Raw genomic sequence first — 70,628 nt, forward strand, 5'->3', positions numbered from 1 at the left:
TTCAACCTTTTCAGGGTTTTCTTCCTTCTCATGCTTTTGCATACCTCATCATAATCCAGAGTTTTGAAATATTAAAGTGCGGAATAAAGACAGGTGCGTATTAATCAGTTAGCGAAATTCTTTTCTAAAAACCACCAAGGTGATAAGTACTTCTTCTTTTGTCTCAATTTGTTTGTCCACTTTCAATATTTAGGACATCTCAAGAGACAGTCTATATTGTTTAATTTACAATGCTTTTTATATGCAATATAAATTGTTTGATGGATCTCAATTAGTTTAAATTGTTTGATGGATTTCAATTAGTTTTATCAGACAAATTTTTTTAAATTATATAAAATATTATAAAGTGTAAAATATAGACAATTTTCTTAGTAAAACGTAAGTTGGAATTTGAACAAACAAATTGAGATAGAGAGAGTAGTTACCTAGAAGACTTATCATTAGCGGGGCAGTTCCGGAGACACCTATAAAAACATCTAAAAAAATGTCTCAAAGTTTTCGATCAAATTTTGATGATTCGAGCCGCTCAATATGATCAGAACGTGACTTTAAGGATACGCGCTAGAAATCAGCAAAAAAAAAGACCAGAAATGGCTTGATCTGAGTAGTATCTGAGCAGTTTTCATTTAACGGTTCAATTAAAAATTGCTCAAAACAAGCACTTCTCAGTCATATTTTTTGCTAATTTCTCGCGGGCACCCTTAAAATCACATTCTGCACACATTGAACAGTTCCGATCATAAAAATTTGATCGGAAACTATGAGATTGAGATTTGGGGTGTTTTTTTAGATATTTTTATAGATGTCCCTAGAACTGTTCTGTATTACTAGATAATCATATACAACACGATATATGGAAACAAACACAGAGAGCAGAAGATCGAGATACCTGTTCTTTGTTGCTGGGATGCCAAACACTCGACGTTGGCACAGTTGCTGAAAGGAAGAAAAATAGGGATGGCATAATAATAGAGAAATGATTATGTCACTCTCCTTTTTTTGTTAACGTCACTACTCTGCAAGTGTAAAAAATACACTTACAGATAGATGAGTGATGTTAACAAAAAAGGAAGTGACAAAATCAGCAGTCTAGCTAATAATAAGCCTATAATTACAAATATTTGCATACACAAACAAACAAATTCTCCATTAAGCATAAGGCCCATACACATTACACACCGTCGAATGTTCACTTTTTACGTATCTAAAAGTGAATCAATGGAAATTGTTGTGGTCCATCAATGAAATTCAACCTAATGAAACTTCAAACTCACAGTATATATAGCTTGTGCATGGGTGATTTGCCAGTAAATTTTTATTTTTTCTGCTACAATATCTATGCTACCTTCTTCTTTTTTTCCTGGAACACACCAATTATTTCATCTGGAACTCTGGAAGTAACAATATGTGCAAATTCTTTTTAGAAAAGGTAAATACTGCTATATGAGTAGTAATATCCCTCATAATAAGTTAATAACTAATGCATCCAAGTTAAATGGACTCTTTGGTGCTATATCATTCATGTTTATAACCTAAGCACTACTTTATAGGTATCTTTGGCCGATCATGCACAAATAATCGTTAGAAAAATAAAATATCAATGTAAAGTCTTGAGAGCTATCAGTGTTGGTCCCGACGTTTAGGTTGCTCAAGCCGTACCTCAAGTTTGGTTGCCTACTTGTTAATTAAGTCATAAAAAAAATGCAAAGCAAAAAAAAAATTCAAGATTACATTGTACGTGCTTTTAGTTTGAATTCTATCAAAAATTTAAAATTAAAATTTTATTTTTCTATGGTACACTAAAGCGTTTTGGTGTATGGTATCCCAAAAATGAGTTGTGCTAAGCATTTTATATGGAGTGATAAATATTTTAGTGTAGTGGTAAGTATTCCAGATGTAATATACTTACCACTATATCACTTTTAAGATATACATCAACAAATTTTGGTGTATTCCAACAACAAATACCTTTTCACTTCATGGACAAATGAGAGAGAGAGAGAGAGAGAGAGAGAGAGAGAGATATTTAAAATGAACACAATCCTAGCCAGAGATGGAAAGAGTTAACAAAAGAGAATAAATTTTTTACACCGCCGGTGTAAACATTTGTTTCTTCCAAATCAATTACATTACGCCACGTTGCAAAACAGTGGTCCCTATCAATAAAACATGACGACGTGACGCAATATAATTAATTTGAAGAAAACAAATGTTTACACCGACGATGTAAAGAATTTAATCTCTTAACAAAATTAATTGCAAGTTATTTTCTAATTGTTTCAAGTCATCAACAACACCAATCGGCCTGAGCAAAGAAATTAATTCTCGATGCCAGGCATGAGAATTGAACACTGGGTGCGTCATCCGTGCATGAACTTAAGCGCACCTTGCTAACCAACAAACCAGTACCATTGTGTATGCTCTATTGGAGTCGAAGTATTAAGTCCAAGGGCTTGTTGGGCTCACCCCTGAGCCGACCCTGAGAGCTATACTAACAAAACTTATTTCCCACAAAATGCACTACGAATATCATAGGACTTGTAATTTCTAGCTTGCTTCTTCCACTGGCAAATTACTTCAATAATCTTATTTATGAGGCTAAGGTAAGTGGAAAAAGGAGAATTTTCATCAGACTTAAGTCCCATTCTGATTTCTTAACATGTACTATTCCGTAATTTGCTTCTTTTGCACAATGCTGAGTTATATAATGGGATCTTAATATCTGCTATCATCTTTATACTATTAATAATTTAGGCTACATGTTTTACAATAAAAAAAAAATCAATAGAAGTATTGTATTCCATAACAGAAAAATCATAAAAATTGTCTTATAAAGAGAAAAACTTATTTACGGAGTTTTCCGTAAAAAAAAATTTACGGAGCTCAATCGCGGTTGTCCATAAGTTAATTGGATGGTCTGGATTGAAAATAATTTATTACCGTTAATAGATTATCTATTAGCGGTAATAGATTATTTTTAATCCGGACCGTCCAAAACACTTTTGGACAGTTGAGATTGAGCACCTCCGTAAAGAGCCGCTTTACAACAATTCCGTGAATAAGTATCTCCAATCTTATAAATCATAGAGTATATATGTTCCCTCCATCCCTCTTTAGGTACGCATTTTTATTATTCACATATATATAGTAGAGTATTATTTTTTGTTCCAAATAGAGTACATTGCACAAATACCCATTGAGAAACAATAAAAATTTCAAAATTAGGACCTGTTTCTAAATAGGAAAATTCTAAAATCAGCCCAATGGGTTGACAATAATAGATGTGTAAATGTATATTATAGGGTTTAAAAAGTACACAAAATACGTATTTTCTTTATCTTCTAGTATGTTTATCGTAAGCCTAGTGGGCTGATAATAGCAAGACCGTTCTAAATAAAAGCGTACTAATAAAACTAGAGTACGAAAGTAAATTTGAAAAACATGAGAATTGTTGCTTTGTCTCTGCTCTCAACCGCTTGACACCCTCTGCACCAGCATCGTTACATCAATTTATCATTTTGTGACTTGTCTTTGCTTGCATTATAGTATAACATGACATTAGTAGGAGAGACTTGGAGTGAGAGAGAAATTACTTAAATATCTTAGATTTATCAAAGAAAAATTTATAATGCATATTTAATTGTTAGGAAGAAAAAGGTGACCATTGAAGGGATTCGACTATATAATTATCCTACTCGTGGAATCCCCCAGCTGCCTTGCTCGTATGCGAATTTCGAAAACAGATTTTGTTGAACTTAAAAAGAACTGGTGTGATCGGATGCTGTGTTCAGATCCAGAAGATGGGCCACCCTTTTGTTTTTTTACATAGTAATTTCAACGTTCACCTACTTTTGTCTTTACTCTTTTCCAGCTAACCCTGTCTATCATTGTCTTCATTTCGAATTCGACGTACAGGAAACATAGTTCACCTCTCTCTCTCTCTCTCTCTCTCTCTCCGAATCTGTCAGCCCTGACCTCAATCTCTCCGCGAATTTCACCTACAAATCTCTCTGTCAGCCCTATTTCCTTCCCATCTCAGCCTACGTTGAAGAATTGAAATGGTATTGACGAAGGAAACCTAACCTCAAGCCAATATATATTGCCTTTTTTCTTCTACAATATGCCCCGGTGGATGAGGCAAAGAAAACCATGACCACAAGTCAAGGCACCCACAACGGAAAGAGCCCCTAATTCCCTCTCCTAATTCAGTAAGGTGTGGAAAAGTGGGATCTAAGACCAACCAAAATTCGAAAAAAATGTAAGTATTACTCTGTAACTTACTCCAATAGTATATGATTTTGTGTGGAACAATCATTCTACAATCACAAACACTTATACAAATATTTACACAAACTCACTACTAGAAAAATTACCTTCCCAGCAAGTTAAAAGGGGTACATCTATTTTGTTTAGATTCATCAAAGACTTTTGAACTTTTTTGTCAACGAACAAACAGTAAATATATTTAGCAGACCAGGACAAACAGGTTTTTTTTTTTTGGTACCCAACAAGTTAAAAGGGGTACAAGAGTGATAAGTCTTAACAGAACGAGGAACCATTGTTCCTCTCCGATCTTTACACAAAGCTGATAACAAAAAGTCGAACAACAAATTGAACCACAGGATAATTAACAAATCAACTACCCCGTCAGCTTTCCGAGAGCAAAAAGTGACCTAGCATGTTGCCAAACAAGTTGAACCACGGGAACGTTAGAGAGATAGCAAGTCCAGAGATGCTCTGTCTAGCACGATTTCAAGGTTTGTCTATGATAAAGTTAAGCGTCTACTTTCTCATTGTAAGTTTGAGTGGTTTATATAGACCTCATGCAAAATGGGCGCTTTTGAGATCACGGGATAATGAAGTAGCACAAGTTAGGGATGGCAATAGTATCCGCCCCGTTCCGATCGGAGCGGGTTTTCCATCCCATTTTCGGGTATCGGGTCGGGGTAAAAATTTTAGATAATTAGAGACCGGTTTCTCTTTTTAGGTTCGGTTTGAACCCAACCTTGAGTATTATTTCCGAACCTACGTAGGCTCGGATATGTTTTGCATTACTTTTTTGCCCTTTTTGTTCGGCTTTGTTGACTCCAACTTGTCATTATCCACAAATCATCTCTCTCTCCGATCTCACTGGGAGACTAGCTCTGTACTGCCTCAGATCAGCAATCGTACATTCTTCTCCGGCTGGATCACCACCTCTGTCATCACTCCGGCCAGCCTTGGACGACGACGAGCTCCACCTAAAAAAATAGAGTTAAAGACTTTCAACCTTCTCGCCGACGTAGACACAGACATCTGAGCCACCGACCCGTTACTCGACGACGTCGTCCACGTCATCAACATCGTTGTAGATGGAAGAGAGCACTGGCCGTTGCTGTTTCTCTCTCCATATCACGCAAATGGCGATAAACCAAACACGAAACGAAGAAATGAACGACGTAGACCTAGTCAGCGAAGTAGAAGAAGACAAAGAGCAAGAGTACGGGAGATTGGAACACAGACGACGACACGTATGTACAACCCTCACCACTGCTTACTACTGCCTTCGATTCTAAAATCACTAAGCTGCTTATTAGATTCGATTTTTAAAGTCACTTGCTTTCAATGGTGTGCAAAATTAGGACAAATGTACATATTTGGATATACTTTGGGTTTTTTGGGGAGTGGTTTGCGGTGGTGGTGGGAATAATAGCTATACAAATGATGTATGTGAACTGTGAATGAGTTGTGTGTTCTGTAGAGGTTATGTTCCAATGTGTATTTTCAAAAAAATCGTAATTCGTAACACTACGTACCACCAATGGTGGTAGCCAAGTGACTTATGGCATTCAATTTTTATTTGTGTGTGTATTTTCTATAAGAACTGTGCCTTTTTCTATGAGAATTGTGTGTAGTTCATGAAAACTATCTATGAAAATTGTGTATTTTTCTATGAGAACTGCATATTTTTCTATAAGAACTGTATATTGTCCATGAGAACTGTCTATTAGAACCGTGTATTTTCTATGAGAACTATATATTTTTTATGAGAACTGTGTATTTTAGTGTATGGTAAGACTATATGAACTGTGTATTTTTCAGTTCACATAGTTCAGTTCTCATAACCAGTTTACAAAGTTAGTTCTCTATGAGAATAGTCACTTTTCATAGTCAATTCTATGAGAATTGACTATGAAAATTGTCAGTTCTCATAAAAATGATTATGAGAATTGACAGTTCACATAGCCAGTTCTCATAGAATTACTTTGATTACTTTTTTAAGACATGGCGGTAAGAAGATTTATAACTATATTTGATTTTGATTATCTTTTTTTATTTTTGTTCAATTTTTGTTCTTGTGTATATTTTTTATGAGAACCATGTATTTTTCTATGAGAACTGTGTGTTGTTTATGAGAACTGTGTATTTTCTATGAGAACTGCGTCTTTTTCTATGAGAACTGTGTATTGTCCATGAGAGTTGTCTATTAGAGCTGTATATTTTATATGAGAACTATATATTTTTTATGAGAACTGTGTATTTTAGTGTGTGGTAAAATTATGTGAACTGTGTATTTTTCAGTTCACATAGTCCAGTTCTCATAACCAGGTTACAAAGTTAGTTCTCTATGAGAACAATCACTTCTCATAGCCAATTCTCATAGAACTGACTATGAAAACTGTCAATTTTCATATAAATAACTATGAGAATTGGCAGTTCACGTAGCCAGTTCTCATAGAACTGACTATGAGACTTGACAGTTCTCATAGCCAGGTCACATAGTCAACGGTATTTTTGTTCAAAATAATATGATTCAGGAATTGATTCTAAAAATATAGCTCTCATAGCCCCAATTCTCATAGTCATAGTTCAGGGGTATTTTTGTCCAAAATAATATGTTAACTTGGGCTATGTAAACTGGCAGGAATATTTTTGTCCAAAATATTATGTTAACTGGTTATGAGAATTGCCAATTCTCATAGCCCGTTCACATAGCCAAGGGTATTTTTGTCAAAAATAATATGGATCAAGAGTTGATTATAAAAATATAAATTTTACAAAAAATGAACTTGTACACAAAAAGTTAAGAAAAATGGGTAAAATAGTAAAATTGCATGAGAAGTCAAGAAAAATGACTGAAATAAAGAGGAAATATTTTTGTCAGGACTAAATCAAGTCCAATCCTAGAAAACGGGGCCGGCCTAAAAATTCCCCTAAAAATTTCCAAATCCGCCCGGGTTTGGGGCGAAAGTGTCCCGACCCGACCCCGACCCGGCGTATTTATATATGTATATATACTTATATACATGTTTTTTCATTTTTTTTAGCATTAATTCAAAAAACAATGTCTCTTTACAGTCAAGTAGTCTAATTAAATTTTTTTTAAAAATAAAATGTGATATTTATTGGTGTTTAGTGAATTTTTTAAAAAGTTTTCTTCAAATATTTATAATAAATTCTACACATAAAAAAATGGAATGAAATATCTAAAATATTGATTGTAATTAAAAGTTTAGATAAAACCGTGATACCAAAAGACACAAAAAATAATTTATTTATTTTTATTTTCTAGATAATTTTTATTCTCATTCAGCATTTTTTTTTTACTTTTCACTTATACTTTAATTTTTATTTTATGGGGCGGCGCGGATAAACCCGTTCCCCAATCAGGACAAGAACGGAGGTACCCAAAAAACCCGATCAGGGCGGGGTCAGGGTCGGGTGATGATTTTCGGGTTAGGGTCAGGATATGCAAAAACCTACCCCGCCCCGTTACCATTCATAGTGCAAGTTAAAGAATGATTTATGAAATTACCCAACCGTTTCATGGTTTCCTTGCTGCACAAGCCTGCCAATTGACATAAGCCTTGGCAACCCACATAGGCCCTGCAAAGCACCCGGCCAAGTGCCATATCCATAGTGCTTGGCATTAGTGATAGAAATTCATACTCATTAGATAATTATCAATTTCAGAATATATTTAACACTCCAATCTATCGAATCAGATGATCTTACATACTAGACTAGTGAAACACAAATTGCTGATTTGCTCTGTCTGACTTCATCTCAATTGATGACAAATTGATTAACCGACCAAACCATATTCAAGGGTTGCAAATTAAGGGGGAACAAAAACTTTTTAAAATACTACTTCCTCCATCTTAAATTATTTGTCCGATTCGCAAAACGAAAACTCAAAAATAATACATTTATTTCAAAAAAAAATTCAAACTTTTTTTATAAATTAAAAAAACTCATCGATATCTAGTGAATTATTGAAAAAATTTTAATTTTTTCTTACAAAAATTGTATGATTGTGTTTAGTTGAAAATTTAATTTAGTTTTGATAGTAGATAAAAAGAAAAATAAAGTAATAATTAAAGATAGAGATAATAATTGAAGAAAAATAAAAAGAGATGTAAAAATAATAATTGAAAAAATAAAGTAATAATTAGAGAAAGAAGTAGAGTAATAATTAAAAAACAAAACTAAAACTAAACTAAAATGACAAACAAACAAAACCATTATTTTTACATTCTCATTTTGCAGACCAAACAAACATTATAAAACGGAAGGAATAATATTCAAAAAACAGAGCAGGCAACTAGCTTTTGGAAACATCAAATTCCTCTCCAATGGAGTACAAACATTGTTAATCCACTTTCCGCTCCACCAAATCGTTACCAATATGGCCCATCAAACCGCCATAGCTTTACATTACTACTGCTAAACCCTAACAAACGTAATTACCAATCAACCCCTAAACCGACAATTAACCAAACAAACACAAACTACGAACCCCCTCCGTTTTAATCAAGCCCTCTCACCACGGATCCTCCTCGCAAGCTGGATATCCTTAGGCATAATAGTAACCCTCTTAGCGTGGATCGCACACAGGTTCGTATCCTCAAACAACCCGACCAGATACGCCTCGGCCGCCTCCTGAAGCGCGGCAACGGCGGAGCTCTGGAACCTGAGGTCCGTCTTGAAGTCCTGCGCGATCTCGCGCACCAGCCGCTGGAAGGGGAGCTTCCGGATGAGGAGTTCGGTGCTCTTCTGGTACTTGCGGATCTCTCGGAGGGCCACCGTCCCGGGGCGGAAACGGTGGGGCTTCTTCACTCCGCCGGTGGCCGGGGCTGATTTCCTGGCCGCCTTTGTCGCCAGCTGCTTCCTCGGCGCCTTGCCTCCGGTCGACTTGCGGGCCGTCTGCTTGGTACGAGCCATCTAGACAGAGAGAGAATGTGCAAATGTAGGAGTATATACTGTATCTTTGAGAAAGAGAGGATTGCTGTGATGATTTGTGAGGAAACGATGGGGCTTGGAGGAATTTATACAGGTAGTGGTTTGGGGGGTTACATTGGAGGCCGTTGATGTTTGGGGGATGTGAACGGCTCCGATTCGCTGAAGATGTGAAGCTTGGGATCGCGATCCTTGTCAAGTTAAATTCCTCCAGTAGTGCGTTGCCACGTCATCTTACCTTGGCTTGTTTAAGCGTTTTGGTTTTATTTTCCCGCTTTCAGGGCGCTTAAAAAATTGAAATTGTAATTCGCTCAGAAGCCCTGGGAATGATTCAAAACTACTTCAACACCGTTCAAAAACAGAAACGAATAAAGCATAATAAGCCCTTGTTCAGTTAGGTGGATACAATCCCGGATTAGGAATCAAATCCAAAACTCGTGTTCGGTTTTATCCCGGGAATAAAAACATATCCAGTCTTGCAGCAGAGACCTTTACAATTGGGTACCTGTGTAAAGCTGCTCCCTCTCTCTCTCTCAACAGAAGAAGTAACGTGCTCAGACAGACTCTCTCTCTCTCTCACCAAACAGTCTCTCTGTCTCTCTTTTGCATCTTTCCATCTTTGTCTCTCGCCGAACTCAACTCTCTCTCTCTCCCTCTCCCTCTCCCTCCCTCTCTCTCACACAAACACCGAATCTTACAGCGCCTAGGTCCTCTCTCTCTCTCTATCCAGTTTTATCATACTGTAGTGTATTCAATTTAGAACCACAGAGATTTGAAACCCTAGGCCTGTGATCTTGACCTATTTGAACAGTTACTGTTGAAGGAAAGACCCTAGTCTGGGCTTTATAATCACAGATTGCCCAAAGGGAAGATCCACCCAAATCAACTCTCACAGTCTATCGACACAACCACAACGGAGGACCCCTGTAAAAACGGTGTGAGGTGCGATAAATGGATCCTTCGTTCTACCAAGGTTCGAAGAGGTAGAGATAATTCGGCCCATACCCTTCTTAATTAGCTCCATCTTAGCTTTAGATATCGGCTAAACAAAGAATACTTTTTTCCGAAGATGATTCTGGTCCACTTTCATGCCCAATCCAAGGCCAAAGGCAACCTTTATAATGCCCAAAGGCAACCTTGGGTGAACTCAACCCGTGCTTTTGATCAACCAACTAATGAGCCCATGGGGCCAGACTGGCCAGTTATTTAAAACGTTTTCGGGTTGCATTTTCTGTTTCGCTCGCCGATTTAAACATGCGTACCAACTATTTGAGAAATGTTTGTGACAAACGTACTTGTTTATGAGAAACCTACTGATGAATACACTGAGTTCCTTATATGTGCCTTTGTAAGTGTATCGAGTTGTAATACTTTCCCCATACGATGCTCAACATTAGCGGCTAGTACATTACTCATTAACGTGAGAGGATTTCCTCAACTGGCATCCATTTGTCTCAACAAGATTGATATATATTTTAGTCATTACTCCCTCTCTCTCTCTCTCTCTCTCTCTCTGATTGCTTGTAATTTTTTTACGGAGTGGAGTGCAGTTTTTTTTGAATTGAATATCTGATCATTTGGCTACATCATTATGCCATGTTCTCTTGGGAACTATATTTGATTAGGCAAGTCTTTAGAAGACAACAATCTTGCTATTGCTGCTACCTCTAGAATTGCCGATGGTTAGTATTGAGGTAGAAACTCTGTTCAACTGGCTGACCACATCTACATTGATAATACCATTGCCCAAAGGTGCATTGGTTGGCCTTTGTGCAACCTTTTATGGTTAGCAAATAAATATATAAAGGATCATTAAAAGCACTTTCAATTTTTGTCCTAGTCTTTTTCCAAGTTAGGGTCCTTTTCCCACTCAGATCAATGCTGCATTCACGTAGTACTAACTAGTCAATTTCTCGAGACCCAATTTTTTTCTTTGTACTAACTGGCAGCTTTTTCCTCCTTTCTCGTTGGTGCGTAACAAAAATATGGTAGTGATCTTTTAGGGCACTTCACTACTTCCCGAAGTTTGAGTCGGTTCTCCTAGAATTGCTTTTCTGTTTTTTTTTTGTTTGTATGTTCTGGAAGTGGCCTTTCAGAAGATATATTAATTCTACCAAAGAAGCATCCTCTCTGCTCTTGGATTCATCTGTGCCAGTGATACAGTGAGGGGATAAATTGCACATGCTTTACTAGAAAATTGCACCTCCTTTTTCTTTTTTTTTTAATCCATGGTACCTTGCATATTTGTTGTCCTGCAGCATGCATTTTCATACTGTTGTGTTTGAAGTTATTTTTGGGTGTCATCTTTTCTGGTAATGGACTTCTGTATGGTGTCATTTTCTGCTGCTATGGGGTTGTTCCGTGGTGGATTATACTCCTCCTATTGCCTTTTTTTGGTGGCAAGTTCTGATGGTATTTGATAATTGGGAATCTTTCTCATTTGAAGGTCAACACCCATCACTAAAGTTTGAGCCTACTACTCCACTTTCACAAAACAGGACGCGTTCGGCTCCATCTCCTGCATCCTCGGCAAACTCTATCATCGGCGAGAACAGCATCCCACTGGTACATGCACTATTACTTGTTAGCATCCCCTTCGTACATGCACTTGTTACCGTCATACACTTCTCTATTTCATCAACCACTTAAATCTATTATAACTTTTGGTCAGTAATTTCATATATCCTAATAACTTTTCTCCCACATGTAAGTCTACAATGGACCGCACACAAAACGACCTTAACATGTGGAGTTATGTGAACACGAAAAAATTCATTCACATAATGGTTGAGGTGGCTAGGAGGGAGGAAGTGACCAACTCAAAAAAGTCACGACAATTTAATGACTTACAATGGCATGAGATATTGAGGGAGCTAGGAGTGAGAACAGGGAGAATAGGGTACACTATTCCTAAGAACCGAGAAAAGTTTACTCGCATTAAGAAAGAGTATAATGCCTTTAAGCATATGAAAGATCAGACTGGGTTCGGTTGGGATGAGGCATCACAAACCGTTGTGGGCACGCGCCCCCAAAAATTCTCGTTATGAAAAATTTGGGTGCGGCCCTCTTTGAAAAGCGCGGCGAAACGCTTCGATTCAGAGTCGCCACTCGGATTTTAGCGGTTATGCACCCAAGGAACCAAACTCGAAAACGTTTGCCACGTTTGTTTGATTTTTGAAAAAGGGCGTAGACCGGTCCGTCGTCACCTTCGATATCTGAGGTTCGGGAGCCATGTTACGAGAGGGGAAAGATTTTATGGCACCTCTCGCGCCCAATTCGGAGATCGGTCTCTACTCGGGCATTTTTGTCAAATGTTTGCATTTTTCTCTCATTAATCATTTTTAGCCAGTTAGGGAGGGGGAGCAGTAATGGGGATTAAAAACTGTAACAAGTTGCAGTTTATGAGATAAATGTTTATGGATGATGATTTGCTTTTCAATGATGAACATAGATTGAGAACAAGCACTGAGCGCAGCCTGAACAAGTTGGAGTACGCTGCACTGAAGGGATGTGAGCAGGTATCGCACTAGTATGCACCGGTCAGGCCATTGCATACCAACGCAACCTGCGCACGCCACCACGGAACTGGCGTACTCCACTTATTTGGTCTCACAGTCTTTGTTTGCAACCCTCTGAGCTCTGGAAAGGGACCAGCGCACACCCATGACAAACCACGCAGTTTATAGAGTAAAATATATACAGTTACAGACTGAAAGAATGGCTTCAAGCCACGAAGGACAACAGAATACCCCAAAAATAGTATGGGGACATAAAAGAGGCCAAGACTAAGCTGAGATGCAAGGGCCAGCTACTGGATCTTGCCATGACTGCCGTACGTCAATCAAATATAACCGTACGCCTTATTTTTCTTACCCAGTGCTTGGCTTTGCATCATCTGAGCTCTGGAACATGACCAGAGAGATCCCAGGAGCCTCCCAAAGCAGATAAAAGCAAATATTGAACACTACATCTAAACAGTTCTAGGATACAGAAAGCTATATGACTGGTTATTAGCATGCTAAGGTGATTGACAGAAATGTAAGTAAGTAAAAGCGATGATCAATGATCCCCACGCCAGTAGTGCACATACAACCGTGACCGGCGTACGGCATGATAGTACTGGCGTGCGCCATTTCTCATCTCACACGATATTTACATTTTACCAGTTTAAGGCCATGACTAGTATTGACTACTGGCCTGGACCTTACTGGTTCCCCTCAGGGGTCGAAAACAGAAAGGTCCACAAAGGTGGTATACCTTTGGTTGGGATGAATGGATGACTTGAACTTTGGTTTTGGGAGGTAGAGATTGGATGATGACAATGTGGGGTGTATATCAGTGGAGTGTATGACTGAAAAGCTCCTTTCTTTCCTCTTTCAATGGAGGAGAAGAGAGAGAAAGGGAAGAAAGAAAAGGCATTTTCTCTTTAATGTGGTTAACCCCTTGCAAATGAATGCAAGGGGGGTATCTTTATAGAGGAGAGAGAGACTGAGGAAGGGGTTTAACCAGTTGGGTTAGGGCTGGTTTGGTTAAGGGGAGAGCCTCCCATGCATTAAATGCATAGGACTTGGCTTGATGGAGGGTGTAGGAGAGAGAGGGGAACGTCCCTGCCGAGTGTAATCATCAGGGGGACTGTAGCCCATGTCAGAGTGGCACAAAAGTCTCATCCATACGGCTGAATAAAGTTGATTTGACTGGGCTTAACTGGCGAACACCATGGTTGGACCCGCGTGCGCCAGTGATAACCAGGCCAACGATCGATGACCGACACGTGGAAGTTTACCAGCGCATGCCAAGACAACACTCGCGTAAGCAAGTAGGTTTTGGGGCCATCTGGCTCGAAGGGTTTAAAATGGAATTTGAAAGGGTTTGAATGAGGAATGTCCAAAGCTCAAAGCTCAGGACCTGCCATCGACCTTGGAATGTTCTCGATCTTTAATCATCATTGGGGCAACAAAAGACCGTAAATAGGTTTATCCGGATAGTCCAAAATAGGGTGTCTACAACCGTCACAGCAACGGATGACGTGTGGCAAACATACCTCCAGGTATGTGAACTTTAGGAGCTCACTGTTTTAAACTTCATCCCCTAACATTAGAAAGAATACAATAACAATAATGCCCCGCCGCCCCCCCCCCCCAACAATAACTTCCTTATAGGCATATCCAAAGGCTGCTAAATTCCGTAACCAAGGCCTTGACCACTTCGAGGAATTGGACAAGCTCGTTTCTAGCTCATTGGCAAATGGAGCATTTGCACGTCCTAATACACAACCGCCCCCCACACGTGATGAGGAAGCTGTCATGTATGGAAAAGGAAAGCCCATAAAAAGGGAGGACAGCGTGTCCATGGGTAAAAGAAAATCAGATGGTAGTGGCGGAAGCACCGTGAAGGCAACAAAGTTTGAAAGGCGAGATGAAGCATACGAAAAATTTGTGTTCTCTCAACAAATGAAGGGAGAATACTATCAATTGAAGGCCCAAAACCAAAGTGCCCAAAATAATCTAGAAATGAAGGAATGCCATGCCTTCTTGAAAAGTATAAAGCACATTGTCAGGGAAGATAAATATCTTGACTCTTACAGTCATCTTGTTGACCAGCCACGGTGGCAAACATCTTTTCTCGCCCTAGATGCGGATGAGAGGATGGAGTGGGTCCATCATAAACACTAGAAATTGGAGTTTGAAGTGCATGTTTCTGTAGTATGATGAACTATGTCTATTGCTATTTCTCTTTTTCTTAGACAATCGTATTTAATTTCTGTTGTTGTTAGGGAACAATCGTATGTTATTTATGCTATTATGGAACTATTTCGCTCGTTATGAAATTAACCTTCTCGTATGATTGTAATTATGCTCTTACTATTGGATTTTTGCTTGAATGGTGATTGCATGTATAAGTTTGATTTGAGCTTCTTCATACAAGTAGTACAGACATAGGTTCTCCAATATATTCACTGGATTCACTCTTCGAGAATCCACCCGATGAATAATAAGTTGTACGTGTAAGAGAAGGTTATGATCCTAGCATTCATTTTCTATTTGGTGTTGTATATTCCGAAATAGAGTCTAATCTGTGATCAATACTGTAGTCAAAACATACACTTTTAAATTACCCAGAAGGTACTACTGAGAGCATACAGCTATTTCAGTGAAACTATGTGAAATATTTTTACGTGAGAAATTGGCTTTCCTATATTACCCTTCTCTTTTTTTTTATGACTTCATTTTCTTAGATATCATTCTGTTGATGATAGAGAATCATTTATGTGTACTACTTCATAAGAAAGCCAACTTGGAGAGGAAGAACACCTTTTGTTTGAGTGCTCTTGGGCGAGGGCAGTCGGGTGTGACTTCCTGCCACTGTTGTTGCTGTTTCCAAGTTGTACATTTATCCCCTTCCATAATGCTTTTAAGTTCAGTAGATTGGTTTAGAACGCAATGTTGCATATCTAGTTGCTGTAGTTGGGCTGATGGTTATTTTTTACCTTTGTTGTAATGCTATAATTACTGAATTTAAGAGTTTTTTGCAGTAGTATTTAAAAAGTTCTCCATTTTGGTCAAAGCAATTCATGTTTTCTAAACCTAGGGCTGCATTAAATACCACTGATAGAAAAGAAGTTGTTTACACTTATCATCCGACTTGTAACAGTTAGGTACCCCAATTATCATGTCAACAAGTGGACATCAGGAGCACGAAGATTCTAGCAGTGACGATGATGAGTTAATGGACCTAGAATTTTTGGAAAATATGGAGGAATCTGATGAGGAGGATGAGCGAATTCTTCAATGAGTAGCCCCTTTTACTGGTCAATCATACACTCAGTTTTTGATGACAAAACACCCCACAACCATTAAAGATGTTTTACGTGTTGACAAACAGACTTTTAAATCATTGGTTGCATTGTTGGTGGATAAAGGTCAATTAAAATGGGATCATATGAGACTATCCGTAGAGGAATCATTGGTAATATTCTTGTTCATATGTGGACAAAGCGGACGGATACGACTTGCTGCTGACCGATTCCAACATTCCCTTGATACCATAAGCAGACACTTAAACCTTATGCGTCATGCTCTTTGTTATGTTGGTATGTCCATAATCCGACCACCTAATCTTAACGACACGACTCCTCAAATTCTCAATGACGAAAGATATTACCCGTGGTTTAAGGTAAATTTTACAATTACTTTTTAAAAAATATGAGGTATTGTTTGGAGATATGTAACACAGCCCGATACTAATGTAAGTTAATATAGGACTGCATTGGCGCAATAGATGAAACCCACATTGAGGCTTGAGTACCGGCGTCCAAGCAAATCGCATTTCGTGGCAGGAAGTTCATTAAAACTCAAAATGTGATGGTAGTATGCTCATTTGATATGAAGTTCACTTTCGTTTACCCCGGTTGGGAAGGGAGTGCCCATGATGGACGTGTTTTCTTGGCTGCAGTGTCGAACCCAGCCTACAACTTCCCACACCCGCCACTGATTGAGTAAACATAACAATTAATTAATGACTTTAAGTTATACATTGTCTCGAAAAGGAAAAACTAAACTAATGAAATTGATTTATCGTGTAGATAAATATTATGTGGTGGATTTTGGATACACAAACATACCCAGGTATCTAACTCCTTATCGAGGACGCAGATACCATAGGGACCAGTGGAATGAAGTTGATACAGTGTTTTGATCGCCCCAAGAGCTGTTTAACTACAAGCATTCTTCGTTGAGGAATGTTATAGAACGTTGTTTCGGTGTTTTGAAAGCAAGGTTCCCAATACTAAAAACTATGCCTAGGTACTCATGTGCTCGTCAACCTACAATCGTTACTGCATGTTGTGTGGTGCACAATTGGATCATAGAGCGGCGTGGAAGAGATGAATTTTTTGATGGATATAACGAATATGATTGGGAGGGAAATGAGGAGGACAACGAGAATGGCGCTGGGGAACATGTCGGTAATGTAGGCGAGGTTGAGTCTATCAACATGTCACGTCAAAATCTTCAATTGATGTCTATTAGGTGGGATGAAATTGCGCAACAAATTTGGGCGGACTATTGATGTGTTTTTCTTTTCATGCACTAGTATGTTATCTTCAAATTCTACCGTATTTGTCAACTATCATATATGTTTATGTATTATTATTTGAACCGTGACTTTCATGTATGTAGTGGATTATGTATTGAATTTTATTAATTCCTTGTGTTTCTTATTTTTCCTAAACTCAATTACAATGTCTATGACATATACGAATGGCTGGACACAAGAATTACTACGTTGTCTTTGTGGGGATGAACCCAGGCATATATGATAGTTGGGCTTCATGTAGCAAACAAGTCATCAAGTTTAAAGGTGTTGTGCATAAAAAATACTCATCATGGGATGAGGCCTACACCGCTTGGGTGACTCATACCAGGCAAGTTGACCAACTGGTGCCACCTTCCCTTATCCATTTGTTGGATGTTGCGGCTGGATCATCGACAGAGTTCACTCCAAAAGACAGAGATGGGTTTCCATTCACTTTCATCATCGCTCTAAGTTTATGCTTCTATGTGATTGTTGTTGCTGTTATATTTTATCTACTTTGATATTCGACCGGAAACTCGATGCGGTAATTTGTTGCTGCTGTCCATGATGGACGCCCATGGGTTTTTGTTTTCAGCTCTTGTTTGGAACTAAAGTTATGTGTGTGATTGTATGTTTGTCCATGATGTTTGTCCATGATGTTTTATCTAGTTCTATATTCGGCCGGAAACTCGATGCCGTAAACTTTGGAAAATCTGGCCATGATGGTTTGTATCTTGTTTGGAACTTTTGTTCCGTAATTTGTTGCTGCTGTTGGATTGGCTTTTTTTTTTTTTGTAGTTTTATGGGGAATTTTGACATAAAGAAAAGTAGAGGTTATTTTGGTTGCTGCTTCCGGAATTTTTTGGGTTTGTTGAACCTAGTTCCCTACTGTATATCAACGTCACAAAAATCCATTCCCTATTACAAGGGAATGACTGACTTCTCATTATGTAACTAAGATTGTTATAATAATTATGTACATCATACAGATACATAATATGCAAATCTTATTTCAATAGAAATAAATAACTGCTCCACAAAGTTCATGAGCTAATTTGTAATACAAAGACACTACATTTGAAAACACACATATAACGAAAATAAACAACATAAGTCCCAGGAAATAGCTTTCAAAACAGACATCTACGGGTTGGGATGAACGAAGCAAATGCACCAATCATTGAACTGTGGAAATTGCACGCCCCTTGCCATCCGAGCTTGTGGATGATCCTAATAAGTACATACACACGCAAATATAAATTTCCTTCTGACAGTTTTATATTGTAAGTAGATTTGAAAAAAAAAAAACGAAATTATGGCTTGCTTGGATATATGCACTCTACACATCGTCTTCGACCACCACCTCGTGTCGGGTTGGATCCCCATCAAATCCGGGAGCATGAATCAGGTTCATAATTATCTTACAAGTCCGCTTCCACCTCATAATCTTGGTTTTAATATGGACTTCCTATATAGCAGCGTCGGGAAATTCAACGGCCATGACATCTTGGATATAATTCACGTAAGTGGGATTAAAGATTCCCTGCGCAGCATTCCACTTCGGCGCTTGTATCATGCTCGTTAGGGCCGAAAGCAATCGACTCTCCTGCGCCTCGCTCCAAATTCTTCGAGCCATAGAACAAAATTGTTGTTATATTTGTTGTAAGGAATAATTTGTTGAATTTGGAATGAATGAATAATGGAGCTACACCTCCACCTCCTATTTATAAGACAATTGAAAAAAATAAAACATGCTTACTAACTATTCATAGCAAGAAATTTGGTTACACCAACAATTCAACAACCAAAAAAAGATGCTTATTAATCATTCATAACAACAAAATTGGATACTCACAAGTCAAGAAAAAAATAAGCTATAAAAAAAAGATAAACTAAACATTTATTACATTTCAAAATAAAAAAACCCATAAAAATAACACATATAGAAAAAATGAATTTTAAATAATTTATTAATTTTTAATTAATGAGGGAAAGTAGTGGTGGAGAGAGAGAGATCTGATGCTGTGTAAAGACCCGGAATTTTTTTAAATAAATAATAATTATTATCAAAAAAAAATATTATTTTTGCTCGATAGTTTATTTATGTCATCACACAAAATTTTATTCCGTAATCAATTGAGTGCGCGCTCGTATCCGGTGAGTAATTTTTCTAGTGTGTGCATGCGTTGCACCGGAGCATTTTCTTACAATCCAACCTCTTCCCAATTGTTCCAGATTCGGCTGAGAATCCGAGGAAACCAAATCCCTTAATTCCCTCCCTAATTTGCTCCCATTTAGACAACACATAATTAGCCATAGGATAATACCCCTTAAGCAAAAATCCAAAACCCATTTAATATCCCCCCTTCTCCCATTTTCTTTTCTTGTTTCCCAGCCACACCTTTTCAGCAGAGAGAGAGAGGGGCCGTAGCAACCATTGCCGCTACCTATCACCACCAGCCGGTTTCCATCACCACCTCATCCATCCCACCCGAACACCACCATCATCACGTCCTTCTTCTCTCCATAACCACCGAGCTCATACCACCAACTCCCACCACAACCGGACAACCTTCAGCCGCCGCTCATCCTCTCACCAGCCGGAGCACCTCTCACAACCGGACGCCATCACCTCCTGCCGCCATCACCACCACCGGAGCCCACACTGCCGTGCTCACCATCACCACCGCCCGAGCTCCGACCCGCTGCCGAATCACTCCGAAATTCATTTCGCCGGATGAGAGGTAGTTGAAACTTACCTCCCTAAGTATATAATGTTATTAATGTGTTCATATTGTTATAGATTAGGAAAGTGAATAAGTGATATTTGATTAAGCTACTCAAACTTGAAAAAGAAGTTGACTGTGCTAAACATGATAAGGGAAATATTAATAGCTTAAGTTTGACTAGCATTATGATTGAATATGGTGATTATGTTGTAGCTCCTGGGTAAAACGTGAACTTGGATATTGATCTACGGGTGGTAAAATTTATTTGGAAAGTTCATAATGGGTTAATCGGAAAACTTGAAGTTGGATAAACTTGGTAAATCCATGTTTGTTGCATGTTAACGAACCAAATGAATTTGATGAGTAATCTGTATAGAGTACTAAAAATGCTTGTAACTAGATATATTTTTTTTGTGCCATTCTATGTGGTATGTAGGTTCCTAACTTGATCCTTTTAACATGATTAACAAATTTCTTAGAATTCAGTAACCATTGCTATTACAGTTTCCTAATAAAATGTTTGCCTAGTTAAGATATTTAAGAGTTGTGCCATGATTATTATGCTCTTATTGTTACATGCTTCATGTGTTAAATAAACTTTATTTGGTAACGACATGATTTCCATTTCGTGATTTATCATGATTGATTGTCATCCACCTTGTTGCACGAGAACTTAGAACGGACATTAGGTTCACTGGGGATTGGTGTACGTAGATAGAAGATCACATAGACGACTTCTTTTAAGTTAAAGGAAATCGGAAGATAGGAGATGATGTGATTGGCGGTTAGCCAGAGGAATGATGTTTAAATGAGATTCTTGGAGGTTATCCAATGAATCCAGATCTGTTGAAGGTTATCCATAGAGTCCAGTTTGGGAGAAGAGAAATGAAGCCAGGGTATGGCAGTAGTTTGTCGATTTGAAACCTTAGGATATGGCATTGCGTGATTGCTCTTTTTGAATAGGAGATAAAAGGGTGATATGTATTATAGTACCAGGTTATGGTCTATATACTCCCAAGGTTACGGTTAGTTCCTTGTGGGCCCAGTGGTTACGGTGAGTTCCCCGGGGAATTCATCCTTGCGAGGCGGCCGATGACTCCAACTAAGTAAATAACTTAGATCGTTTCATCGGGGCTCCCGGTTAGGGCAAGCAAGGGGGAGCGGTATCACAAGTGGCCATAGTCCTAGCGGTTCACATGGGAGGATGTTTCTCAAGGGTTGAGATTCTAGATTTCGCTAAGTTAAAGGCTAGTAATGAAAATTGATCGCTTGCTACTTTAATTGTTCTTACTTTAACAGTATTGTACATGCATTTGTTTGTAAGTTATGGGTTTCGGGTGGGTTTTAGCTACTGAGCGTCATCGCTTACGGTACTATGTTGCCCTGGTAACTTGAACGCCAGGTACCGAAGACAGAACAAAAGTGTCGTACAGTCCGACTGGAGTCAATGCTACTGAGGAGGGAGTCGAAGAACCATGGTTTCCGTATGCATAGTCGCTCTGATTTAATTTAAGTCAACTTTATTTTGGAAGCTTCAAAGTTTATTTGGGGAAATGTAATATTTGGTCAAATTCTGCTACTTAAACTTAATTTGATATGGTTGTAATATGATGACATCTACTTTTGAAACAGTGATGTATTAAATTTATGAATTTTAAATTGGAAAAATTGTCTTTTAAATGTTTTTATTAATGTTCCGAAATTCGAGACCTTACATGCTGGGTGGGAATTTTTTAGGAAGAGAGAGACAGTATGATGGCATAATAATTGTGAAGAGAGAGAGAGAGAGAGAGAGAGAGAGAGTTATGACGACACCACAATTGTTAGGATGAAAAATTCAAATTTCATATGGGAGAAATTGTCAATTTTGGAGGGAGATTCAGGACCAGATTCTTACTTTTTCTCTAAAAAGCAAAACGAACAAGGGAAAGAGAAAAAAAGAAGATGGTGTATACCCACACGCATATCGGTGTTTATATACGATCTTGATCGAACACAGGTGTGAACACATTTATATAGTTTACGTTTTAATTGGAGACATTTGTGCTTCACTTGAACTCTTTAGCCCTTGTTCGTTTTGCTTGTGAGAGAAAAAGCAAAAATTAGATTCTAAATCTCCCTCCAAAAATTGACATTTCCCCTTATGAATTTTGAATATTTGGTCCTAAACAAGTACAATTGTACGTCAGTAGTCTCTCTCTCTCCCCAATTATTCTGTCATCATTACTCTCTCTCTCTATCTTCCGAAAAAATTTGCACCCAGCACACTCGCTCTCTCTCTCTCTCTCTCTCTCTCTCCCCCTCTCTCTCTCCACCACTCCTTTCCCTCATTAATTAATAAATTAATTAAAATTCAATTTTTATATATGTATTTTTTTAGGTGTTTTTTTATTATGAAATGTAATAAATGTTTAGTTTAGTTTTTTTTTATAGCTTTTTTTCCTAGAATGGTGACTACCCAATTTTGTTGTTATGAATGGTTAGTAGCATATATATATATTTTTTTTGTTGAATTGTTGGTGTAACCAACTTTTGTTATGAATGGTAAGCTTCCGCAATTTTTTTTTTTGTTTTCAATGGTCTTATAAATAGGAGGTATAGCTCCATTCATCATTCATTCCAAGTCCAAAAAATTGCTCTTTACAAAAAATATAACAACAATTTTGTTCCATGGCTCGGAGAATTTGGAGTGAGGCGGAGGAGAGTCGATTGCTTTCGGCCCTTATGAGCATGATACAATCGCCGATGTGGAATGCTGCGCAGGGAACCTTTAATCCCGGTTACTTGAATTATCTACAAGGTGTCATGGCCGTTGAATTTCCCGACGCTCCTATAGAGGAATTCCATATTCAAACCAAGATTATGAGGTGGAAGCGGACTTGTAAGGTAATTATGAACCTAATTCATACTCCCGGATTTGATTGGGATCCGACCCGACATGAGGTGGTGGCCGAAGATGATGTGTGGACTGCATATTTACAAGTAAGCCAAAATTTTCATATTTTTTTTCAAATCAACTTACAATATGAAATTGTCACAAGGAAATTTATTTTTGCGTGTATATGTACTTATTAGGATCATCCACAAGCTCGGTTGGCAAGGGGCGTGCAATTTCCACAGTTCAATGGTTGGTGCCTTTGCTTCGTTCACCACCGCAACCCGTAGATGTTTGTTTTGAAAGCTATTTCTTGTGATTTATGTTGTTCATTTTCGTATGTGTGTTTTGAAAAATGTAGTGCCTTTGTACTACAATCTTGGAAGCAGCAAAATAAAAAAAAGCCTCTACTTCGGACTGAGTAAGAAAGGTCTTCCTTCTTTTCAAAAACGTTGAGGAGTGTAACTAGGAGTAAAGAAGAAGGGAAGCACCAACCAACAGCAGCAAATTACCAGTGGGATGCTCCAAACAAAAAAACCAGGCTCCTAGTCCAATTTTCGTGAATTAACCCAGGCTCGAATTCTGTCATCATGTCAAATTAAAAATTTCAACACAAACCAAAAAAACCTCTTACTTCCTTGTCAAAGTTCCCCATAAAACTACCAATAAAAAGACAATCCAACAACAGCAACAAATTACGGAACTAAAGTTCGAAACAAGATACAAAGCATTATGGCCAGATTTAGAACTAGAAAATACATCATGGATGAGCATACAATCACACACATAACTTTAGTTCCAAACAAGTGCTGAAAACGGAGACCCATGTGCATTCATCATGGACAGCACGAACAAATTACCGCGTCGAGTTTTCGGTCAAATATCAAAGTAGGAAAAACATAACAGCAACAACAAGCACACAGAAGCATAAACTTAGAGCGATGATAACAGTGAATGTAAACCCATCTCGGTCTTTTGGAGTGAACTCTGTTGACGATCCAACCGCATCATCCAACAAAGGGATAAGGGAAGGTGGCACCAGCTGGTCAACTTGCCTGGTATGAGTCACCCAAGCGGTATAGGCCTCATCCCATGATGAGTATTTTTTATGCACAGCACCTTTAAACTTGATGACTTGTTTGCTACATGAAGCCCAACTTTCATATATGCCTGGGTTCTTCCCCACAAAGACAACATAGTAATTCTTGTGTCCTGTCATTCCTATATGTCATAAACATTGTAATTGAGTACAAGAAAAATAACGAGCATAAGGTACTAATAAAAATCAATACATAATCCACCAAATACATGAAAGTCACAGTTCAAATAATAAAACATAAAAAAACAAACATGGATTTATCACAAATACGGTACAATTTGAAGAAAAAAACATAGTGCATGAAAAAAAAAACACATCAATAGTCCGCCCAAATTTGTTGCGCAATTTCATCCCGCCTAATAGACATCAATTGAATATTTTGACGTGACATGTTGATAGGCTCAACCTCGCCGACATGTTCCCCGGCGCCATTCCCGTTGTTGTCCTCCTCATTTCCCTCCCAATCATGTTCGTTATATCCATCAAAAAATTCATCTCTTCCACGCCGCTCTATGATCCAATTGTGCACCACATAACATGCAGTAACGATTGTAGGTTGACGAGCACATGAGTACCTAGGCATAGTTTTCAGTATTGGAAACCTTGCTTTTAAAACATCGAAACAACGTTCTATAACATTCCTCAATGATGAATGCTTGTAGTTGAAAAGCTCTTGGGGCGACCGAAACATTGTATCAATTCCATTCCACTGGTCTCTATGATACCTACGTCCTCGATAAAGAGCTAGATACCCGGGCATGTTTGTGTATCCGGAATCCACCACATAATATTTATCTACACGATATGTCAATTTCATTAGTTTAGTTTTTACTTTTCGGGACAATGTACAAGTTTAAGGCAGTAATTAATTGTTATGTTTACTCACTCAGTGGCGGATGTGGGAAGTTGTAGGCTGGGTTCGACACTGCAGCTAAAAAAACACGTCCATCGTGGGCACTCCCTTCCCAACCGGGGTAAACAAAAGTGAACTTCATGTCAAATGAGCATACTGCCATCACATTTTGAGTTTTGATGGACTTCCTGCCACGAAATGCGATTTGCTTGGATGCCGGTACCCAAGCCTCAATGTGGGTTCCATCTATTGCGCCAATGCAGTCCTATATTAATTTACATTAGTATCGGGCTGTGTTACATATCTCCAAACAATAGCTAAATGTAATTGACAAATTTACCTTAAACCACAGGTAATATCTTCCGTCATTGAGAATTTGAGGAGGCGTATCGTTAAGATTAGGTGGTCGGATTATGAACATACCAACATAACAAAGAGCATGACGCATAAGGTTGAAGTGTCTGCTTATGGTATCAAGGGAATGTTGAAATCGGTCAGCCGCAAGTCGCATCCGTCCACTTTGTCCACATATGAATAAGAATATTGCCAATGATTCCTCTACAGACAATCTCATATGATCCCAATTTAACTGACCCTTATCCACCAACAATGCAACCAATGATTTAAAAGTCTGTTTGTCAACACGTAAAACGTCTTTAATGGTTTTGGGGTGTTTTGTCATCAAAAACTGAGTGTATGATTGACCAGTAAAAGGGGCTACTCGTTGAGGAATTCGTTCATCCTCCTCATCACTTTCCGACATATTTTCCAAAAAATCTAGGTCCATTAACTCGTCGTCGTCACTGCTAGAATCTTCGTGCTCCTGATTTCCACTTGTCGACATGATAATTGTGGTACCTAACTGTTACAAGTCGGATGGTAAGTGTAAACAACTTCTTTTCTATCAGTGGTGTTTAAGGCAGCCCTAGGTTTAGAAAATATGAATTGCTTTGACCAAAATGGAGAACTTTTTAAATACTGCTGGAAAACACTCTTAAATTCAGAAAATATAGCATTTCAAACCAGGTACAAAATAACCATCAACTCCACTACAGCAACTAGATATGCAACATTGCGATGTAAACTAATCTACTGAACTTAAAAGTGCCACGGTGCAATTACAGAAAAAAAAAAAACAAAAGTAGAAACGAATAGAAGAAAGGGAAGCACCAAACACAAGAAGAAAAAGAAGACATATGAGCGTATCCATAGTTCAGCCGCCTACTGGAAAATATTGGTCAACTTATATGGAAGAGATGAGTTTTTCTTTTTACTACACCCCTTGAAGCTCAAAGGAAAGACTTGCCTTTCAAACACAATAGTCTCAAAACTACATTTGTTAATCATCCAGATCTTAAATTTAGAAAATTCTCTGTAACACAGCTCTATGAGATCTGTCCAAATCTACCTAAATTGGATATGTTTTTGGATTAACATTGGGGAAGTTTTGGAGTCTAATACGTACAAAACTATCTACTAAGGTTTCAAGATGAAAATGTTCATCTCTGATATACCAACAAAAGTAATATATATTGCTTGATTTTGAGATATATTAGTGTGATCCATATGTAAGTGATATTGTATCATGGCCTACAGCTATTTGCATGCAACATAGAAGTCATCTGATTTGACTGCAATAGGGCTAACAACTCCTACGCTCCTTTACTTGTAGATTATAAATCACATCTCAGCAATAGAATCAACACAAAATTTAGCTCACAACTCAGCCCAATTGAAAATAAAGTTGCAGCTATCACCTACCACAAGGCCTGTAATAGGCTCCAAAAACAAGATAAATGAATTTAAGAGCATTTGAAACAGATTGGAGAGCATAATCAACTCCACTACCAGGTGGTTAATTTCATAACGACCGAATCAGTTCCATAACAGTTCCATAACAACAGAAATAACATACGATTGTTCCACTACCAGATGGTTAATTTCAAAACGACCGAAATAGTTCCACAACAGTTACATAACAGCAGAAATAACATACGATTGTTCCCTACGAACAACAGGAATAAGATACGATTGTCTAGAGAAAAGGTGAAATACCAACATTCATAGTTCATCATACTCATGCACTTCATACTCCAATTTCTAGTTTTTACGTTGGACCCACGCCAACCTCTCATCCGCATCTAGGTCGAGAAAAGATGTTTGCCACCGTGGCTGGTCAACAAGATGACTGTAAGCGTTAAGATATTTATATTCACCGACAATATGCTTTATACTTTTCAAGAAGGCATGGCATTCCTTCATTTCCATATTATTTTGGACACTTTGTTTTTGGGCCTTCAACAAATAGTACTCTCCCTTCATTTGCTGAGAGAACGCAAATTTTTCATATGCTTCATCTCGCTTTTCAAACTTTGTTGCCTTCGCGGTGCTTCCGCCACTACCATCCGATTTTCTTTTACCCATTGACACGCTGTCCTCCCTTTTTATGGCCTTTCCTTTTCCGTACATGACAACTTCCTCATCACGTGTGGGGGGCGGTTGTGTATTAGGACGTGCAAATGCTCCATTTGCCAACGAGCTAGAAAGGAGCTCGTCCAATTCCTCGAAGTGGTCAAGGCCTTGGTTACGAAATTTAACAGCCTTTGGATTTGCCTACAAGGAAGTTATTGGGGGCACATTATTGTTATTGTATTGTTTCTAATGTTAGGGGATGAAGTTCAATACAGTGAGCTCCTAAAGTTCACATACCTGGAGGTATGTTTGCCACACGTCATCCGTTGCTGTGACAATTTGTGATGCGTCATCCCAACCGAACCCAGTCTGATCTTTCATATGCGTAAAAGTCTTATACTCTTTCTTAATGCGAGTAAACTTTTCTCGGATCTTAGGAATAGTGTACCCTATTCTCCCCGTCCTCACTCCTAGCTCCCTCAATATCTCATGCCATTGTAAGTCATTAAATTGTCGTGACTTTTTTGAGTTGGTCACTTCCTCCCTCCTAGCCACCTCAACCATTATGTGAATGAATTTTTCCATGTTCACATAACTCCACATGTCAAGGTCATTTTGTGTGCGGTCCATTCTAGGCTTACATGTGGGAGAGAAGTTATTAGGATATATGAAATTAGTGACCAAAAGTTATAATAGATATAAGAGGTTCGTGAAAAAGAAAGTGTATGACTGTAACAAGTGAATGTACAAAAAGGGGATGGTAAGAAGTAATAGTGCATGTACCAGTGGGATGCTGTTCTCGCCTATGACAGAGTTTGCCGATGACGCAGGAGATGGAGCCGGACGCTTCCTGTTTTGTGAAAGTGGAGTAGTAGGCTGAAACTTTAGTGATGGGTGTTGACCTACAAATGAGAAAGATTCCCAATTATAGCATCAGTCTATAACATTAAACAAGGCAATAGGAGGAGTATAATCCACCACGGAACAGCCCCATAGCAGCAGAAAATTACACCATACGGAAGTCCATTAGCAGAAAAAATGAACCCAAAAAAAACTTCAGACACAACAGTAAGAAAATGCATCCTGCAGGACAACAAATATGCATGCTACCATGGATTCAAAAAAAAAAATTGATGTGCAATTTTGTAATCAAACTCAAACCAAAAAGCATACACTTATGAGTTAGGTATAGAATATAGTTCTGATATATGTTTCTTCCAAGCATGTACTTGTCATTCTTCAAAGGCACCCACAGACCCCAACAGACAGATATCAGAGATGGTCAATGAATCAGCAAGGCTGGCCACAATTTTCTGTGACAAGGAATGGCCTATCATGGCATTTCTCGACTCCCACCGTCCAGATAAACTGGAACACCCCTATCCCCCTTGTATCACTGATTATTAACTGATATACGACAAGCCACAAAACATTTGTCTCATGAACTGTAGTGCTATGCTCTGTACTCCATCCAACATTTACCCAATCCCTGCCACAAAATATTCTGCAGTTGCTAATATGCAGATGCCTGTTTCAATCAAAATGCTAAACGCATTAGGACCTCAAACTGTTAGTAACCTTTCAAAGTGCTTCATATGTTTATTGGGAAAATGGATGGAGGAAGATGGGTTCTTTGTATCTCCTTCATTTCATTTCATACATGTGTAATGAAAAAAGAAAACGGGGCGTAGCAGCAGCTGATTCTGCAGTCAATGCAATGTAGGTTTTTCCCAAACCTGGATTGTGACAACCACCAAACCAAAAGTCTCAAGTGGTTCAAGTGAATAAGAACTGACAGCAGTGTAACTAGAGTTGTCCTCTAGCAACTGCTGGAAAAGAAAAGGTCCAGTTAGGAGATAAATGCTTCGCCTTCCATCCTCCTCCAACCTGTTAGGAACTAGTAAAGCCTTTAAAAGCTGAACTACGTACGAAGTAATTTTATTTCAAAAGCTCAACCACATAATCTTATCAAACAACTATTATAGAGTTTCACCATAGTTATACGTTCTAGAAACCTGCAATGATAATAAACCATTTTGCACTAGCACATAAATTTCAGCATCCTTTAAAGTGACGGAAAAGAATAATTTCTTTCCAAACAAGACCTAAACATGCAGTCCGATACAAAACATCTGAATACCAGATTTTCCATGTCAAACCAAACCTTTTTACCGAAAACTTACAAACTTGGTCTTCATATTCGCTAAATACATGAAACCAAAAGGTTCGTGTCTTGAAAGACTGGAAATGTTGTCACAAACAAGTTTAGGTTTCTCATAAACAAGTACGTTTGTCACAAACATTTTCTAAAATAGTTGGTACGCATGTTTAAATCGGCGACCGAAACAGAAATTGAATGAGAGGTTGGCATGGGTGAGATCCTTTGTCTTTTGTACAGGTAGGCGACTAAAAATGCTAAATATAATCGGTCGGCGACCGAACTCATTTTCAGTCGACTGTTTGCCTTTCGTTTCCCATCTGTGTCAATTCATCCGCATCTAGTTTTACGTTGGACCCATGGTTGATTAAAAGTTGGGGTTGAGTTGACACAAGTTGCCTTTGGGCAATATCTTCCGATCCAAAAACAAAAATTTGGTTGGCCTTGGATTGGGCATAAAAGTGGACCAGAACTAAAGTTCGGAAAAATGTATTCTTTGTTTAGCAGATATCTAAAGCTAAGATGGAGCTAATCAAGAAGGGTATGGGCCGAATTACCTCTACCTCTTCGAAACTTGGTAGAACGAAGGATCCATTTACCGCACCTCACACCGTTTTTGCAGGGGTCCTCCGTTGTGGTTGTGTCGAGAGACTGTGAGGGTTGATTTGGGTGGATCTCCCCTTTCGGCATTCTCTGATTATAAAGCCCAGATTAGGGTCTTCCCTTCAATAGTAACTGTTCGAATAGGTCAAGATCGCAGGCCTAGGGTTTCAAATCTCTGTGGTTCTAAATTGAATACACCACAGGATGATAAGACTGGAAAGAGAGAGAGGACCTACGCGCTGTAAGTTTGTGTGAGAGAGAGGGATGGAGAGGGCGAGAGAGAGCTGAGTTCAGCAGCGAGAGACAGAGATGGAGAGATGCAAAAGAGAGACAGAGAGACTATTTGGTGAGACTCTTTGGTGTGAGAGAGAGAGTTTGTATAACCATGTTACTTCTTCTGTTGAGAGAGACAGAGGGAGCAGCTTTACACAGGGTACCCAGCTGTAAAAGTCTGTCCCGATAAGACTGGATATGTTTTTCTTCCCGGGGATAAAACCGAACAAGGGCTAATAGTTCTGCTTTTTCTTCCAAAAAAGAGAGGGAAAAAATGGGTTTTACTGTATACGATCGCATAAATCGCACAGTTTGACATTAAAATATGGGTACTAGATATTGATTTAGCTCTAAGGGCCCGTTTGGATGTGGGAAAAGAATTTGGGGTATTAGTTGAGAAGGGAGATAAGATAATAGGAGGTACTATGTAAAAAGGGTGGGCCCACATTGATGTGACAGGGGTTTAAAAAGTAGTTGGTTTGGATGAGGTATTAGAGAAGGGGATTAGATAGTACTTGGTTTGGATGATGGATAAAATGTGGGGATAAGATTGTTTTGTAGTTAAAATGGAAGAGGCGAGGGTATTATCCGGGGGTATTATTTAATACCACCCCAAAATCTCCCCATAAATAATCCCCCCACCGGGGGTATTTAGGGCCCGTTTGGATGAGGGGAAAGAATTAGGCGTATTAATTAATAAGGGGGTAATATAATATGAGGTATTAGTTAATAAGGGATGACCCACATTGATGTGATGTTTATAGAAGGGGATTAAATAGTAGATTGTTTGGATGAGATATTAGAGAAGGGGAATTAAATAATACTTGGTTTGAATGGAGGATTACTAGGGGGTACGGGGAAGGGTGGATGATATAAAAAACTGTCAAATGACCATTTTGCCCTTGTATGGTATTAAGTTAGATTAGTCATTAAATTAAATATAAAATAGCAAAATTTAATAAATTTAATTACTTTTTCATTATTAAACAATAATAATTCAGTTTACTAATTAACTAATTAATTTAATAAGTATAAAAAATTAAAAATCATTTTTAAAGCATTTTTTAATTTCATTTTTTTAGTGGGAAAATTTTAATACCCTTCTTTAATTTAGATTTTATAAATTTAATAAAAAAAATACGTATTTTTGTACTCCTTCCGTCCCAAATTAATTGTCTCTCGTTCTATTCTACCGGCTAAAAAATAAGTTATATCTTTAAATTGGGACGGATGGAGTAATTGATTATGAGTAGGGGATATAAGAGCACATGGTCACACATGCACATGATAATTTTTCTTTTCTTTTTCCCCTCTCTTATCACTTCCAGGCAGCGTTGCACATGATAATTTTTCTTTTCTTTTTTCCCCTCGTTCTTATCACTTCCAGGCAGCGTTTGAGAGAGAGAGAGAGAGTGTGAGAGAGAGAGGGAGAGAGAGAGAGAGAAAGAGAATGAGATAGAGAAGAAGAGGAAAGAGGAAGAGGCAAAGAAGAAGAATAAGAAGAACGACGACACTCCCTTTCTCCGATCCTGGCTGAACGTCACAGGTTCGATCTCCAATCAGCTGGTGTTCCTATTCTTCTTCTTTTTCTTCTTCCTATTTCACTGTCTATTGCAGTAGACGAAAATCTAGGCGGGTTGGAGGTTGGGGGAGGGGATTAGGAGAGGTAAAATCGTCCAAGAAGGAGGGGGATCGGGGGGGATAATTTATGGACACCTCAAACCCTATTCGAAAATAATACCCCTTATTGCCCTCTTATCCGGTCTTACGCAAGAAAGGGGATAAACGAAGACCCCTGGTTTTGGCTTCCCAAACCAAGGCTTAGAGATGGTCCCAGGTCTAAAAGAGGGGTGACAACTAATCCCCATTCCTTCTCCTGCATCCAAGCGACCCCTGAGGGGTATAAGAGAAGAGGGGTTTAAACTAATACCCCTCATTTTTTGGTTCCCAAACCATGGTTTAAGTGATGAGCCTGGGTATATATGAGGGGTATTACTAATACTCCTTCACAGTCCCCCTCCAAAAGACCCCTATAGGGCATTAGAGAGTCTTGGGCTATTACCTTGGGGGCCTGTTTGGATGCTTCATTACAAAGGGGTGTTAGTAATACCCCGGTTTTATACCTGATCCCACCGCCTTAGCCCTTATTTGGCGACCTCTTTTCGTGGCCGGGGTATTATTTTACCCCGTTCTTCTATAACACTGGCGAGTGCTGAATTCGAGAGTTTTCCCTATGGGTAGGGTTTGAGGTATCCATATCTAATCCCTTTAATACTTTTGCAATATATTAATTTATGAAAGCATAATTAAGTATGGAGTAGTCATGTTGCTATTTTTTACATTTTTGAGTTTTAATGTATTCACGTTGTTATGCACGTTTCTTTTTATTTTTTGTCTCGCATACGTGGTCACTCATGTGTAGTTAAATTCCTGGCTCCGTCCTTGGTGACACCACATTTCATTTCAAAGGGCTTCTATTCACCTATACAATGCCTTAGAGAGAGATACAGAGAGAGAACCAAAAATGGTCGACCTCGAGAAGTACTGAGAGGGAGATATCATCATTGCTCTAGTGTTCCTTTATCATAATAGCATAAATGGTTCTAAGGGGCCAAAAAATAAAAAGACAACAAAGAGTTGTCCATTGAAACATTTATCAAACAAGCAATAGGCAAGGAAAAAATGAAAAGCATTCTACTTTAAAACCTATTGTGAATAGCTGTGAATGATCAACCATACCAAATCACAGATAAATTGTACTATTAAGCAATGTATAGCTGATTTCGTCTGTTGGACAACTATCAAACTTATATTTCAAACACAATACATGTCGTTAATTTCTATTTCGAATCAAATATGGATCAAGGACAAAGTCACGGAAAGAAAGAAAAAGAAGAAGAAAAAGAATCAACAAGCTTGTTCGATTAGCAATTAAAAAAATGAAGAAGGGTAGGTGGCTCCCTCAAATTAGCAAAATGCTAGATTGCATTCATTCTGAAACCTCCTGTGTGTCGATTCGCGAATATGACCACTATACATTCATTTTCATGCCATTGGGCAATTCTTCCATTTCCAATGCATACAATCAATACTATCCAACATCCCAGGAAATTCATGCCGTTCACCAACTGCTAACAATCTAGCAATGCCATCGCTAGTGGGTGACCTTAAGTATTCACCGAAAAAAATCTCAATCACCGCTTTGACAAATCTCTTTAGACTCTTTTATTGCGATGCTTTCTCCTATCCTCATAACCTCTTCTAAAAAATCAGGCGATACCTCATAAGTAAGGATCTGAATTGCTGTTGTCATCTTTTGAAGCGAAGACAAACTGAGCATTCCAACAGGATTTCTTCCTTGCACAAAGTATGAATCATGTGCTTCCACCGAAATTTGAATACGGAGAAAAAGAGAATGGCTCATATGAAACCTCCTTTGAAAGTACTCGAGAGGATAAACGAGCGGTTCGAGAAAGGACTCACAAAAAATCCTTTCATGGCCAAGGATAGTCCGGCGACGAATATAATTGCGACCTTGAACTGAAACACGATGTGGGACTATTCCTCTCTCACTATATAGTCTTTCTTCTTCCATAGGAATTACGGTAAGTACCTCCAAATCATCATCAAAGTCGTCGAGAAGAAGAAAGTTTAGTAGAGGATTGCGAGACATAAAAAAGATAGACGGAATGACATTTCAACAAAATTAAAATTGAGATGTGTGTGAAATTGAGGGAAAATAGGAAAAAGAATGAAATTTAGAGTAATAAAATTCAAGTTGAGATGGTTGTGGAAATGTATGGTATGAACTAATTAATAGATGAAGGGAAAAAATAGTTGTTTACCAGTTCAAGGGAAAAAAAAGAGCTGTTGAAATTTTCAGAACCGAAATCCAATATTGCAAGTTGCCATTTTTTACAGGTTACCCTTTTTTTACATTTATCTTTGCATAGCCCAATTGCTTAGGCTATTGGAAACTTCACATTTGTAAGGGCTACTAAACTAGCATTTGGGCCATTTGGATAGTCTATTTACTTAGGATTGGCTTGAGGCTACTTAGGATTGGCTTGAGGCTATTGGAGATGCTCTAAGAGCATAGCAAAAAATCAAGGAAATTGAAGCCACAAGTGGAGTAACCATAACGTGCATAGAACGAGATCAACATTAGTAAAAAATAAGCAAAAACTTTTGACCCTAGGAAAGAGATAGAGAAGACTTTGGCGGTGGTCAGGCGTCAGGGGTTGAATCTCCTCTACGTCGATCTTCTTCTTTGATTTTTTCGATCTTCCCTCTCTGTTTGGAACGTAAAAGCATGAAGAGTGGACGGGGGAGGGGGTCGGGACGAGGGTTTTAACCCATTTTCTCTTTAACACGAATTTAAAACCTCCGTGTCTAGACTTGGATTTAATCCCTCTCTAAGGAAAATAAGGAATCTCTTATGAAAAGGGAGTTATATACATAGATTTTTTATTTCCTAAAAAAGAGGAAGGGATATATAGCGGTAATTTAATTAAGGAAAATGCTAATAACAATCTAATGGGCTATCAATAATGTTGGAAAATAACAAAATGCACAATTATATATGCGTTAAACTTGCTTGAATAGTGTTAAAAGTGTATTGAGAAATGTTTTTTTATTTTATTTTATATTAACGTATTGATAATTCAGTGAAAATCAATAACATAACCGTTTATTCGAAACATGATATTCCACAAAAGAGATACTAAAAGACTTGGATTATAATAGATTTGACTCTTAACCCATGTGGTTGTACGCTTGGCTTCCAAGAGAAATGTTTAGAGTTCGAGTTTGTTAACATACAATACCATACCAAAAAAAAAAGACTCCGATTCAGAATAATCAATCCACGACATTGCAATTATTCTCCTCACCTTTCACTGATCTGATATTTTTCCATGAAAAAATCACTAATATGAATTGTACTCCTACATAAAGAGGGAGACAGATAAAATTCCACCAAACTCAATCCACGACAATGCAATTATTCTCTTCACCTTTCATTGATCTGATATTTTCCCCAGGAAAAATTCCTAACATGGGTTGTACTCCTGCGTAATGAGGCGAACAAAGATAAAATTCCACGAAACCCAATCCACGACAATGCAATTATTCTGCTCACCTTTCACTGATATGATATTTTCCCCGGAAAAAATCCCTGACATGGGCTGTACACCTACATAAAGAGACGAACAAAGATAAAAATTCCACGAAACCCCCGATATCTGCAAGTGTCTGCAAAATCTAGGGTTTGTTAGTTCGTCGCTCTCTACAGGGTTTTCTTGCACACACACACATGCGACCGCCAAACTCTGTCCAATTTGTTCCCGGAATCGCCTGATTTCTTATACAATCCCTTCCTCTCTTTGCTTCTCATTGAATATCAATTTTGAAGGCGGGGTTTTCAATTTCAAGGATGATAATATCTTTCCTCTTTAGGTGCTGTTCATCGTCATCGCTCGTTACAAAGCTCCGAAATCTCCGTGTCTTCGGCCCTGGTTTGAATCCCTTCGCTCCCTACAACATGGCCGATCACTCTTCTCGCTAATTCTTTGCGTACCGCGATTTTTGTCGTCTTCTTTTCAATCATGTAAAAAAAAAACCCCTTGAAATCTCGTCTTCAGATCTCATCTATTCCTTCAAGTTCTAGGGTTTTACGCTATTGTGACTCGAAGGTTATATATTAGTTGTGTTGGTTAAACCTTGAAAGTTAAGTTTTTATTTGAATTCGAAGCTTCCCAGGACCTGTAGGTAGTTTTCTGGGTGTTAGTACGCCAAAAAAAAAAAGAAGGGTTTGTGTCGTAGCGATTTAAGGAGAAATATTTCTTGTTTCTTGACTTGAAGTTGGAGCTTCGTTGAGCTATAAACAAGTAGTTTCCTGGTTATTTTAATAATCCGCACCAACAAGTATGCCGGAAGCCAAATTGGGTTCGATTCGAAGGACCCAGAGCTTGCGTAGGTCTGTGGGGGATAGGGACGATCGGGGTTGGACTTTACTTCACGTTGGTGCCCGAAGAGGTGATGTTAGGGAGGTACGTTTTCTTGCTTCTGTTTCAACTACTGTTTATGATATTCGTAATTAGCTCCAGCGTCCAAATGTCTGAAATTTGTGTCCATGAATTATATATTTCCTACGTAGTCTTTGGTGCTGTATTTCTTAATAATCAATTCAAAACTTGGTAGTTTTATAGCGATACAGGTAGTTGTTGAATTACCCGGAATGGCTGATGCTATCTTGATCCATTGTGACAATTAGTTGATAGTGGGTAATGGCCCAATTCCTTGTGTATGTGAGAGTAGCAAACCACATATTCCCTTATAATTGGCTTTTGATGTCACTGTTTCTATCTAGAATATGGAATTATCACTTATTGCGCTTTTTGGAAAATATGTTATTGCATCTCTCCCGTGTCTGAAATTTGGCTCTTATTTGTTGTCCTTTCCTCTTCCCCTTGCATTATAGATTTGCTGAAGAAAGAAATGAAAAATCTTGTTCCCACTACCCATCAAGAGTTGAATTGGATTTTGTATCCTTGAGTGCTTTAATTTTATTTAACCTACACAATTCGGAATTAAGTGTGGTATGGTGACTCAGGGCTGCAAACAAACCAAGCTGCTTGCAAGTAGCTCAAGGCGAGGCTCGTTTGGGCTTGGCTCGACTCGTTTAGAGTCGAGCCAAGCTTGAGCTCAAGTTTTAGGCTCGTTTAGCAAACTAGCCGAGCTTAACACTCCAAAACTCGGCTCGGCTTGGTTGCATAAGCTCAGCCTCTTTAGGTGTCATTAGTTTCTATAGACTTCATAGAGCTGGGATTTATGTTTTGGTTGGAGATTCCTTAGTTTCTATAGACCTCGTATATTTGTTTGTTTGTTTGTATGATGTATTGCATGAGAACATCATTGTACAATTGTGTTTCTGAAAAGTTAATTGCAAACTGCATGATCTGATAGGTATAGTTAGAATCGTACAATTCACGATTCATATTTTTCAATTTGATACAATTCGGTGGGTAAGCTGCAAATCGTAAGTGAATCGGAGAATTGGTGATCCGAATCGGTGAATCGTTTGGTTCACTTAAAATTTTCGAAATTCATTTTTTACTCATTTTTTGCTTTTTTGTAGTTGGAAAAGGGTCCAAACTATTCTTGTAAGGTCTTTTCTATTGTTGTATGCCATCTTTTGTCTATGTTTCTCAATTCTCCTTATGTAGTATTATACGTAATAAGGAAGATTTATTATGAGAGAGGATAGAGAATGACAAAGATAGATGGGATACAACCACCCGATAGACCTTCCAAGGGTTTGTTTTGTACTTTTGAATCTTTTTCCACAAAAGGGACCATAAGTAGGATTCACAAAGAGATGAAGGATTCACAAATCCTCATCTCTTGGATGTTGCCATAGAAGCAGTTTACCTCGTACTCTGCATTATCATCAAATCATCATTTAGAAGAAGCTTTTTATTGATTTCGGTCTAAAACTTTCATTATGGTATATATTTTTGTTACCCAAACCAATAAACATATATTTCCATGCATTATAGGAATTCTAACTGAATCTGAGGGATTCACGAGTCGCGAAAGGACCATTTCGATTCTTGATTCGATTCACGATTACCTTGTAGTGATAGGGACCAGTTAACTGACGTACAAACTGACTAGAATCATGTTGGACCACGTAATGCTAAGAAATCAAGTGAACTGACCTGTTTAGGTTTTTTAATGACCTAAAATTTTCCAATGCGAGAGTATTATAATTGAATCCATTTCTTTCACGAGTGTGACCACTAAATCCTCAAAATATAACAAGTCTCCAAAATATTTGTACCGATATGATAAATTGGTAGGCATGAATCATTCAGCATTAACAATTATGTTCAAAACGTAAGAATGGCATCAAAATTTGTAAATAGTGCTAAAGAGAATTTAGTCCTTCATTCCATTATGGTCTCCACTAGACTAGCTCTGCACTTGAGAAATAGCTTAAGTCCAGGAGAGTATAGTTGAAAACATGGTAAATAAGCGAAGATACAAGTCAAATAGAATCAATTCAAAACAATCATTAACAAGGCAATCAAGTCTTCGTACTTGGTGCTAAAACATATGCACCACTTGGCCCTAGTAAAGTTAGTTATGGCCCTGTACAAACTCTAATTCTGTACAAATATATTATATATGTGAACCAGGTGTGTTTGTAATCCATTGCAGCTAGCCAAATAGTCTATATGATTTTTTTCGGAAAATTCCAAGTTCAACTATGAGCACAAGCATATTGAAATGAGTGCAAATAGAGGATAATGAACGATTACTCTTTGCACAAAGATTTATTGAAGGATGAATTGGATATGACCGGTTACCTCAATTCAGTACCATGAATGTTAGACATATAGATATAGATTCCACCGCCACGAGTAACATTGTTGAAACTCCACAACGATTGGCTACCATGTAAAGTGCGTGATTCTCCGATCAAAGCCACTCAAGTCTATCCTCTTATATTTGCTCTTTGTACTTGTCAAAACAAGGTCGTGCATATATAAGACTTATTCCACTGCAATCATTCTCACTCTACTCTCTGTGGCTCCCTCACTATATGTCCCACATTCTTCAACACCAATACCCCCTGTCCAGGCTTATTTGTTTTGAATTACCCTGCACTATAGCTCCACCCGATTGCTTCCTAACAGCGCAACCATGACATTCAACCATTAATTCCCCAATCGATACTTCAGTAAATACTTTATTGTACTACGACCACTATTTATAACACTGATATATCTTACACAGTCCCTTTTTCTCTTACTCTTCAAAGACTAGTATAATATACTAAGTTCCTACCATAGCCATGCAGCTTCTTACACGCCTTCTTTGTGAAAGCTATGATTCATGTATTCTAATTGATTTATCCATCTATTTGCAGGTGAAGCGTCTTCTGGATGAAGGAATGGATGTGAACGTGGCTGCTTGGAGCCACAAATCTCAAGGGGTGACCCCTCTTCATCTTGCTGCAGAAGGTGGCCACCTCAAAGTTATGGATGTTTTGCTTGAGCGTGGTGCAAACATTGATGCCCGAACTAAGGGAGCATGTGGTTGTAAGTATTGAATTGGATAGGAACTTGCCGGATTGATGATAGAAACTTACATTTACTTGAGGAGCCGAGCTAGGGTTTTGACTTGAAGGGGCCAGTATACAGAAAATATTTTTCCAATCATCAGTATCATTATGTTCTTTGGTATACTGTATAAAACATTGCTCAACAAGCGTATTGGATTAGCTTTTCAAAAGGAGCTAATCAAATACGCTTGTTGAGCTATATATATATATATAAGTGGACTGTTTAGCTTTTTGTAGACTGATAATTAGATCAAACTAAATTTTATATATATATATATATATATAAAATTTAGTCTACTTGATTAGCTTTTTGCAGACTAATTTATTGGACACAATGTGAATACTTAAATTTAGTATGTGGGGGCCTGATCCAAGTGCCAATATGTTTCTTGAGTGTGGTGCAAGCATTGATGCTTAAACTAAGGGTGCATTTGGTTGTCAATATTGAACACGGATATTTTCGTGCATGCGCACTTTCAAGTGAACACACCAAAATTATCTCATGGATATTTGGTCACCCTCCTCTAGTCCCAACCCCCTCCCATCTCTCCTTTTTCTTTTCCTCCCTGTTTTCTTATTTTATTGATTTCTGTTATAATTTTTTTGCGCTTTGTTACATCCAGGGACTCCACTTCACAATGCAGCTAAAGAAAGAAAGAAGCAAGCAGTTAAATTCCTGGTGGAAAACGGGGCATTCTTGCCTGCTGACATGAACGACACCAGGTTCAATCCGCCGCTCCATTATTGCCCAGGTCTTGAATGGGCTTACGATGAGATGAGGCGCCTCCAGCAAGAAAATTCATCTTCAGCTGAGGCCTCTTGCAGTTCTGAGAGTTAGAGGTCATCTCTGCTCCTACTTTCTGTATGTCGCTGCTGTTTCAGTGGACCTTTAATCTAGGTTGTGTACTTATCAACTTTATCATACCCACTACTGTCATATCTTTGTTTCGTACTATTGGTCTTGTCATGGACTCATTTACAGATTGTTGTTGCTGTTTAATCATATCATAAAAACCTTGGTATTATTGAACAATATATCTTGGGTTTGTTTTTTCTTTTGTACGTGGAAGCTGTACTCTGAAAGGTGGTGTTGCCATTTTCACCTTTCCTGTAAATTTGTGTGGAGTATTTGTCTGCAGTCGGGCAGTTATATTTGTCGCTGTTAAAATGTCTTCTGATTCAATCCGTGTCCATTCATGGCTGGAAACGAGACTTGCTGCTATGTTAGTTGGCCTGTGCATCAGTAGTGGTTGAGGCTTGCTGCTATATTACTTGGCATGTGCATCAGTAGTACTTCTGGTTCATGTCTTGTGGATACGAATCCTGTTTGGCAAGCATTGTGCAGTTGGTTGTCAATCTACATGATATAATTCAGGACGTTGTGGGTCATATATATATATATATATATGACCGTATGCCACTATAGTAACAGGATTGATAATTAGTGTAATTTAATCAACGCTGTTCTTTCCAACGTTTCCCTACTGACAAGAGAGAGAGAGAGAGAGAGAGAGTAATCTTTCTCCTACTTGCAATTTGCAATGCCTTTTCATATTAAACTCCAACCATATCAATAAACGGCACTTCATCGTCAGTCAAAAGAGAGACAATATTCATGTGTCCCCAATAGTATGAAGCAACGGTGCGAGCTACTTGATCGTGCCAACATTTATGATATAATGTCATTGTGGTGGGGGCTTGGGGGGTTTCTTGGGCTCCTGGTAATTTCTGGAGGACTAGAAAAGACGATGCAGCTTGTGCAGAGGCCTCCAAAGCTTTCAACACATGACCAGCTTGTGCAGAGGCCTCTCCAAGGCTTTCGCGACACAGTACCGTAAAGCTTTCAGACATATGACGGTTGAGAGAGACAAGTTTCACTTTGCCAAAAATCCTACCAATTTTACCAGGAAGAAAAGCTTTCCCCAACTTTGGCATATGTTCGGGGGCACTCCATTTTGAAGAGTTCCGGCCAGCTTTAGACATTGGCAACAAGTGATGTGCATTGCTGGAATTCCTCTTACAAAGCTAATTGTTGAAGCAGGGTTTTAGAGATTTGATCTTCAAAGCACATTCCAATCAAAATAATGTCTTTTCGAAAAACCAAGAGCCATTAGGAGAATGGATCCATCTCTCGGCAGTTGCAGCAGGAGAGGAGGAAGGTCTCTGAAGAGAGAGAATAAGTCACTGAGACATTTCTTTCTCATTGATGATGAAGGATGATATTTGGGCATCTACAAAATTTCACTTTTCCATCATCTAGACAGCATATGCATGGTGTTTGAAGTCCAAAAATAAGAGCTCTCTGGGGTAAAAATGTTGTTGGATACACCAGATGCGCAACATAGCTAGTGCACGAGGATGCGCCATCGTGACCTTGACAATTCTATAAATCCGAGGCTATTTTATTGGATGGCGCCTGAACCTGCATCGATGATGTCGCTCGTTTTGATTCCTAATTCTCCTGCCATCTTAGTTTTCCCTCCTCCTATATTCTCTCATACAATTTCTTCAACTTTCCTTTCTTCTTAAAAGTTAGTAGAACCAAACAAAAGCAAATAATACAGTAAGCTTTTCTTACAATCTCTCTCTTGTATTTTATCCTTCATTACAATCTTTTATACACTACAATTTTGACATTAGCAACACCCATTACAGAACTGCCAAACATAGTGGCAAAATCTAAGCTCTAGCGGATGTCTGAATGTTAGAGCAGCATAAGCTAGCTTCGAATGTGCATACCAAGCAGTTGAATCTGATTCTTGAACAGATTCTCCAAGGGCGTGTTTGGAACTTATTGGAGAAAATGGAAAAGGATAGAGTTTTAAAAACTCTCCTTTCATTCTAGAATTATAGAGAGGGGAGTTTTTTAAAAGGCAAAAGCTACAAACAGCCCATTGGGCATTCCTCTGTGCATTCCACGCATTCTTTGCGTTGTACTTATATTGATGACTTTAAAAGCTACCAAATGACATCATATAAAGTAAAGGAAGGTGATTTTGGCACTCCAATTTTAGCCAATGACACTCCACTTTTAGTTTTATTTTCTCCACTTTTAGAGCGCCAGTGGTAAAAACTGGAGTGCCAAAATCAATTTCCAAAGTAAATACACGAAAATGATTACCCTTTATTCTGTCTTTCAATTTATCTAGACCGAATGCACTGAGGCACTTTCCCCTTCTCTTAACTCTTTTCTTCTTCTCTTCACTTTTGCCACAAACTCCAAGCCACGGCCATTAATTCCGAACAATACCGTGAGTTTCTTTGGACAAATTTTTTGACTTTTTGGCACGTTTGTTTTCATCTATTTTCTCTTATTTTTTTATAAGATTTGGGTCAAACTCGTATATCATATTTTTTGTCTCAACGTGAAAAATCGCAAAAGTACAAAATGTAGTCCAAATTTGGAAAAAAAAAAAAAAAACTCATATTTGGAAAAAGAAAAAAAAAACTCATAAAAGACTATGAATAAGTTAACTTTGACTTTTCGAAAATTTCCGTTGCCTTATATTTTTTCTCATGACTGAGGTTGTGTACAACAACTAATGACCTGCGTCAGCAGACCTGCTAACCTTTAGCCTAATCATGTGGTTCAAAAAGTTAACCTCAAATTATACAGTAGCTGCTCACGATACGTATATATGAATTCTATTATTTTTATGATCTTGTCCTGATGAAAAATATGATACTTGATCCAAATCTTGCAAAGATTAAGAAAAAATAACTTAAAAAAATTGTGTCGAAGATTTACTTGCTTCGATAAACATGATGTATATCTAGTTATCTACTTAATTAATAAGGAGGAGTTGATCGACTATAATTAATAAGGATTACAAAGCACTTCAATATCCTCTGAGTCTCTATTTTTCTAGTTTCTCTCATTAACAACAAGCTTTTTTAACCCTAAAACTACATAAAACTCTCCTAATTTTTTGATTTTTTTTTCCAATTTAAAGACCTCAATTAATTCTTTGAATTGTTTCAAAGAAATTTTAAAAATCGTGAGATGTACTCTATATTTTCCCAAAAAATATAGGTCTTTTCGTAGAATACTAGTTCCATTTTAGGAGTAACATCCTTTTGTTAGAGGAAAAAAAAATGAAAATGTGAAACAAAGAGTAGCTGGAAGGTTTTTGCTGAAAGAAAAAAAGGTTAAAGCTCAAGGTCAAATTTGCCATTTAACGAAGATAAAAGGACTACGCCACTGTTATTTGAAAAGATATTAAATTATTTACACCGCCGGTGAAACATTTGTTTCCTCCAAATCAATTATGTTGTGCCACGTCGCCATGTTATATTAATTGGAATCACTGTTTTTATGACGTGGGTCAATGCAATTAATTTAAAAGAAATAAATATTTATACCGCTGGTATATATAATTTTTTCTCATTTGAAAAAGCCTATGGAAAGAGAGTATAGGCTCTACAGGTGGATTGTTCTTCCTCCAACAGCTATCATTGCTTTTCTCCATGCAAACGCCCGCCGGGCTGCATATAGCAAAACTCTTTTTAAAACAAGTTCAATTTTTTCTCCAATTTCTTCTTAATTCTCCCTCTAATTTCCCTCATTATTTTCTCTTCTTTTCTATTTCCTTCCTCAAATTCCAAACAGGTCTACAGTGGGAGAGAGTGAGAGAGGTTCTAAGCGTATGCAAGATCCGGAAAATAGCTACACTTCTGTCTTCTTCACTGTTTGATGCTTTGGGTTCAATGTTTTGGGATGAAAGTTGTTTTCATAGTATCGTGATGCTTAGGGATATTTGCTTCAGTAGTAGGTGATAGTTTGGTTGCTTGGAGGGGGCCAGAGGCGGACTTAGTAAGAGTCACGTGAGGTCACGTGCCCCCACACCTTCTCATACTATTTTTTTTCAACTAAGGTTTTCTTTGTTTTATTTAGGGGTGCAAAGTATAGTTCACACAATTAGGAACCTTTTTCAAGACATGTACTATAACTTAGAGATTGTCAAATAATTTGTCAAACACATAAAATCAAGTTGATTGGACACTGATAATAACTTGATAAGAATATTTTATTTATACAAAAATGGTTAGACCGTGTATATTTTATGAGTAAAAGTATTTCAATGGAGTTGTTTCAATTTAAAGTCCAATCAACATAGATTTTTTGATGAACAATTTATATGACGAGCCCTATCATATGAACGGTTTGGATTGACAAGGGAAGATGTACTTGTGGATAAATTGAACTTGCAGGGAATCTGAGTCCTTTTATTAAGTTAGGAAGTAAGAAAAACATAGTGTGGTTTTGAAGAACAAAACATTAAAACAAAATTCTGGAAAACGTATTTTGTCGCTTCGCAACTCAAATGAAAAAAAATTTAGTAGAGAATACACATGTGTAGATATGTTCAAAAACTTTGGGAATGGTGTATAATTTTAGTTGACGGTAAAATTCTTTAAGGTTATAAATGATTAATTGATTATGTGCCCCCACTATAAATAATTTCTCGCCTCTTGAATTTTGAGCATGCATCCTTGGTTTGTTTTCTTATGTCGGTTCTTTTGCGTTCAGCAACTACTTATTAAAGACATTTTAACTACTGGTATCAGTGGTATGCGCTTCGAATCTCAAGCTGAATTCAACCTGCAGCCTCCTCTCAAGCAAACACAGTTCGGTGTGGACAAAAATGGTATAAATCCATGGAAATTGTTGATCGGATAAAACACAAATGGAATTCGTCAACTTGGTCCATGCAGTTTTAATTGGCTCGATTTACATTCTGTACTTTCCCTTTTGTACCAACTTGGTCCAATTACTAACTGTCGTTAGCTTGTTTAACGCCGAATGGGCCCCTTTTCTGGGGTTAAAACAGTAATTCTCTCATTTCCCAGTGTGGGACTACTCAAACTTCAACATCACTAGTTAGGAATCAGTGCATGGGCCAAGTGTAGGAAAATGAATAGAATGCAGGGCACTATTTTTTGTAACCCCTTGGGCTGTTAAGTTAGGTTTAATGTAACCTAGTTGAGTGGTTTGTTATGTCTTTGTTAATGGTTATGACTTGCTAAATTTGAAACTGAGTTTATGTAATATTCTGACTTTTGGACATGGTTTCTTTATCATGTTGTGACTTTTGGACATGATTCTATATGCATTTTCAGGTTGCGTTCTTTTGAAAAGTGTTCTTATTTGAATTTTTTTTGCATTTGTTAGTTTTGCGCCAAACTTTATGGGTTATTGATTCGTCTCGACGAGAGGAATCGGAAAAGTAAATTTTTTTTTACTTTTTATCCAAGTATTTTGAGAAATAACCACTTTGTAACATCAAAATGTCATTCTTTTTGCTAAAAAGTAATTATTTCTCAAAATACTTAGGTAAAAGTAAAAAATATATTATTTTTCCGATTTCTCTCGTCGAGACGAATCAATAACCCACAAAAGTTTGGCGTAAAACTAACAAATGCGAAAAAAATTCAAATAAAGACAATTTTCAAATTTAAGTTAGTTCAAAGTACTATGCAAAAAAATAAGGCATCCTAGTATTCATACCAGTGGTTATGTTGCCTTATGACTGATCATGAAAATGATGAATTAGAGAGCAACTTTTTTTTTGCAGAAAACTATAACCAAATTTTGCTCATTACCAAAATCCAAACTTGATACCAATGGTTAATATTGAGAATGGAAGAATGAGCTGTATTTTAGTTCAGAGGTATATTAGAGCAAGAGAAGAATGAAAGAATTACTATTTTAACCCCAGAAAAGGGACTCATTCGTGTTTGGCGTTAATAGACAGTTAGTAATTGGATCAAGTTGGAACAAAATGGAAAATACAAAGTGTAAATCGAGCCAATTAAAACTACAGGGACCAAATTGACACAGACACTTAACTACGGGAACCATTTCGGTTTTTTTCCCTAAATAAAAAGGAATACGGAATAGGAATTAGCAATACCATCACATGCTACAGCGAGACAGTTGCAGAACAATTACCATCAATTCAAAAACCAACATTTTGAACTAGACAACAGAGATAGCATATCCTCCACTGGAATCATCATCCCTAGCCCCAAAAATTTTACAGCACAGAAAAGAATAAACAAAACAAACAAAGTCAAACAACGGTGACCATCACACAACAATGCCAGTGTACTTTATACACTCGACTCTGGAACAAACTCCTCAGAGATGCACCTTCTATAACTGTAACTCAATATTCATACTCCAAAACCAATATAGCATCCAGAGTACTCACTATCCAGGTATCTCACCTTCCTCTAACTCCTCATCCTCCACTGGGATGCCTCTGCTGAAATCCGGGTTGTCCCTTCTTTCCACTGGTCCCACTTCCTCAGGAAACATACCTTCCCAATCAAGAAAGTCATCAGGATTAGTTTGTGCAATAAGATCCGAGTATGCATCAATCAACCCTTGCTCAAAATCAAAATCTGTGTCCTCAAACACTCCTGTGTTCGTGGTCTTGGTGCTGGAGCTGTATAAATTATCCTGTGCTTCATGGGCTTGAGTCTCTAACAATGGCGTGTCTAATTTTTCATGGAATTCCTTCTCAATTACCTTGTCTTTACCGGGGATGGAATACTTCATGAGATCCAAAACCTGAGGATTTGGAGAGGGGTCATCTTCTATCTCCTCCTCCCTAAAGGTCACCCCCTTTGGACTTGGGTGATTACTACTGACAGACTGCTTGTTCTCTATTCTCTGAGGAATGGCATCCTTGATGACTTCAAAATCGCAAGGGTGTGAAGGAAGAAAAACATGAATTACGGGATACTCCAAAATAACCAAATTTTCAAGTTGTTGGCGGATTGGAGCCTTTATGTCAAACTCCCGGAAAGGTGATTTAGGACCCTGCAGTAATAGGACTTTTTTGTGAGATTAGATAGGATATGACTAATAGACAAATGTAATATTAAAAATGGAAACTCCACCTCAAAGAAAGGGTAGGATTTACTCAATTCAAAGAGGTTGATGGCAATCACCAATCCAGGCAATTAAGCAAGTACAGAACTAACCAATATCATCATCAGCTCAGATTGCAGAAACTCTCAACCTTAATTTTAACAAACAAAATAGCTAGACGCAACGGAACTTTTTTCCCTCCTCTCTTTTTCTTGTTATTATGGAGCTTGGAGCCACGCTAAATAGCTGGGGAGATGACCCCATTTCAAAACGATTTTAGTACATAAATAACAAGCTAGTTCTGCTCGCATTGAACTTCCATGCTTCAGTTATAGACGAATTTTAAATGCCAATACAAACTGATGCAAATTTTGAATGAGCAAAAGTAAAGCTTGGGCCCAACCCAATTCATTGCATTTCTTGTAAGATTAGCAGATAGGGAGGAGGGCTTTGGTGTTGAACAAATGGAAGCTTCTTTATTACTCCCTCCATCCCGCAAAGATGATCCAGTACTCCATTTAGGGATGTCCCAGAAAGATTGTCCATTTTAAAAAGTTTCAAAAAAAGTAACGAAGCATTCTCATTCTGCACACATTTTCTCTGACCTTATACAAGTTAGGATTTCAAGAAGCATTCCAGCAAGGGGGAAAATTAGAAAGTTAACAAAAGTACAATGTAATAAATTAATAATTATGTTCCTTTAAATAGTACCCAGATTGCTTATTTGAGGATAAGCTAAGACCCCTACAGGGGTTAACCCACCCCATCATTAAGTTATCCCACATGCCCCTCAAACCTCTCCAAAAAGTCCATACCCTTTTTGTGATCTCATTGCAAGGGACAACTAAGTAAACTCTCACAATATTTCTTTAGCCACCCACTCTTATAGATCCATTTCAACTACCAAACAAACCCTTTCTTAGCTAATCCCTCATTCATAACTAATTCCCCCTAACATATCCACCCTACTTTCATATCCCAAAACCTTACCCGACTGCCAAGCGAGCCGTAATGGAGAACTGAATCTGGTGACTGGTTTTTGCTCTTCACAATGGCAACATATCAAAAAAGATATCCAAGTATCACTACAAAGAAAAGTTGGGGGAAAGAAAAAAGAGACCTTCGGATATTTACGGATGAAAAATTTGAGCGAGTCTAGAGGCTCCTCACAGAACTGCTTCAGCTTGTGATTCCACGGACTGGGTTTTAAATGGTTCTCAATCACCGAGCAGAGACTTTTACTTTCATCGACTCTGCAACAAAGTAACATGCATGACGTCAAAGAGAATGCATATCGACCCTGCATTAATGAGAAGTGAAATACTGGCAGATTACTCAGAAACAATGAAACAGTAGGATAACATCTCAAATGCAAATGAATACAACTCACCCATGGTCAATCAACACAACGTCGTCTGTTGCATGAAACCGCCACTCAATTGACCAGGAGATGAACTTCTTCCTGAAATACAGTTCAAGAAATTTATCCTCTCATTACACAGAGAAAAAAAAGTTATAAAACCTAATACAGGGGGCAAGGCAGCAGATATAGAAAAAAAGAAATAACACTCCAATAAAGCATGGTAACATCCCCACTATTGTCCAATACTAAGGTGAAATGAGAATAAAGTAATAATTCAAGTTGATGGATAGCGTGGCATTCTCTCTCTTTCTTCTTTTCCTTTCGCCCCAGAGGTACGAGATCTTTTTTAAATTGGCAAAGAAAATTTCGTTCATCATAAGTGATAAAAAATGAAATTGAATAGAATAGAATAGAAAGGTACGGTCTTTTTTAAAAGATGTATACAGGCAGGAGAATAATTACTTTGCTTCTTCTGGAACAAAAAGCCTCTCCTGCACTAAAGGTGCGCAACAAGCAAAGCCATACGAATAGAATCACAGAAAACATCAATATATAAGAAACCTACCTCCTTTTTGTAGGCTGTAACTTCATTAATGAGGAAGTTACACCCTTAGAAAATCGGGGAGAGAGAGAGAGAGAGAGAGCACATTGGAGACAAGATGGAAAAGTATTAAAGAGCAAGGAGGCAGACATAAAAATTTCTAGGGCTGAGTACAACTTTTGAATAACTTCTATTGACTAATTAATACTAGACAGTGAGTACAACTCACTGCTTGCATAACCACAGCTCACTGCTTTTGTTTGGGGTTCGACTCCAACCCGTGTGCCATCAATTCCTATGTTGGGCTAGTCCATACTAAGCCTTGCCCTGGCTTCAATTGGGCCTTGGGCCACCTACTAGTGGATGGTGAGATTGGTCCTCTCAATTAGCCGGCTCCTTGGGCCGGAACCGGATACCGAGTTATAAAGAAAAAACAAAAAATCTTGAAGGACTGATGGGGTATCAAATCCAGAAAATTACAATTCCCCAATGAACAGCACATCAGAAGCTCATGTCTGTATCAACAACATAATGGTTATCTAACAAAATTCAGAAAAGCAAACATCAAATTCCAAAAAATCAATGCATAAAACAATGAGTAAGCAGCAAGAACTAAGATCCATGTAGTCAATTCATGGTGACAACCTTCATTAAAAAGATAACGACCTGTTGTTGTAATATGATTGATTTGTCTCTCTCTTTGACATTCCACTTGGAAGAAACAGGAGTTTAGTCCTCCGACTTGCTGCAGCACTCCGAAGGCTTTTTAGAGGGAAAGGAAGCCTAAAATGAGGATATCCGCCCAGCTTAAGTCTCATTCTCTGAGCAGAGTCGGCTACCCTCTTTACATCCTCAAGCATGTTATAATCTACACGTAGAAGAAGTTCTTCAAAAATAGTGCAAGTTGAATTCAAACCAGAAGATACTGGCAAACTTCCTCCCGAAAAATACATTTCACCCATATGAGATCTTTAACACCTTACAAAAGATATCAAAGGGAAACAACAAAGCAAATTTCTCAAGCGATCATATGCTATCAACAAAAAAAATCTTCGACCCAATAACGAAATTCAGAATATAAAGACAAAAAAAAACAACCTCATGCCGCATTACACAATATTCAGTCCGCTCCTTCCTTAAGGGTTTCTATGGCAGGGGTAATGTGCCCTTTTTCTCAAAAGGGTTTAAGGAACAGGGATCCTCCAAGACTGTTTTCTTCAGGCCATTATCATGATGTCAAACTTAGAAAAGGCCATAGCTTATCAATGGTTGGTGTTGCATGCCTAAGAAGGAGAGGGGGGGAACCCGTGAATCATCTTTGATGCATTGTACAGCTACTAGCGACTTGTGGAACCTGATCTGCTCTAACTTTTGGCATATTGTGGATTGTGACTTCTTCAGTGGCAGACAGTGTGAAGTCCCAGTATAGGAAGGCTTGCCGGACACAGCCTTGTACGTGTTATGGAGGTTTTGGAGCAGAATAGGAGGTCCTTCCCTAACTAATGTATAGCCAATCGATAGGAATATGAACGACTTCTGATATGTAGTAAAAATGGGCAGTAAGAAGACTTGTATCCACGATTGTATTCTTCTTAGAAGCTTAAGGAAAAACTCATATCTCATCCTACTGCATCCTCTGTGAGAAGCTATCGTGATATTGTTGAGCTCCTTCGCAGGTAACAAAAGACTCGTTTACAAATATCCAAAAGTATGAAAGGGGTTAATGAATTTAAACAACAAACAATGAGTACCCACAAACAACGACCAAGGCAGAAACTTGAGTAATGGTGAATAGGGTGTCACTGTGTCAGCTTTTGGAACAAAATTACTGATTGAGGAGAGAGAAATGGAAGTACCGGAAAGGAGGAGATTATCATCGAAGTGAGAGAGAGGGACGAACTGAGTCTGTTGCCGCTTGCCCGTGCACCCAGTGCGTTGTTTGTGAGCTTTGACACAGAGAAGACTACAAGAGCGTGTAGAGCAACCGGGGCATTTGTACTTTGACGGGTTCAACTTGCACTCTTCGCATAGAGGTTTGGCGTTTGGGTTTGTGGAAGATGGCTCTTCTGGTTCGTCCATGAGAGAGAGAGAGAGAGAGGCGGCTTTCGGTTCCGAGGGAGAGTCGGGCTGAGTTAATGCTAGGGTTCAAGAGAGACAACCATGTTTAAACGTTCAGTTTGGATGGAGGAAAAAGAACATCTCCACCCACCGGTGTAAACGGTTCGGTTCTCATTCCACTTTCTTTTTAAACCTTCTTTTTTTTAAAAATGATAATTTGAAGTTTAAAAATAATAAAAATAATTTTTTAATTTTTTTACACCGTTTCAAAGATATTAATAAGATTTATCAAACAAAATCTATATTGGTAAGAAAATTATTTGCATAAATACATAATTTTTGAGCTTGAAATTACTTTTTTTTCTAAAAGTTCATTTAAAAAAAACCCAGAACGAGCCTTGAACATTTTTCAAACTAAATCGAACATTTCGGATGGAACATTTGGCAAACCAAATATATTAATGATGATTTTTTTTTTTTTTTGATCCTTAATGATGATTCAGTTTGACCTATTAATTTTAATTTTTTTATTTATTACTCGTGTTACATTTTACTATATATTATATTATATATATAGTTAAAAAAAAGAAAGGAAAATAACGGCACAGGATGTGTTTTGATAATTAATACCAGTCAAGGACCTGTTGAGAATATTTGTTAATGCTGAAAATGTCCTTAGCGGGTATTAATTATCAAACACGTCATTCATCGTCATTTTCCCAAAAAAGAAACCACCATAGACTTCCACCGTCTAAATTTCTATTTGAAACTACTCAAATATCATAAAAACATGTAAATAACTAAATTACACGATGAAGTACTGTAAAATCAAGTACAAAACTAAATTTAAAAACTTAAAATTTATTACCTTCTTTAAGATTTTCCACTTCATCTAGTAGCTCTCTAGAGAATTTAAGATGGGTACATCAACCGATCTTGTGCACAAATGTATCCCTGTCATTACTTTAATTTTTACATGTATATATGTAAATTCGGTTCGGTCCGATTTATTCCGAGTTGAAGGGTGAGAAACCGGACCGAACAAATTTTTCCCGATTTGAAAAAAACTAAAACGGGACCAAACCCTTTACCTCTAGAAACCAACCCAAATCATCGATTTGGTCAGATTTCGACTTTCAATTTGGTCAAATTAAAAATATAAAAAAAAAAAAGTGAAAAAGATGTGTTAAAGAAAAAGGGGTTTAATTTAGGGCCTTTTTGGAACTTAAGGAACAGAAAGAACAGTACGGGAAAAAATTATTTTTATTTTGTTATTTTCCTTTTTGTTTCGTCTCAAACTAAACAAAGAAAATTTATTTTTCATTAATTTTTTCCTTTGGCATATGTTCCAAACAAACCCTCAGATTTCTCCTCATTTTAGTAAGGGAAAAAAAAGGTAAAACTCAAAAGGCGTCAAATTAAATAAAAATATATTTTCAAGCAAACAATTTTCTGAAGCCATATCTTTAGGGGAATGGCTTCAAGGGTGACTTAACACATCCAAACTCTTTGTTAAGTGGCGAGTCTAATTTTTCACAAGTCACTACCGTCAACACTCATTTTTTACATTCGTAGCATAAAGTAAAGGTTTTTCTTCAGCTGTTTCGTACAAGGAATGCCACAACGGAAAATTTGGAGCGCGACAAAAGAGATGAATTTTAGAGAGAGAATTAATTTTTAGGGGCATAATAGAGCAACTATGCAATTTCATGATGTGTACTTAATTGGTGATGACATCATGGATGTGTACTTTAGGGGCTCCAAATAGAATACCTACTTAATTTTCCCAAATGTACGTTGACAAAAATTTATAGTGTTTACTGTTACACACGTGATTTTACCATAATTCCTGGGAGTCGGATCATATTTATTATATTAACCCTGATTTTTTTAAAGAAAATTATCATGTTTACATATATTTTTTACCATAATCTCTCAGCGTCGGTGTAGCGGGCCAACCTCAACCCCGTGTACACATTTATGATGTCCTCACCAACTAAGCACCCATCATGAAATTGTATCGGGCCCAACTCGTGTTGACTGAGATGAGCCAGACAAATGAGCTAAACCCACTAGATGAGCATGGACGACCCGAATCTACCTACCACGCATGCCGTCCCCTAAGGGACAGCACACACCACGGGTTCGAATGGAATGTGAGGTGGAGAAATGTAGAGACTCGTATATTTTTTAATTGTCAATATAATTTATTAATGCCGAAATGAGGAAAATATGAGTAATGTGGTGATTGTTTGAATTGAGGTTTAAAGTAATAGAATGGAAACTAGAGGGAATAAATGTGTGATTTATTTTTGTGGTGGTATATATAGTGTGTGTATGTATGTAGGAGATAGAATATCTCCTTGTATCTCTCTCTCTCTCGTTCTGTCTCTCTCCCTCTCTCTCTTACTCTTTCACTCAAAACTCCACCATATACCTCAAAAACCTCAAGGATCCATCTTGTTTTCACTTCTAGAACGAAACCCTAGGCTCGTATCTTGTTGGGTGAAGCTCAGAGAGAAGATCTCGATTGATTTTAAGGAGTTCGGAGCTAGGGCTCGTTCAAATCTCTTGGGTTTAGATATTTGGCTCAAGGTAGGGACTTCTTCTCTTTCTCTATGTGTTAATATGTTGATTTGAGTGTAGAAATCGAGTTTGGATTGTCCTCCTTTGTGTCCTTGAAGTTTGTCAAAATTTGTAGAAAATCGCCCAAAATCGCGTGGGTATCAATCCCCATGCATGGGTGATCGATCCCCCATTTTCTCTTTGGACCAGTAGCTTCAGGGATCGATCCCTGGTCATTGAGGGATCAATCCCCCTCCTTTCTAGACAACTTCTTTGCTGTTTTGTGCTATCTCGATCGTATTGAACCCCGATCACTTCTAATCCCTTTTGGACACCTCATAACTTATTTCAAGCATGTTTAAATGACTTCCTTTGATTAATTGATGTTAACCTTGTCCCATTGGTCGTCTGTTCTTAAAGAAAGATTAGTAATTCACTAAATTAAAGCTATGTCCGAATGCATCTTATGTGATTGATTGTATGTGGAAATGATTGTGACGTGTTTATAAAATCTTTGACATATCGTTTGATGATATGTATGAGGATGTGAATAAGGGAAAGTCTTAGCATGCATATTGATTAATAAAGTAAGTGTGTGAGTCGGAAGTTGGGATATGGAGTCTCGTAACGCAAGAGGTGGCAATACGGTAATCCAAGTTGTTAAGGTTCACTGTAACGTAAGGGGTGGCAATACAGTAACTCTTGAAGTGTTGTACTGTAACACAAAGGGTGAAAATACAATCAGCGGAGATTTGTGATAAAGCGTCGTGTCGTAATTGTTAGAGGTGCTTGTGTCTTGTGAACTACAGTATATGGCTAATTGAGATAATGTCACACTTTAGGGCTCGATTGGATGGTGTATTGGGTGGGTGTATTACACAATACACCCGGATAAGGATTTTATACACCATTTGGCATCCAATTCTTCCCTTGTATTAATTAATCCCCGTATTCATTAATACACCCAAGAACAGCCATAAATAGCAATAGCTAATCCGGGTGTATATGCCTAATTTTTGACCAAAACACCCCTCTTCATCCCCTCCCCAACGGCTCTCCCTCTCTCTGTCTTTCTGTCTCTAACTGCTAACAGAGATAGCAACGAAGAAGAAGAACAGGCCACCATCACCACAAAAACACACACATAAAATATGTATGTATATGTGAGACTAGAGAGAGACGTACCTAGGTTCCGTGCATATCGGAGAGAGAGACGATCGGAGAGTGAGGACCAGTGGCCGCCGCCGCCGCTGCTTCTTTTTTCTTCTCTCTCTCTCTCTCTCATACGGAGTAAACGATAAGAACGAGGGGAAAAAGAAAAATGATTTGGTGTATTGGAACACAGGATAATAAAAATGAACGGTTGGATGGAAACAAATAGATGGCTAGAAAAAATTGAAAAAGTTTTTTAAACTAAATAAAATTCTAAGTTTTTTTTTAATAATGAGTACATAAAATTTATATTTTAAAAAATTGTTATATTATTTAATTTATTGATATAGTAAATTATTATAACTTAGAATTGTCGAAAAATCATTAAATACATTAACTTTTGCAATTATATAATTAATGTTAGGCATAATAAAGTTTGGAACTGCATAAGGGCAAAAGAGTCATTTGATAGTTTTTTACATCATCTACACTTCCTTCTAATACATCATCCAAACCATCTATTTTTTAATACACCCTCTGTAAATATCACATTAATGTGAGCCCTCCCTTCTTAACTAATACCCCTTATTATCTTATCACCCCTTCATAAATAATACACCCCAAACACATACGGCATCCAATCGGGCCCTTAGAGTGAAAGAAAAGAATGTTGGCATACTTGTGAGTTAATTGTTTATCCATTCCTTTGAGCTACATTCTCTTGCCTTCATTCCCTTGCACTTGTCATCATTTTTGCATATAGATTTGGTAGAAGATTTCCTATTGGGTTAGTGTAGCTCAACCTATTATCATTTTCAGGTTCAAACGCCGGACATTAACTTGCATGCATCGTATGCTTGGACATGGAAGACTTTTTGGAAACGTACATTGTGTAGTTACTTAATCATCTTTATAATGACTTTCTTTTGATAAATATGCATTTCTAACATATTCCTACAGTTTTCTTTTGATTAAAACGTTTGTAACTTCTGAACTTATTCGTACTTGGGCTTAATTTTATTTGGGGCCGGAGTGCCAATGATGTAACTTCTTTAAACTTGGGGACTTTGGTTTGTAAGTTAATCAGTTGGGAACTTTCTTTTGGGTACTATCTATATAATGTGATGATCTTTTATTGAAATTATTTATTTATTTATGTTGAAAATCGAGAATGTGACAAGATAGGTACTGAGACCCACGTAATAGTATCCCAAAAGCTACTCATTTACTCCTAATTCTAATTTTTTTTACTAGCGTAGGAGTGGGAAAATTTAAAATACCCCTCAATCTTAACTCTAAATTTCAATTCAACTCTCAACCTTTTAAAAAAATCAATTTTACTCCCAACGTTACCTTCCGTTAATCAAAATGCCCATTTCTATTTGAATGACTAACGAATTTCGTTAAAAACTCCGTTAAATAGTGTTCTGATCGAATTTCGACGATCTAAGTCGGTCAATGTGTTTAGAACATTATTTTAAAAGCAGTCGCGAAAAATCAGAAAAAAAAAAGACCGGAAAAAGCTTCATCTAAACAGTTTTTTATTGACTTGTCAAAAAAAAAAAAACAGTTTTTAATTGAACAGTTCAATAAAAATTTGCTCAAATCAAGTCATTTTCGGTCTTTTTTTTTTTGTTAATTTATTTCGATTAAACTTAAAATCATATTTTAAACACATTGAATGACTTGAATCATTGAAATTTGATCGAAATAGGGGTGATCAACCAGCAGTATGGAGTAGTTCAACCTTTCCTTTCAGCGCCGACCCCAGAAAAAAGAAAAGAACAGCCCTTTCTCCTTTTAGCGGGCAATTCACGTTCTCCTCAACCTCAGGTGCAAACGTGACGACCAATCCGATTCCAAAAACCATTTCTCTCTCTCTCTCTCTCTCTCTCTCTCTCTTTCCAAAAACCATTTCTCCCTCTCTCTCTCTCTCTCTCTCTCTCCTCCTACCTAAAAGCAAGCACTCACAATTTAACAATCAAATCTCACCCTTCTTCATTTGCCGCCCGCCTCAGCCCCATCTCTCTCCCTCCCTCTCTTTACGCAACGAATCTGAGATCTGAAGGTGAACTTCAGTCTCTCAGATCTCTCTAATCTCGCTTCCGACACCAAATCTGAGACCTTTAAAGGTTGCTTCTTAGCTTTCAATCGCTTGGTTATTCATTGGTACAATTCTTTATCCTGTACGGGATTTTTATTTTCCATTTATGTCATTCTATTGATGTAGTCTTTGTCATTCAATTGTTTCTAATGTGATTGTCGTTTTAATTGCTTGGTTGTTTTAGTTGAGTTCTTGAGCTTGCATTGGTCTTGAAGCTCGATAGTCAATACCCTGGCGTTTGGATCTATTAGTTTTTTTCAAGAACGCGTACTTTATTCAAACTTCAGATGTAGTGTAGATCCGTCTATCCTGTGTTGATTTCGTTTTGTTATGCTGCCCAGTTTGAAATGCTGCGATGGGGTTCCTTTATAGGGATCTGTCTCTGTTTAAATCTTTATGGAGATTGGACTTGTAAAAGTAAGCATACATCCCATTTACCTTGAAAAGAAGAAGTAATTATACATCTTATGCCCGACTTTAGCAACCATTGTAGAGAAAGAGATCTTGATTCTTGTCTTGTTTGGCAGCAGCGGCAGATCCAGAAGTTTAGACCGAGGGGGGGCTGACTTAAGAAAAATATTTTCATTCAGAAATCTACTCATATCGTGTAGCTTTTGTAGTACATCACTATATTGTATATGACATTGTTTTCTTTTTTGGTCGACAGTTGCAATGCTCATGTGTGATTATTTTCGTATATGAAAAAAATTGGTAAAATTTTACGAAGTAGAATAAGTTTAATTTTGACTAGATCAAATCCAATTTATTTAGATTTTCAGAGATTTGTATAGTCATTATATAAATACTCATTATATTATGTAGAGTATTTGTAAAATTCTAAAATTGGGGGGTGGCCGGTAGGGCTGTAAACGAGCCGAATATTAGAATGTTTAGATTCGTTCATTAAGTTTTTTAGCGAACTCGAACTCGAGCTGAACTCAATGAAAATTATGACGAGCCAAACTCGAACCGAGCTTGTCCAGGTTTGGGTCAAACTCGAGTTTGTTCACGAGCCTTAACGATCCAATAATATCATATATTTTATGCCCTCATACAGGTCTAAAATTGCAAATAAAATTTTCATTATGTACATAAATATGTTCATATACATATAAAATCATAAAAACATATACATAAGTAAATTTTTAGTAAATGTAAACGTTTAGACTTGTACAAGTTTTAAAATTTTTACTATATAACTATATAAAATCTCCATGATACACATATACTCTAGGTTCGCGAACTTAATCGAGCCGAATACTGCTGCGTTCATGTTCGGCTCATTTATGAAACGAGCCTAAAATTGAGGTTCAGGTTCGGTTCATTTAGTAGACGAATCGAACTCAGTAGACGAATCGAACTCGAACGAACCTTTACCGAGTCGAGCCTTGAACAGTTCACGAACGGCTCAATTCATTTACAGCCCTAGTGGCCGGGGCCCCTTACACACCTCCGTGTTTGTTTGGCGTTGTGCTTTTTCGACTACTTAGTGTACTTATTTCGAACTTTAGATGTAAACTTATGAACTGGATATGGGTTTTGGTTGTGCAGTGGTCTGTAGATTATGTGTAAATTTTATTTGAAAGGCTACTGCTCATCATCCCAGATGTCTGCTTATTACTTTCCTATAAAAAAAGGTAAATCTCCATTGCATATGCAATTTGAAATGAGAATGCTGCGATTAGGGTTTCCTCTGTATGTATCTGCCACTGATTACTTCTTTATGGGGATTGCACTTGTAAAAGTAGCATATATTCCATGCCTGCCATTAGAAACCACAGAATAGTCCTAGTTTCCTATATACCTGACATAATTCTTGATTATTTTGTCCCTTTACCTTGGGGATGAAAATAAAACCCACCGAACATTTCAGGGTTTGGTCGGCCCAAGCATAAGATCTGTCGGTTTCGATTTTTGAGGGAAATAAATTCTTGATTTGCGATTCGGTCTCGGTTGCCTGAAATTACTCCCAAACCCGACCTAAGCGAAGGAAATATTCTAAGATCTATACCCTTTTGCACCGAATGGGATGGCAAATTCTTTAGTGGTGTAGGTTAAATCCTTGCTGTCCATCTTAAACCCTAAATGCTAAACATGATTGGAGACTTTTGCCTTAAGCCCAAAAAAATTTGTTGTCCCCTTTTCTGTTTTTGAAGTCCAACATACCCCAAAAACCAGACCGACCCAACCTGATTTCACCCCTACTTTACATGCTATTTCCTGTTTGGAAATTGTCAAATCTCTCAAGTGAAGTGTCTCCGAGATGTTATAGAGTTCGCCTACCTTATGTTCGAAAATGGAGGGTTATTTAAAGTTATCAACTTGTCTAGGGTCCTAGGGATATAAGTGTATTTCTCCGTCTTGGATATGTGCACTAGCCTCCATCATATTTAGATCAAGAGTTGCAGCTTTCTAAAAACTTCAGTTTACTTTTAAAAGTTGATAGCAGATATGATCTGGCATGCATAGTTAAAATTTATGGTGCTATATGTTCTGGAATAACAAATTCTTGCTTCAATATGTAATAAAAAGCAGCATTTTGCTTGAAGTATCCAACGCTGTGAGTATATCTTACTCATTCCTCTATCTAATTTCACATGTTTATAACGTCAAACTGTGATGCTTTGTCTTTGTTAGATCTCTGCCAATCATGTGGAGGTTCAAACCATTTGGGCACAAAGAGCAAACTGGTCTTGAAGGCCGCACCATTGACATTGGCAATTTGAAAATCCATGTCCGCAATGCCATTGCTGAGGGTGGATTCTCTTGTGTTTACTTGGCTCGGGATGCAATACACGGTTCAAAGCAGTATGCCTTAAAGCACATTATATGTAATGACGAGGAATCTCTGGAAGTTGTGAAGAAAGAAATATCTGTGATGAAATCTCTAAGGGGGCACCCTAATGTTGTCATGCTTTGTGCCCATGCTATCTTTGATATGGGGCGGACAAAGGAGGCACTCCTTGTGATGGAACATTGTGAGAAGTCCCTGGTCAACATGCTGGAGAGTAGGGGAGCTGGATATTTTGAGGAGAAGCAAATCGTTGTGATATTTAGGGATGTCTGTAATGCAGTCTTTGCGATGCATTGCCAGTCCCCTCCCATCGCTCATCGGTAAAGATTACTGATACTTGATCAAAATATATGGTTTTCAGTTTCCTCTATCGATTTGTACAAACTTCTCTTCCATTTGGTAAGCCCAATTTGTCTAACTGATTATCTTCCAAGAATCTGGGCCTGCCGGCTAAAATCCAAGCATTATCTATTTCCTGTGGAAAATGATAAAGGAAATTTGATTCAACGAAGTATTATATGATATACTCAATTCCTCATTTGGTGATAAGTGCTTTTATGCTTACCCTTATATGGGGTTTGCAAGAGTTTTTCTTGCAATGTACTGATAAAAAATTACTTCTTTGCCTTTCAAATTCTGTGCTTTAGAGACTTGAAGGTTGAGAATGTTTTGCTGGGGCCTGATGGTTTATGGAAATTATGTGATTTTGGAAGTACCTCTACTAATCACAAGAGGTTTGAAAGGCCTGAGGAAATGGGAATAGAAGAAGACAATATCCGGAAGCACACAACACCTGCCTATAGAGCCCCCGAGGTTGAAGTAATTTATGTTTGATTACTAATAGTCATAGCTGGTGTAAATGTTGACTCCTGTCTTGTTTCTTGACTTAGATGTGGGATTTGTTCCTGAAAGAAGTCATAAATGAGAAGGTGGATATTTGGGTAAGTTGTTTATACCTTGTGAATATATGAAGGATTTTGAAACAGTTGACTCTGTTTGTGTCAGTGTTTTTTAAAAGCGAATGAGCAATGCAACGCATTATAACCCTCATGAGGCGAGGTTACGCCTGGAGGCGTTGCGGCATAAACAATTAGAAACCTTGTTTCAATTGTAGATATGTAATATCATTCAAGAAGAAGAGAAAGAGAGAATAATATCAATGCTGAAATTAATTCAGAAAAGCTCCTCTAAACTTAGAAATAATTTGGATGTTGATATATGTTCATATTTTACTGTCTTTAGCTCTATCTAGCTAAACTATATCTATATGTCACCTAGAGCTAGTACACTAATTTTCACATAAAAACATACTTATATTACATGTCAATGCGCTTTCTAGTTCTAGCGTGCGAGGGAGGAAGGGAGTGAGTGAGGTCATGTTGTTCCAAAGAAGCGTAAGCCTCGCATAAAGTGCGCAAAAAGGCTTGAGGCATTTTTTGGATGCCTCACGTGATGTGAGCCTCAACTTGGCCTTTGAAAACCTTGATTTGCCTCATCGGATTTAGCTTTTGGGATGTTTGATGAGCATCCAAGTTATTCTGTTATTCTGCAGGCCTTAGGTTGTCTTCTCTTTCGCATATGCTACTTCAAGTCTGCATTTGATGGTGAATCAAAGCTACAAATTCTAAACGGGAACTACCGCATTCCAGATTTACCAAAATATAGCTCATCCATTATAAGCCTAATCAATGATATGCTTCAGTCTTCACCAGATGCCAGACCAGACATCACGCAGGCAAGCGCTTTGCTTGATTGGCCATTCATCTCGATGAAATTAGGTTAGTTTAGATTTTTATTACACTGGCAATAATAGGTGCCAAGAGCATCTATTTGCTTACTGATGCTGTTGTCTTCTGTTTGGTGGCAGGTTTGGTTTCGTGTTAATGATTTATTACCAGATGATTTACAGAAATCGTTACCCGATAGACCCCCAGAGATGCACCAACCAGGTACCGACGTGCATGAAGGTAAGGACGTTATCCTTGCTTACATCAGTATTTAGGCGTTGGAACTCAGTAGACTAAATACTCTTCATGAGTTATGTATTATGCTTGACCTTTTTTTCCGCATTACTGCCAAATTTTGATTGAATAATATGCTAATGCTGGGCAGAGTAATGGGGAAGTCCCAAGAACCTGATCGGTGTTGTTTTTGTTATCTGTTTTTTCTGCTCTATGTTTTTCAAGAACCCAAAAAACATGTTTGATGAACAGTAGTCTCGAGGCAATAGTACAATACCTGTTTACAAGCAAATTTCTTCAAAACAACAAGTTCTTTATGCCACCAAAACATTTTCCCACTTGTCAAAAAAAAAAAAATTTGTTTGAAAATAAATTTGATTGTGAGAGCGTTGGGTGTTTAGTTTAGAAAAACAGTTTCTAAAAGCGTTCTGCAGGACTGTTTTAATAGCAATCGAACAGGGCCTAGGTCTCCGAAGTTGTATTAAGGGATGGGAATATTTATTCGGAAAGTTCTTTTTCCAGTTTAAATATTCTGATAGTTATGGTTGTTCATCAGGGACTCCAAAACCTGTGACTAAAACTCAACCAACTCCTCGTAGGAGTCCACCACCCCCACCACAATCAGAACCTACAAGGAGTGCATCACCCACACCAGTTAACAATTCCAAGGACAGTGGAGGGGCTCTTGGTGCTTTCTGGTCCACTCAGCATGCTAAGGACTCACTTATTGCGGAGGACCAAAAAGGGCCCAAATTTGATGACGACGCATCAAGACTTGATCAGGGTCATCCAGAGAGGCAGGTTTTTGGCCATAATCCTAGCCCGCCAAAAAATGTGCACGTAAAATCTGTCAGCCGAACTGAGGAAGGAGGCCCTTCCAAGGACTTTGAAATAAAATTTTTCAAGGAGGATTCAGGTCATATCAGCGGAAGGAAAAAAACGGCAAACCCTGATAGCAAATCTGCTTTCCCAAATGAGGCGTTCAACACTTTTGTTGCTGAATTTGACAACAATAAAGTGAGCCCAGGAATCGAGAGTAAGAAATCATGCCATGAAGAAGAGTTGGCAGCTGAGGTAAAGAGGCTTAAAGAAGAGTTGAAGCAAGCTAATATGGAAAAGGCTGAAATAACCTCCAAATATGAAAAGCTTTCTGCCATTTGCCGAACTCAGAGACAGGAGATACAAGAGCTCAAGCAAGATCTTGCTGCTAGAACCCAATCACCAAATAGAGAAGCTTCAAAAGACCAAACATCTCCTTCATTTCAACCTAAAGTCACCCCAACGGTATTTATTCCTGCTGTACTAAATACTTGCCTACCTATATGTAGCGTTTGGTTCACTGGAATGAAGCTGAAATGGAATGGTATGCTCTTCTGATGTTTTGGTGCGCTTTAAAATTTGACAGAATTAGAGGTCAGTTTGGGTGAATGGCCATCCACTTGGAGGCCTAGGATTGATCATTCCATTCCTTCTCACAATCGTGCCGGCATACCAAACTCTACCTGTCTATTTAATATAGCATGAATAATATGCGGTTGTTTTTCATTCTGATCTCAGCAAAGCGAGAAACTTGAAGGAACTGTTTGGGAACTTCAACAAGGATTATTTGGCAATACTAGCTCAAGTCCAGAATCTAAGCAATGGCAGGCTTTCGCTGATAATCCCAAGCCGCAACCAATGTCTATGAATGATACTCCTAAATCTGTTAGGACAAGGAATGGTAACCAGAACAAACCAGCTACTCCATCACATTCAGGCAGCGACAAATGGGGTTTTGGAACAGATAACTTCACAGCAGTTCCTACCTCCTCTCCTATTTCCAGACCTGGTAATGAGTTTAGTTCTCAGCGCTTTGGCGAGCCAAAGAACATAGAGAACAAGTCGGCTTCTCAACCTGCTGGATGGGCTGGTTTCTGATGTATGCTATCTGTGGGAATTGGAGGTATTTTGTTATGATTGTTACCACGATTATGTTATCGTCTATTTTTTTTCGGAATTGGAGGTATTTTGTTATGATTGTTACCATGATTATGTTATCGTCTATTTGTTTTCGCCTACATGCTTGAAAATAAGGAATGTATAGCTTTATGGTCTTTCCTTCTGCACAGAAAAATAGGAGATTTTAAGTTGCACCTGAAATGGCCAGTGTAAAGCCATTTGCCAGGAAATGATTATTATCCTCGTTATATTTTGTTCTGACTTTCTTTTTATTCTTGCAGTTGTGTTATTCAATCTTTACGGGCCTGTGAACATATCAAGAGCATTTTTATGCGGAGAACTAGTTGGTACATGGATTGACTTGATGGGAAGAGTTTGCTAATACTTGTAGATCATCATCTTTCTGATTACAGTAACATTTGAGCCTGCCATCATGTGCTAAAATTACCTTTGGTGGTTCTTTCTATAATAAACTCATAGTGACTTCATATTTTCTTTATATTCTACACTTCTGCATCAATATATTATTTTTGTGTTCATGTCTCTGGAACTCATTTGTTTTTGTTTTTTTTTAAACCCCTTTTCCTGTGTATAACCACGTCGAGCACTGTTTTACAAAATCTTCACTTTAGTCGACGCCATTATAACGAATGCCACTAAGAAGAAAATGGGAAATACTGTACAAGTATATCTGCCTGGTAAAATAGGATTAATAATCCAAAGAGCAACAATGATAGGAAGGTAGAAGAGCGAAGATAAGTTTTACTTTTCGTTATTGTTATTTGGTGTATCTTTCTGTAGAACTTGGGGTGGGTGCTGAGCAGCTCCGTGCTGCGTAGCCGCCGGCGCGGCCTTGCCGGCATCGGTCCGACAATCGGAGACGTTCACTGCGTAGAGCTCGTCGAATGTTACGAGTGTGCCAAAAATCAACTCGATTAAATATCGTTAAGTGCTTCATCAGAACACATATAACTTGAAAAGAATGGATTCAATGGTTTTGATCCAGTGTTTTGTATCCATTAGGATTCATTTTTTTTCCAAGGTTTATGTATTCCGATGAGGCACTTAATGATATTTGATCGAGTTGATTTTCGGTACACTTGTAGTACTCGACGAGCTCTACGTAGTGGACATCGATCGTCAGACAGATGCCGGCGGCTGCGCAGCACCCCCCCGGGTTCACTGTATTTTGCTATTTGGTGCCGAAACCCCTTTCCATTTGTTCATGATGAGGTAAGGCCATTTTTTGAGGATCTAAATAAAAAGGTGCTGTTATTTCATTACGTCCATAAATTCCATTGAATTCGATACAATGGATTGCACGTGTTTTCTATCTTTTCGTTTTCTGTACTCTTCAAATCTGAAGTTTTTTAAATTTATTTAGTGGAGATAAATGAAGTCAATTTTCACTCACTCTAAATGATTTTGAACAAATCAATATGTATTCTTAAACAAGAGTTAAAAAAAAGAAAGACAATCTCCCATGAATAAAATTTGCTAGATAAGCAATGCAACGATAGAGAAGAGTGCATGCTGAAAGTTTCTACATCAGGTTAGGTAGCTTTTAGTCTTGATCCTTCATAGTAACAGACTATCCGATTTACCTGCTAATTAGTGGACGTGATGCCTTGAATTGCCAAGCTTTTTGTGTAAACAAAGGCAATAGATGTTTCTGTATATTTTGATTAGGTATGAGAAGTCTTATTAACTATGTGGAACTCATAAGGAATGGAAAAACCCTTCAGAATTAGGGATGTGAGTGTCATGCAACACTTAAAACGCGTTTTACCTTTAGTGGCTCCAGCGATCTTTGATTTATTTTGCTTTCAACCCAATTTTCATGAAAAAAGCTTCCATATTTTCAAGGTTGGATTTCACCATCTTTTAGTACTTTAAAACCCTTTTATTGACATATAATAAGTCTCAAATAAGATTTAAAACGGGGAGATAACTAAAATGAGTTTTTTTTACTCATTGAGGGTAAAATGGTTATATCTTTTTGTATAAATATTATTTTGGGTCCAAAGCGCTTGAATTTGAAAGTAGACTTAACTAACTTTTCAACGCTTCAAACCATGTATAAATCAAAGTTTGGAAGAGTCCGAAGCGAACCCGCGAAGTTTGGCCTTTTGTGCAGTCTGGAAATCCGTGAGATCGACATTAAGGCTGCGAGATCAATTTCACAGATGCGAAATCAATTTTGCTGTAAATTTGGAAACTTCTTTAGGTGTTTGATTCAGTTCAACCTTATCGAGCCCGATCGTTTTACTTGGTGCACACGTTCTAAACACTTTTCGATAAAGTTTTTATATGAAATTAACTCTATTTTCAAATTTAATTAAATTCCAATCAAGTTTTGACATTTCAAAAATTGATGCAGGCACTCCAAATCCAATGTAATTCCAAAGCCACTTTCCTTTGCTTTTTGGAGTGCCAATATCATTTTCCCTCTCCAAATCTCTATAAATAGGGACCTCTTCCGATACAAATTGATGCAGGTTTCTCAGTACCTCTCCTGCTCTCTACACATCACATACACAACCCTAACTTCAAATTACACTACACCATCACCTCCCTTGAGTTTATAACTCCGAGTTATACTTTACAGGATGGATCAATCATTTGGAAGTCCATCTCACATTTGGGGAGATCACATTTTGGGATGTTGTCTATTTATTTTGTAAATTGCTGAAACATTGCAGTGGTCTGTATTTTTTTTCTGTGTTGTTCGTCGCCTTGGGTTGGCTCCCGGCCAGCCTTCCTCTTGTTTTCCTTTCGGGTGTTGGATGACATGTGATTGTTCGGGATCTTATGTGCCAACCTAATTAGAATATTTGATTCAGATTGTTTTACTGGGTATCCTTGTTCCCTTTAGCCTTTGTAATCCTTATTTCAAAGTTTAATAAGATTTCTTTGCCATTCAAAAAAAAAAAAAACCACTCCGAGTTATACACACTAGAGAACTTTGTGAGTAAAAACACCCTGAGAGTGTACCCATATTCTTCAAACCGAAAGAGCTCTGCACTCTTTAAAAGGCTACGTGAATCGAGTTTGTTTATTCAATCCCTGTTGAGGGATCAAGGTGGGATGTTCACCCAGTCTCTAGACTAAACGTATTTTTTTAAATTTATTTCTTGGATATTCTAACCCCTCTGTTGTTGTCGCATTTTCTGTTTTTCTGGTTTAAAGAGGAACACCGGTCGGCACATCGCTATGTCGGTCGGGGAACCGATTTTGCCCTTTTCGTTTTGCCAGCCACTAGGTCCTTTATGCAATGGACGAATTGATTTGCATACAGAGTTGTTAATTTTATTTTTATATATTTTCCAGTCATTGTATGATCCCCTTTTCCTATCCCCGCGTGCAACTTATTTTTTGTTATCATATCTCACATTGTTCTAACGGCTAAAAATCAATTATGTGTGGAATCAAACTAAATAATTGAAAAGCCCCATATGGAATGATTAGAGGCCAACCATTTGGTTGGGCGGAAAAGGGTGCTTAACACCTTCCTCTCACCATTTGGTTAGCTCTCGAAAATGGACTGGGGGAAGCTGTTGTGCAGCTTCGTGCTGCGCACCCGTTGGCGAGGCCTTGCCGGCATCGGTCCGGCGATCGGAGACGTTCACCACGTAGAGCTTGTCGAGGTCTACGTGCGCGCCAAAAATCAGCTCGATCAAATATCGTTAAGTGCCTCATCCGAACATGTATAACTTGAAAAAAATGGATTCAGTGGTTTTGTATCCATTAGGATTTTATTTTTTTCAAGTTATATGTGTTCGGATGAGACACTTAACGATATTTGATTGAGCTGATTTTTGACGCACATGTAGAACTCGACAAGCTCTACGCGGTGAACGTCTCCGATCGCTGGACCGATGCCGGCAAGGCCTCGCCAGCTGGGGCGCAGCACGCTGTGCAGCACGAAGCTGCACAGCAGCTTCCCCAGTCCACCGAAAATAGAATATTTGTCCAATTTCCTGGTTTCTAAAACCAAGTGGCGAATCCAAACAGTTTAAGTGCGCTGCTACAGGCACTTTCGATAACAAATGTGTTGCAAGGGGTGTCTTGAGCTTTGTTAATTGGGCATCATGATAAGCTTACCCTTTGTTGTAGTTATTGGGATGCACACTCGGTACATAACTTAGGTGTATCTGCGACAGCAAAAGAAAGTGATCTCATGGGACGGAACATGGCTAGGGGTTGGGAAGGAAAGATCTCGCGGATGAGATCTTAGACCACACGATAGGTTAATGGATAGTAATAAACCAATTTATGTGAAAAATCATTGTTTTTACTTCTTCACATTATTATTATCTTGTTGCTTGCTATCGTAAAGTAAGAGAGGTGGTTGGGTTGGATTATTCTATTGGGTGATTTATCACTCACGGATACATCTGTATTCTGGTAAATCGATTGCTTCGGCGATTAATTTGCCAGAGGGTGCAGGATTCAACGGAGGGGATTCAATGATGGTGTAGTTCGACACGGAGAGAATATCAGGAACAAAGAACAAGTATGATTGGAATCCGTATCAAGCCTAGAGTCGGCTCTGAAGTCAATGTATTTTGAATCAGTAAATTTTCATGAGATTGTAATAGCTAAACATTTATTTTAGAAAATTATATTTATTTAGCAAAATTTTCTTAAGAAATTATTTTATATTGTTCCTGAAAAATCGGGGCGTTACAGTAATGTGGCTCCCGAACTCATAGTCTCGGCATTTTCGCTTGACTTAAAGTCTTCTTTTTCAAATCAAACTCTCGGTTTCTCGGATCATCCATCTTAAAAATTCGGGTGGTGACTCTCGAGAATTCCTGTCTGGGAGCCCACACATTCAGTGTATGAGACCTGTTAAAAGCCCTCTTCGCAGGTGTCTACACTTCTTGGGATTTAGGTGCCCTTCAAGCTAAACCATAGAAGGATGGCTGTGCATGCCATTGAAGATGGTCACAGTCTAACTTTTGCCCCCTTTAACACATCTCCTTGCAAAGGGGTATTGTCACGATCCTAACCTGTCCCTATAAATCTTATGTGGTCCAACGGAAGCATTTCTTATGTGGGCCAATATAACGACAATATACACTTACAGAGGGTCTACAACCTCCAATGACTCCTCAAAGCTGTGCATAGTTCAACACTTTATGGATGTCCTTAATTATTGCAAGAACATCAACAAATAGTTAAAATACAACTTTCCTACGAACAATAAAAAATAGAGATTCCCACTCCCACATATGCTTCAAGTCTACATAAAAGAAAACCACATCATCCAATCCTTCAATTTCTGAAAGGGGGAACATTTTCATAAGCCGAAACTCGTATGAATGACCAATGTATAAGTTGCATGCTTTCCATGGATATTATCAGATGACATTTCAAAATAGATAAACCATAGCTTTCATATTTCCAAAGGAACCTCATTGCATATGAAACATCTATTCTAATATATAAGGGGAAGCACCTTTTGGTGTAGACAATTTTTTGAGGTTGACCCACACTTTGCACTTCCAAAAAAGCCACACATAAAGAGGAAAAAAAAAAAATTTACCTACTCTTTACACCTAATAGCTGTAGGGGCAAATAAGTAATTTCTGCACCCACGTATAAACTTGGAGCAGTTACCAAGCTCTGAAAGTATTCTGGAATAGTACAGTATGGCTGCAGACCCCACTACGTTTGTTCGAAATCTATTATTACCCCAAGAGTTCATCAAAAAAGTTTCAGAGACAATCTATTAGTCCAAGAGATAATCCAAGTAAACACATATCTGTTGTTCTCATTCACGTTTTTCTTGCCAATTGAAGTAGTTTATAGACATAAGTATAGTCCTGTCCATGTAGGCATGCATTGAAAGTACTTATTATAGACATTTATGCCTACTTATACGAAAATGGCGTCTTTTGGAATTCATAGCCCTATATATAAATTCAAGAGAAGAAAAAGGACGCAACCCCATAAAAGGGAAGAAAAATGATGCAACCCCATATGGCAATTGCAGATCTTAAATGCAGAACTTGGAAATGGTTTTTAATGCAGAACAGTGGAAATTATTTTTCGAAATAAAGTAATTATTTGCATTAAAAAGCAAAATCTAACAGACTTTTCTCTATATACCTTTTCTTTTCCTATATCAGATTCTGTTCAAGTCTATCAGATTCTGTTCAATCTCCACCAAACCAATTCCAATTTTCATGTACATGCAGTTTTTTACTTATTCTATAATTTTTTATCAGAAAATATATAATCAATTGTGGTGGTTTTTTCCACATTTAAAGAGTAGGAATTTGGGAAATTAATTGTCTCAGAGAGGAAAAAAAACTATTGTTTAGTTTCAGTCTTTATTGCTACCCCTTTATCCATACTAGAGGTCGGGCACACGTGATGCGTGTGCAAGTCGAATTTTGCTCTTCGATTATTGTTTGTTTGATCGAATTTTGACAATATATGCAAAACTTGACTTGCACACGCATCGCATGTGTCCCAACCTTTAGTAGATCTATAATGCACATCTCACGTATTTATATCATTTCAGAACACCAGGCATCCCTGATGTGGATAAGCTTAGACATCTTTGTATTATTAGAAATGACAACGGGACGGGGCGGGTTTTGGCGTACCCTTACGTACCTCGACTAGGAAATTATCACATGAATCTGATCCTGACCATTTTTTTTTGGATACCCCCGTTCTCGCCTCGATCGGGAAATAGGTTTACCCTCCTTGCCTTGCTCCGTAAGAAATTTAAAAAAAATACTTAACCTAAAAGAAAAATAGAAAGAAATAGTTATAAATAAAGTGGTATTTTAGTAAAATGTTGAAAATATAAAGGTAACAATATAAGTTTTT

The 70,628-nt window shown here is 37.9% G+C and overlaps 7 protein-coding genes across 13 annotated transcripts; 4 read left to right on the forward strand and 3 right to left on the reverse strand.

The window, feature by feature from the left end:
• Positions 1–8,541: 8,541 nt before the first annotated feature.
• LOC131318040 (histone H3.2) lies at positions 8,542–9,294 on the reverse strand. Its single transcript, XM_058347829.1, has one exon. The coding sequence runs from the start codon at positions 9,202–9,204 to the stop codon at positions 8,794–8,796; it is 411 nt and encodes a 136-aa protein (XP_058203812.1). The 5' UTR covers positions 9,205–9,294; the 3' UTR covers positions 8,542–8,793.
• Positions 9,295–11,545: 2,251 nt separating this feature from the next.
• LOC131329013 (uncharacterized) lies at positions 11,546–12,266 on the forward strand. The gene is made up of 2 exons (XM_058362041.1): positions 11,546–11,784; positions 11,931–12,266. Exons 1-2 carry the CDS (start codon positions 11,629–11,631, stop codon positions 12,264–12,266), a joined length of 492 nt encoding a protein of 163 aa, XP_058218024.1. The 5' UTR covers positions 11,546–11,628.
• Positions 12,267–22,628: 10,362 nt separating this feature from the next.
• On the forward strand, positions 22,629–23,290 carry LOC131318049 (uncharacterized). The gene is made up of 2 exons (XM_058347839.1): positions 22,629–23,003; positions 23,097–23,290. The coding sequence occupies exons 1-2, from the start codon at positions 22,692–22,694 to the stop codon at positions 23,184–23,186; spliced, it is 402 nt and encodes a 133-aa protein (XP_058203822.1). The 5' UTR covers positions 22,629–22,691; the 3' UTR covers positions 23,187–23,290.
• A 970-nt stretch (positions 23,291–24,260) lies between these two features.
• On the reverse strand, positions 24,261–30,264 carry LOC131318056 (uncharacterized protein At2g29880-like). 2 transcript variants are annotated; one of them, XM_058347852.1, is made up of 5 exons: positions 29,976–30,264; positions 28,044–28,162; positions 25,189–25,710; positions 24,882–25,113; positions 24,261–24,790 (listed from the first exon to the last, which is right to left on the reverse strand). In XM_058347852.1, the coding sequence occupies exons 1-5, from the start codon at positions 30,106–30,108 to the stop codon at positions 24,312–24,314; spliced, it is 1,485 nt and encodes a 494-aa protein (XP_058203835.1). In that variant the 5' UTR covers positions 30,109–30,264; the 3' UTR covers positions 24,261–24,311. The 2 variants fall into 2 exon arrangements, with proteins under 2 accessions (XP_058203835.1, XP_058203840.1); XM_058347857.1 differs by lacking the exons at positions 24,261–24,790; positions 24,882–25,113; positions 25,189–25,710 and adding exons at positions 26,939–27,461; positions 27,558–27,896.
• A 5,238-nt stretch (positions 30,265–35,502) lies between these two features.
• LOC131318072 (phytochrome-interacting ankyrin-repeat protein 2-like) lies at positions 35,503–40,607 on the forward strand. Its single transcript, XM_058347869.1, has 3 exons — positions 35,503–36,344; positions 39,230–39,401; positions 40,048–40,607. The coding sequence occupies exons 1-3, from the start codon at positions 36,222–36,224 to the stop codon at positions 40,260–40,262; spliced, it is 510 nt and encodes a 169-aa protein (XP_058203852.1). The 5' UTR covers positions 35,503–36,221; the 3' UTR covers positions 40,263–40,607.
• A 5,754-nt stretch (positions 40,608–46,361) lies between these two features.
• LOC131318079 (uncharacterized) lies at positions 46,362–51,426 on the reverse strand. Its single transcript, XM_058347880.1, has 5 exons — positions 51,064–51,426; positions 49,874–50,075; positions 48,694–48,765; positions 48,424–48,556; positions 46,362–47,252 (listed from the first exon to the last, which is right to left on the reverse strand). The coding sequence occupies exons 1-5, from the start codon at positions 51,284–51,286 to the stop codon at positions 46,638–46,640; spliced, it is 1,245 nt and encodes a 414-aa protein (XP_058203863.1). The 5' UTR covers positions 51,287–51,426; the 3' UTR covers positions 46,362–46,637.
• Positions 51,427–56,820: 5,394 nt separating this feature from the next.
• Positions 56,821–64,318, forward strand: LOC131318085 (uncharacterized). Of its 6 annotated transcripts, none has more exons than XM_058347892.1 (9): positions 56,821–57,114; positions 59,724–60,200; positions 60,528–60,693; positions 60,771–60,821; positions 61,433–61,615; positions 61,748–61,847; positions 62,398–63,125; positions 63,399–63,783; positions 64,061–64,318. In XM_058347892.1, exons 2-8 carry the CDS (start codon positions 59,737–59,739, stop codon positions 63,756–63,758), a joined length of 2,052 nt encoding a protein of 683 aa, XP_058203875.1. In that variant the 5' UTR covers positions 56,821–57,114; positions 59,724–59,736; the 3' UTR covers positions 63,759–63,783; positions 64,061–64,318. The 6 variants fall into 6 exon arrangements, with proteins under 6 accessions (XP_058203875.1, XP_058203882.1, XP_058203912.1 ...); XM_058347899.1 differs by having other exon boundaries at positions 56,854–57,151; XM_058347929.1 differs by having other exon boundaries at positions 56,898–57,151; positions 61,748–61,829.
• Positions 64,319–70,628: the final 6,310 nt, after the last annotated feature.

The sequence above is a fragment of the Rhododendron vialii genome, chromosome 1a (genome assembly GCF_030253575.1).
Source record: "Rhododendron vialii isolate Sample 1 chromosome 1a, ASM3025357v1".
Lineage (NCBI taxonomy): Eukaryota > Viridiplantae > Streptophyta > Magnoliopsida > Ericales > Ericaceae > Rhododendron > Rhododendron vialii.

What these genes read in the sequence shown, in the direction of transcription:
- LOC131318049 (XM_058347839.1), top strand. Translation starts at nt 22,692, where the DNA reads ATGGCTCGGAGAATTTGGAGTGAGGCGGAGGAGAGTCGATTGCTTTCG. An exon ending in TGTGGACTGCATATTTACAA is followed by an intron (nt 23,004 to 23,096) that starts GTAAGCCAAAAT and finishes TGTACTTATTAG; the next exon opens with GATCATCCACAAGCTCGGTT.
- LOC131318072 (XM_058347869.1), top strand. Translation starts at nt 36,222, where the DNA reads ATGCCGGAAGCCAAATTGGGTTCGATTCGAAGGACCCAGAGCTTGCGT. An exon ending in GAAGAGGTGATGTTAGGGAG is followed by an intron (nt 36,345 to 39,229) that starts GTACGTTTTCTT and finishes ATCTATTTGCAG; the next exon opens with GTGAAGCGTCTTCTGGATGA. An exon ending in AACTAAGGGAGCATGTGGTT is followed by an intron (nt 39,402 to 40,047) that starts GTAAGTATTGAA and finishes TGTTACATCCAG; the next exon opens with GGACTCCACTTCACAATGCA.
- LOC131318040 (XM_058347829.1), bottom strand. Translation starts at nt 9,204, where the DNA reads ATGGCTCGTACCAAGCAGACGGCCCGCAAGTCGACCGGAGGCAAGGCG.
- LOC131318056 (XM_058347852.1), bottom strand. Translation starts at nt 30,108, where the DNA reads ATGCCGAAAGGGGAGATCCACCCAAATCAACCCTCACAGTCTCTCGAC. An exon ending in GCGAGAACAGCATCCCACTG is followed by an intron (nt 25,711 to 28,043) that starts GTACATGCACTA and finishes GACTTGTAACAG; the next exon opens with TTAGGTACCACAATTATCAT. An exon ending in GATATTACCTGTGGTTTAAG is followed by an intron (nt 25,114 to 25,188) that starts GTAAATTTGTCA and finishes AAATTAATATAG; the next exon opens with GACTGCATTGGCGCAATAGA.
- LOC131318085 (XM_058347892.1), top strand. Translation starts at nt 59,737, where the DNA reads ATGTGGAGGTTCAAACCATTTGGGCACAAAGAGCAAACTGGTCTTGAA. An exon ending in CCAGACCAGACATCACGCAG is followed by an intron (nt 61,616 to 61,747) that starts GCAAGCGCTTTG and finishes GTTTGGTGGCAG; the next exon opens with GTTTGGTTTCGTGTTAATGA. An exon ending in AGGTACCGACGTGCATGAAG is followed by an intron (nt 61,848 to 62,397) that starts GTAAGGACGTTA and finishes GTTGTTCATCAG; the next exon opens with GGACTCCAAAACCTGTGACT.
- LOC131318079 (XM_058347880.1), bottom strand. Translation starts at nt 51,286, where the DNA reads ATGGACGAACCAGAAGAGCCATCTTCCACAAACCCAAACGCCAAACCT. An exon ending in TGATAATCTCCTCCTTTCCG is followed by an intron (nt 50,076 to 51,063) that starts GTACTTCCATTT and finishes TTCTACGTGTAG; the next exon opens with ATTATAACATGCTTGAGGAT. An exon ending in CAATCATATTACAACAACAG is followed by an intron (nt 48,766 to 49,873) that starts GTCGTTATCTTT and finishes ACTGTATTTCAG; the next exon opens with GAAGAAGTTCATCTCCTGGT.
- LOC131329013 (XM_058362041.1), top strand. Translation starts at nt 11,629, where the DNA reads ATGGTATTTGATAATTGGGAATCTTTCTCATTTGAAGGTCAACACCCA. An exon ending in GCGAGAACAGCATCCCACTG is followed by an intron (nt 11,785 to 11,930) that starts GTACATGCACTA and finishes CCCACATGTAAG; the next exon opens with TCTACAATGGACCGCACACA.